Source organism: Pantherophis guttatus, chromosome 1, assembly GCF_059756535.1.
Source record: "Pantherophis guttatus breed Tessera chromosome 1, ASM5975653v1, whole genome shotgun sequence".
In the NCBI taxonomy this organism is placed as follows: domain Eukaryota; kingdom Metazoa; phylum Chordata; class Lepidosauria; order Squamata; family Colubridae; genus Pantherophis; species Pantherophis guttatus.
The window spans coordinates 32,661,836-32,729,687 of record NC_142063.1 but is presented as its reverse complement, the minus strand read 5'-3'; the positions used below and the strand labels follow the sequence as shown (position 1 = coordinate 32,729,687).

The window sequence follows — 67,852 nt, the reverse complement described above, 5'->3', positions numbered from 1 at the left end:
TTATTTAAAATTCCATCATTCCTTATAAAGCAACGCTTCACTACTGGAATTGTCATGCGGTAGATTTTATCAAAAACATTTTCAAATAAAGCTATAGACCAGATCTTACCATGCCCTCTCTCTACTATACTGAAATATCTGGATCTTTCCACTGTTCTACAGCAATTAATTTGGCTGCTATTCAGTATGTAAAACTTAAAGGCTGTTTTACTTTGTAATTTCTTATTGTGGCCATCAAATATTTCTAGCAAACCTTGCTTTGGAGAGAATTGAATATTTTGTTTTGAGGGCAGGACAAGAAGCAATGGGTGGAAACTAATCAAGGAGAGAAGCAACCTAGAACTAAGGAGAAATTTCCTGGCAGTTAGAACAATTAATCAGTGGAACAACTTGCCTCCAGAAGTTGTGAATGCTCCAACACTGGAAGTTTTTAAGAAGAGACTGAATAACCATTTGTCTGAAGTGGTGTAGGGTTTCCTGCCTAAGCAGGGGGTTGGACTAGAAGACCTCCAAGGTCCCTTCCAACTCTGTTATTCTGTTAATTTATTTTTAATTGCCTTTTTTTTAAAAAATTGATTTATATGCCGCCCTTCTCCGGAGACTCAGGGCGGCTTACAGTGCGTTAAGCAATAGCCTTCATACTTTTGTATATTTTATACAAAGTCAGCTTATTGCCCCCACAAACTGGGTCCTCAATTTACCTACCGTAGAGAGGATGGAAGGCTGAGTCAACCTTGAGCCTGGCAAGGTTCGAACTTATTTTAATTGCAGACAGCTGGTGTTAAATTACAGTGCCTTGTCTGCAGAGCTATCCAGGCTTTATTAGTTATGTAACACATTTCTTTAAATATCCTTCCAAAACTCTGATACTTTTATCATATTCTCACCAAAGATGAAAGAATATTCTGTTTTATTATTTTAGAGGCTTACCAGCAACTTAATGAATATTGAGAAGATAAGACATTCTTATTGGGGTTTGATGCTACCAATGCAAAGGTTTAAGACATACTTCCTGCATAGATGTTGATGAAGAAAAAAATATTGTCTAACTGTTCCTTTAAGTATAAACCCCAGGCTTCTTTTAACTCTGTGGCAGATTTACCATAAGCTATTTTAAATCTGATAAATTTTTGAAATTATATCCTTAGGTTCTATAAAAACAACATTAATTTTCAAGAGAAGTCAACATGTATTTGCAATTTTCTTAACTTTTAATCTTATAGTATTGAATTGACCTGACGCCGAAGAATATGTGGCACTTTTTAAAATTGTTCATTTTTTCCTCTTAAATTATTAGATTTGGAGTTTTTATAGAAATCTTTTATTGTATAATCACTTCTTCCCCCCGCCCATGACTTTAATTGTATTGTTCTGTTGTTATAATTTGGGTATGTTATCAATGAACACCTCACCCTAAAAATTTGACACATCACTTATATAAAGTTATTATTGAAGTCTTTTAGTCTATAAAGATCTACTAGGGTGAAAAGAGAAAAATTTAAATTCTTACCTCAAACTGAATATTGTTAGCTATAGAACTTTTATCCCTTGTATATAAATTTAAAGCAGAATAATATTTGTTTCTGCCATTTAGTTTTATCAGCAATATAGGAATGTGTGTATATGTGTAAAATACCTTTCCTTTTTCTAACTGCCATTATATATGAACTGATCTTATACTGTTCCATTTTGTCCCTAAATTCTTACTCTCTGTATGCAGTTGTTGCTTGTATATATATTTACTACAGTCATTTGATTCTTACTACAGCTTTTATAACATCGTTTTGTTTCATAGTGTCCCTACAGCATCTTCTTAAGTAATTTCTAGAATCTGAGCTAAATGTTGATTCATCTTATGAAAAAGTCTCTAAAGAAAGAATACGGAGTATTTTGTTCTGTTGAAGGTTTGAATGCAATTCATTTTGTAAAGTAATTTGACTTAAAAAAACAAAACTTGTCTCCTGCCTAGTTTATTTCCTTCAGCTTGCAGCTTCTAGTACATTTAGAAACATAATTATAATATTCTTTGTGGTTTAAACTCTGCAAGCCTACCTCTGAATTCTATGTGCATGTAACCAGTCCATTTCAGACAAATGTAGATCAGGTTAGCCGAAGTGAGAACAAACCTTCTTTTAACCCATCCCTCTTTAATTACTTTATAAGTAACTCAAGGTGGCAAACATACATACTGTATTTTTCGGAGTATAAGACAGCACCTTTTTCCCCCGTAAAAGGGGGTGAAAATTTAGGTGCGTCTTATACACCGAATGTAGCCCCACCCACCCACTGGCCCCCACCCTTTGGCCTCTGCCTCGCAGCAGTTACCTCCTTGCAAGCAAACAGCAAGAAAAAACAGCTCCTTTCAGCTTCAGCACAGCCTATTTATTTATTATTTATTTATTAATTTAATTTATATACTGCCCTTCTCCCAAAAGGACTCAGGGCGGTATACAGCCAGAATAAAACACACAGATATAAAATTTAAAAACAATTTAAGAGATATTAAATAATTTGGCCCATATCTAATTAAAATAAAACTACCTGTTTTGGACATTTAAAAATTAAGAATTAACGATTAAAAAATTTTAAAATTAGGCCAACCCGTCTTGTTGGAATAAAAGCGTCTTGAGGGCCCGGCGGAAGGTGCGTAAGTCGGGAATCCTCCGCATCTCGGGGGGGCAATTCGTTCCAGAGGGCAGGAGCCCCCACAGAGAAGGCTCTCCCCCTGGGGGTCACCAGCCGACATTGCTTGGCCGACGGCACCCGGAGGAGCCCCTCTCTGTGGGAGCGAATTGGCCGGTGGGAGGCTATTGGTAGCAGAAGGCGGTCTTGTAAATACCCAGGTCCTAAGCCATGGAGTGCTCTGAAGGTGGTAACCAATACCTTGAATCGTACCCGGAGGACCACCGGAAGCCAGTGCAGCTCGCGCAGGAAAGGTGTTACATGGGAGCGCCATGACGCTCCCATAATCACCCGCACGGCCGCATTCTGGACCAGTTGGTGCCTCCGGGTGCTCTTCAAGGGGAGCCCCATGTAGAGAGCATTACAGTAGTCCAGATGGGAAAGATATTGCAAAATCTCCATTCCCACCCAACTCTGCGGCCAGCCAGAGGTATTTGCCAGTTCTCCGAACTACTCAAAATTTCCATTACCAGTTCTCCAGAACCTGTCAGAACATGCTGGATTTCACCCCTGAATTAGCACAAGTTGATTGGATCAGCCTCCCGACTCTCAGCTGATTTGCTCTCAGCTGTTTTACACAGGGCTCTGCTGCTTGCTGCAAAGAGGTAAATTGCTGGAGCAGATTTTTTTTTTGTGCTAATCAAGCTATGCTGAAAACGAAAATGAAAGTAAAGCAGGCTGTTTGCTGCAAGGAGGCAAAATTGCTCAGAAGCAGAGGGAGATTTCTTTTTCTTTTCCTTACCAAAAAAGATAGGTGCGTCTTATACCCCTAAAAATACGGTAATACTCCTTCCTCCTCCTTTCCCCACAACTGCTCTGTGAGGTGGGTTGGGCTGCAAGAGAGTGACTGGCCCAAAGTCATCTAACCAGCCTTCATGCTCACGGTCTACTTTTTAGGCCAGTACCTTAACCACTATACCGAACTGGCTCTATATTCCTTCCCTTTACTTGATAACAAACTTTAATTCAATTCAAATATTATCATAGGATTTGATTTGCCTTCATTCCACCTTTGTTCCGTTGAACAGAGCTCTTTAAGGCTTTATTAACCTTTCTTGTAAATCCAGTAAGAAAAAAAAATATCCAGGTCACTCTCCTTGTGTTTTCATTTGTATTTCCTTTTTAAATTGTAAAACCTCAGCCAGTTTCTTTTGTAGATCAGCGACCCTTTTTAAATTTCTCTTGGCCTGTCACTAGTAAATCTATTTTCAATACCATCACTATTTTATCAGCTAAAATTTGTTCTATGCCTGTCATTTCTTCAATAACTTTTGGATATAATTTATCCACAGAAGTAGACGTTCATTACTGACTGTTGCTATTGTGGTTATTTCCTGATTCTCATTTTCAAAAGTGTCTCTCAGCATTTTGATTGCTAATAATGTTTTGCAACGTATTACAGACTTGTAAAGCTTTGCTCTACCTAAAAACTTTAGTCCCCTCTAGTGTTCAGTTTTTGTAATCATGAAATTGCTTGTATTTGTTATATCTTGTAAAAATCAAAACAGAATCTATTTCCCACAAAAAGCTATTTGTCCTATAGCCGTGATGGCGAACCTATGGCACGGGTGCCACAGGTGGCACATGGAACCATATCTGTGGGCATGCAAGCATTGCCCTAGCTCAGCTCCAGCACGCTTGCGCATGCCAGCCAGCTGATTTTCGGGCCTTGTGGGCCCACCGGAAGTTGGGAAATGGGCCGGTTCCGGACTCCAGAGGTCCTCCGGGGTGGTGGTGGGGAAGGCTGTTTTCACCCTCCCCAGCCTCCAAGAAAGCCTCTGGAGCCTGGGGAGAGCGAAAAACGGGCCTACCAGACCCACCAGTAACCTTTTTTCCATTGCGTGCCAAAAGTGGGGGAATGGGGGGGTCACACACGCATGTGCAGGAGGGCACAGGGCAATTGAATTATGGGTGTGGGCACACACATGCGCGACCCCCCTGCGCTCCCCCCACTTTTGGCACACGACAGCAAAAAGGTTAGCCATCACTGTCCTATAGCAATAGCACTTAGACTTACCGGTATATACCGCTTTGTAGTGCTTTACAGCCCTCTCTAATTTAGAATTAATTTTAAAACTCTATTGCAAAAGTTACAATATTCTGATTTTATTTGCACTCCATGTCCAAATAAACTCCACATATAACTTTCTAAGATCAAATTTTATTTAGCTTTTTGCTGTTTATTTCTGATTCTCTACATCCTTAACGTTATGATTAAATTTTTTTTCAGACAGGATTGAAGGCTGATCACCCAACATTTTCAAGCTTATCATCCCAAATGTCTTGTCTTTAATAGCTTAGAAGTAGTTAATGAGCCGAAAGTGATTATAACAGGGTGGCTTTTTTTTCCAAACTTAATCTTTTAAAAATCTCCATGGTAATGAGCTAATCTTGTCTTCTGGTGCTCAAATCCACAGAAAACAGCTGTCCTGCAGTCTCTTGCAAGGAGCAGCTATCAGAAGCACATGTGGCCAATCTCCCATCTTCTCCTCCAGAAAGGTTCCAAGGAACTGGTCTACCTGCTGATTTCTTGGTCTTAGCTACAGTTATTGACTTTGCTTTTGTTAAGCCAGTTTTAGTTTGACATACTTCCTCCCCCCCCCAAATCCTGTTTCACAAATCTTTAAACTGTTTATTAATTTTCTTAGACATACCGTACCTGCTAAATCTTCTTTTGCTGAACTAAAACTTGTGGCAAGATGGGCGGCAAACAAATTTAATAAATAAATACAATAAATTCCATCTCAATTTCAGGTCCCACATAAATTCTTTAAGTAAATGCTTGATAGTATTAAAATCCTCTTTAGAGCGATAACTTAGAGGTTATAAATCACACCCTGGCCTCGTCTTCTTTTTCTCCACTGGAAGAGAGTTTATTTATTTTTGGCTCTTTCATGTACATTTTGATCCATTTAGTTTGTTGTGAAGGACTGTATGTCCCCTGGACATTTTGCATTAATTGCTTTAGAAAGTATTTCAGTGTAGATAAACAGTTCATAATAGCTAAACAGGCAGATTGAAGGACAAGCAAGGTATTCAACACACCATCCTTAAACTAAGCCATGACCTATTTGCAAAATATTATATATGACACAAGGGAAAGCATGTAACCCAGAGAAGCAAGAAGATCAGAAGTGGGTGCTGACTACCAGCATGGGTGGCTTCAGAAAAGGAGTGGACCAATTCATGCAAGTCAAGGGAATCAATTGCTATTACACTTGATGTCGGTGTGACCTCCTGTGAAGGCTACCATTGAGTAACTAGTGGGCCTCCTTGTGCAGTTGGTTGAATCAGAACAGACTCCTGGACTAGATCAGCCAGAGATCTGATCTAGCCAGCTACTGCATATGTTCTTAAGAAACTTTAAGAACAGTATGCATGGCTGAACCAGATAGTGTCCTATTATAGCAATAGCAATAGCATTTAGATTTATATACCACTTCATAATGCTTTACAGCCCTCTCTAAGCTGTTTACAGAGTCAGCATATTGTCCCCAACAATGTGGGTCCTCTTTTTACCAGCTTCGGAAGAATGGAAGACTGAGTCAGTCTTAAGCCAGTAAGGATCAAACTGCTGGCAGTCAACAGAATTAGCCTGCAATACTGCATTCTAACCACTGCGCCATCATGGCTCATTGGCCATGGGATGATAAGGCCAGGAATTGAAGAAACAACAGAGGGAGGTAATTAGTGGGATAATGCTCTATCATAAGAGCCAAGGTGGTGCAGTGGTTAGAGTGCAGCACTGCAGGCTACTTCAGCTGACCGCTAGCTGCAGTTTGGCAGTTCAAATCTCACCGGCTCAAGGTTGACTCAGCCTTCCATCCTTCCGAGGCTGGTAAAATGAGGACCCAGATTGTTGGGGGCAATACAGTATGCTTACTCTGTAAACAGCTTAAAGACTGCTGTAAAAGCACTGTGAAGCGGTATATAAGTCTAAGTGCTATTGCTATGAGTTAATGCTCTTCAACATTTTCATAAATAACTTAAGAGGAAGGGGTAGAAGAGATGCTCATTAAGTTTGCTTACAACATAGCTGGAGCTGTGGGAGTATGCTACTTCAGAAGACAGCCTCAATGTTTGAAAGATCTTTATAGGCTTGAACACTGAATCTTAGCCCACAAAATACAGTTCAGTTGTAAGAAATGGACGGTTCTGCACTTAGGTAGGAAAAATATAGGTGGTGCCTGGCTCAATAATACTTATGAGCAGTTATGAAAAAAATCTGGGCATCCTAGTAGGCCAGAGATTATCTATGACCCAGGTGTGTATTGTAGCTGCCAAAAAGCTATAGTCTTGGGCTGTATCAACAGAATAGTGTTGAGATCATATGAAATGAGTCTGATTCATGCTGCATTGGTCAGACCACTTCTGGAATCCTCTATCCATTTCTGGTCACCACAGTACAAGGAGGATGCTGAGGAACTGGAAGGAGTGCAGAGAAAGCAACAAAGATGGCGAGGAGCTTGGAGGCTATGAAGAACGGTTAAAGGAAATGGGTATGTTTAATCTAAAGAGAAGGATGAGGGGAGACATGCTAGTGATCTTCAGATATTTGAAGGGCTGTAACATGGAACATGATGTAGAATGATCTTCCGAAGTTCCCAAGGAAAGAACAAGAATCAATAGATGGAAATAAATTTGCTTTCAACAACTTTTCCTATACTTATCAGCTTATGCAGGTGATTTCCTTTCAAATCGCAGATCTGGGGATAAAAATAACATAATTTACAGTGTATATCTACTCAGAATTGAGTCAACTGAACCCAGTAATTTTATTAGCAACACTACAGAACTTACCGTTTCCTTCCAAGGTTTCGTTTTTCTTTACAGTGATGTCTGGGGGGGAGTTCTCGGGTACCAATCAGTATTGACTTAATTTAACTCTTCTCATGATCAACCAAGTTAAATTTGACATTGTATTTTTTTTTCATTGTATTTCATTGTATTTTTCATTGTATTTTGTTATTCCCAAATTCAATAATCCTTGATTTATGACCTGGAATTTCCATTCCATGATAGTTGTAAACTGAAGCACTCATATGACTGACACAATTTTGTAACATTAAGTGTCTGCTTTACTAACGCTTAAGTGAACATGGTGTTTGTAAAGCAAACACGGTACTTGTTATGCAAACATTACAGTCATTATGCGAACCCATTGTCGATAATGGCCAGTTGTTGCCAGGAACCAGAAATAAACTCTGGTTTCCAGCAAAAAAAAAAAAAAAAAACCCTCATAAGTCACAGTCATGTGATCATGGGATGTTGCAAATAGCCATAAATGCAGCCTGGTTGCAGAGCACTCAAAATATGATCACATGACTATCGGGTGGGCATCTGAACTTCGGATCTGGGTCATAAGTAACTTTAGGGGCGGGAACCTTGTAACCTTAAACAGTTGTTAAGCAACCGGTCATAAGTTGATGACTACATGTACAGTCTTTTTAACATTTGCATGCATTGTAATTGTTGCAGTAAATATGCAAGTTGAGTTTATAAAATATTTAGGAGTGGAATCTATATCAGGGTTTTATTAGATTGCAGCCTCTGTGAACAAATATGTAATGTTAGAATAAGTGCAGTTTCTCTTCAGACATGTGATCGTCCCTCTCCTGGGTTAATAGATAATCCTTGACTTACAACAGTTCGTTTAGTCACTGTATGAAGTTACAGCAGCACTGAAAAAATTGACTTATAACAGTTTTTCACCCTTATGACCATTGCAGGATCTCCATAGTTATGTGATCAAAATTCACTCTTGACAACTGATTCATATTTATGACGGTTGCAGTGTCCCAGAGTCATGTGATCACCTTTTGTGACCTGACAAGCAAAGCCAATGAGGAAGCCAGATTCACTTAACAATCATGTTACTCACAATTGCAATGAATCATTTAAGAACTGTGGCAAGAAAGGTCATAAAACGTGGCAAAACTCACTTAACTGTCTTGCTTAGCAATAGAAATTTTGGGCTTCAATTGTGGTCTTAAGTTGAGGACTACATGTATCTGCTAAATACAGTACCAGTTAATGCCTTTGTGAATATTGACACATAGGAAACATAAAAAGAAGCACCAGAAATGGAAAGATTGACAAAAGAAAGAGAAATAGGACAAAGTATTCCCTCCCCCCCTCTGAGGAAAAAAACAAAGACCAGGAGAAGAGGGAAATTGGGAAAGAAAAGAAAAGAGAAAGAGAAGAGAGAAAAAGAAACAGGATGAAAAAATTGTAAGAGGGCAAACACAGCAGCAAAATTGACAACGGTTTATCATTCATCATTCTATTCCTATGCATGTAATAGAAGTTGCTCTACAGAAGGCAGCACTCTTCAGAGCAGGTGCTTTACAATGTGATGGGAAACTATTCTATTTAAGGAAGAGCTAAGGGCAAAAGAGGAGGTCAAGATGATATTTAATTCATGCTCACATCCACCCTTTTTAATTTAGCTGTGCCTCTGCCACAGGAACAAACCATTCCATTCTTTCATTCTGTGATTTGGCTATTCTCGGCTCACCATTGTTCCTAGGCACAAAAAGCCTGTCATCTGGGATTCCTCTCCCTCGGCAGCTTTCATTCCCACGTTTTCACAAGAACATCTATCTACTGGTTGACCTCCTGGCTGCTATTTCGAGCAGGGAAGCAGCCCGTCTCCTCACGTCCTCACCCTAAACCTCTCTAGCCCACAGAGCCCAAGGCGGGCTACCCCTAATCTCTTTGCAAAACGTTTTGCAAAAAAAAAAAAAAAAAACGGTGAGCAAACTCTTGCAAACCAAGTGGTGGGGACTGCAAAGGCCACATGATGAGGGGAGGCGGGGAGAAGAAACTCCACCCCGCAAAAGCCATTCTACCCCGGGCAAGGGGCCCGCCTGTAGCCAGAGGCCACTCCCTGCTTGGGGCAGCGGGTGAAGAGTGCTGCTTATAAGAAGGGGCTCTTCTTGGGCTCAACTCCTGCCGCGCTCCCGCCTTCTCTGCGCGCCATGGAGATATGCATTCAGTGCTGTGTGGTGGGGAGCATCATAACCTACCTAATCTTGCAGATCCTACGCTGGATCCGAGCTGACAGCGACCTCACCGTGCAGTGGGCAGAATGGTGGGGCAAGAGTCCCGGTAAGTCACCAGCGGAATTTCTTCTCTCTCTCTCTCTCTCTGTCGCGGTGGCGCTCAACTTTTTCGCTTCAATCTGCATGGAGTTTGTTGCTTCCTCCCGCGCGGGGACGTGGCACCAGTTCTCCGGGGCTGCGCGCGGCCCCTCGATTACAACAGTTAGCAAAAGGGATTAAAAAAAAAAAAAGAATCGGACGAGGGAGGAAGCGGCAGTTTCACAGTCGGGACAAATTGCGAGAGTTTTATTATACGCCCTCCTCGCGCCCAGCAAACCGACAAGGGCGCGGCGCCATCTCCCGCACAGGCGGTGGTTAACTGTCCGTGGAAATTACGGGGATGCTGCGAGATTTTTTTAGCATTTTAAGCGGAAAGCCTTCGTGAATTTGGAATCTGCCAGATGTCGGGATTACAGTTTCTTGACTATTTGAAAACAGCTGTATTTACCCAAGCATTTATCGGACCACGTGGCCAAATTATCGTTTAATTTAGTTTATTTTGCTGCTCCCCGCTTTTTTTTTTTAAACTATTTTACTATTCTAAATGAATTTTGTTTTAAAGTTTTGAGGATTTGAGCAAACTTTTTTTTTTTTTAATTCTATTCCAAACTGTTCTGGGATTTTCTGGGGAAAAAGAGTAATAGGAAAAAGTAACAAAGTTCAAATAAACTCTCTAAGTGAAGCCTGGGGCTGCCAGTTCTGGGCTACAAAATGTCAGACTGTAGGATGTTTGTAGGCTGTGGCTGTCATCTGGAGTTTGTAGCTCAAAACTGGTAATCAATCAAGCACTGGCCATGCTGGCTGCAGATATGGAAGCTACAGTCGACACTCTTGGAGATCTGCAGGTTCTGACTAGGGTGTGGGCAAGCCCTCTCTTCTGTCCCTGTAGTATTACTCATCAGAATATGTTTTCAGGCATTGCTTCCTAATCCCAAGTAAATATGCCCAGGCTTCTTTCAGCTTGGTTGCTAGAACACAAAGCTGCATTTAACATATTTTGAAACTGTCATTGAGCCAGTTTACTTGTGGAAACTGGACAGAAGTGGTTGATCAGACCCATGTCTGATTTCCAACTGGATACTAGTGGATTGCAGAGGTTTTACAATCCATTTATTTACCGATCATGAAAAGGGCTCACCTCTCCCCTACATTTTGAGGCAGGGAAACTCTCATGGGAAGGGAGAAATCCAGGAGTTTGTGGGAAAGGATTTTTTTAAAGGCTATTCACAAACACTTTTTTTTTTTTGAAAAGTATTTTTTTATTTTTTTCCAACATAAAATATAAAATATATCTTTCAAGAGCGAAGTCTCTATCAGTCATAGATAGGTACAAACGCTTAAATATTAAAAATCTCCATTCATAATTTTCCATTACATCTTTTAAAATTGAAGATCAGAACATAATAAAAAAAATATTTTTTAACATAGATTCTAGTATCTTGATCAGAACCATTCTATTATATCCCCACCAATTTAATTTCCAAATAGAAGCTTAATTCATTTTATATACCCATTTATAAATTCAATTATATTTGGTTCTTTCCCAAGCTCCCTTCATTATGCCTTTTAACATCAATATCAAAACATAAGATTTTAAAAAATATTCTAACCTCTTGGTTGATTATTTACCTTACAATTTTATCACCACACATCTTAGTTTCAAATTGACTACAGCTCTATTTTTTATTTCAATTTATAAATCAAAGTTCTATTCATATTTCTTAATCTCTAGACCCCTCATCAAATCTTTAAATATTAAACTTTATCAATTTACCTTTAATTTTACATATTTCATATTACAGAGATTTATCTCAAAATCCATATCCTCCTCCATATCTCCTCCTATTGTTTGGCTGATTTCTAGCATATTTTATTTTAGCTGATTTAGAGCATATTCTTCTCCATACCTCCAACTTTTGTTTGGCTGATTTCCAGCATGTTTTATTTTGGCTGATTTCCAGCATAGTTACCTCCACACCCCCATCCATTGTTTGGCTGATTTCCAGCATATTGTGTTTTGGCTGATTTCCAGCATATTTTATTTTGGCTGATTTCCAGCATATTCTCCTCCAAATCTCCACCTCTTTTTTAGCTGGTATACCAGCATGCTTTCCTCCATGCCTACTTCTATTATTTTAGCTGTTTTATTTTAACTAATTCACAGCATATTACATAAGTTGCTTTTTCAACGCATTCTCCCACAATTTTTAACTCAACATTATTTTAACAGATATCTTCTCACATATTTTCTCCTGAATTGTAAATTTCCTTTAAAGTCATCTCTCTTCATATTATTTTAAAATTCAAAAATTCATTTAAGCATTCAAAACATTTAAAACCTCATATTCTCATTCAATCATTTATAATTTTATTTCATGACCAAATTAGTATATGTCTATTTATATAATCAAGTTTAAAAGGAATGGAAGTGAAAAGTAAGAAAGGATACAGAGAGAGAGAGAAGAGAGAGAGTAAAAGTAAAGAGGAAAAAAATAGCAAAAGAAGGAAAAGAAAAAAAGATAACAAAAGAGAAAAAGGGAGAAGGAAAACACCTCATATCAGTATTCAGGCTTCAGGTATGCATTAAGCATTACATTTCCATTTTAATCAAACTATGTTATTTTTCTTATCTTGCAAGCCACTATATTCCATTTCTTCTTTTTCCAATCTGTCCAAAACTGTTCCTTTTCAATTTCAATATTATATTGTGTCACTACACATAAGTCTGATAGGGTTTACCTACTTCCCTGTAACAACACCTAACAAAAGAGAAATAGAATCAACAATTCATCTGGTAGATTGAGTCTACTTTTATATTGGTGATTAAAGCACACGTGTACACACTCACAGATATACAATTCATTTTCTAGGGTGATGGCACTAGTTTTTACATAAAGCCAAGTCTTGTGAACATGATTTTGTATATGGCTTCATTGGATTAAATGGAGGATTGTAATTTTTGTAAATTAAGCTTCATTGGATTAAATGGAGGATTGCTTCTAATATCCATTTGTTTAAGCTTTAGTTAGATTTAGCTGCAGTACAGTATCTACTAATACATTTATTAATACCATATAGATCTTTTACTAGAGTAATTACATTTTTTTAAAAAAGCCAAACTGTTGAAAGAGAATTATAAAGTCAGAAAGAACATTAGAGGTCATATTGTTCAATTCTTGCTCAGTGAATGATCCATTAGACCATCTCTGATCAATTATATACAGTACTTGAGGATCTTGAGCGAAGGAGAACTTAACATTTCAGGTGACGCCTGTTCCACTGGAACAGCTCTTATAGTCAGGAAGTTCTTCCTGGTGTGTAGCCTGAATTTCTTATAGTTGTAGGGAATAAATCCGCCTCTTGTTCTGTGTGACAGTCCAACAGATACTGAAAGACTGCTGTCTGCCCACCATTGTCATTTCTAAAACACCTAAACTTATAACAATCAACGTCTCTGAGTAGTTCTGTCTATCCTACTTCAGTTTCTGGACTCTCAAGGTATTTAACTGACTCCCCAGCCAAATTGAAATCTATGCTCTGATAGTGAAAAAATATAAAAAGATTGCACAATTGTATCTTACCCGTTTGATTATGTAGTAAAGAAACTGAGCAGTAATTGGATATTTTTTTTTATTTTCTAAAAAGATTAAATAATTGCATTGTTCTTTATTCTGTACATAGTTGTGTGCATGAACAAATTGCTGATTAAAGGTAGGAATCTAGAAGTAGTTATTCTTAGTGCAATTATGAGGTTTTGCCCGAAGCATTTGAAAGACAAAATCTTTGTGTGGGTGTTAGTTGACTGAGTTTCATGTTTAATTAATGAAATATATTATAATAATGATGATGATGATGTTGATGATGTAGGGTCATCAAGGATTTCAAACATATGTCTACTTTAAGATTAGCAATAATATTTCAATCCATTGAGTTTTGTTTGCTCAACAATAAGAACTGGTTGAATTCATAGAACACTTACTCTTACCTGCATAGCACAAGAATTATTGCGTAGAAACATTTTCCTCAAGTGATGCAACACTTGAGGAGAATGTCAGAGTCAGAATGTCATCAGTCAGAGTGGCTAGTGTTGATATCTTATGAGGACAAGCTTATTGTTCTGACTGGCAGAATATGATGGATGGATTGATACCTGTCGGCCATATTAACCGTCTATCCAGACCTTCATGGAAAGCTGTTAACATTAGTAAATTCAGTGCTATAAAATACAAACAGAAAAAAAACCCCTCATGACGGATGAGAAAAACATCTGTGCAATCCATAAAACCGATAAGATGAAATCAGCATTTGATTTATTAACATTTTGCATATTACCTTCCATTAAAATATTCTATGGCAGATTTCAAGATTATTTTAACATGTAAAACCGTAGGTAAGATATGAGCCTATAACTAAAATGAAAGGGGCCCTCAGCAGATCTTTAAAAAATAATTTCACCTGGTATTTCAAAAAAGACAAAAGTGATGTTGGAACTGGAATTATTAAGATAAGAATTATATTTATAATCTTCAACTAGAAACTGATTTAAAACCTGAGATTCCCCCCCCCCCCAAAAGCAGTAGTCATCATTTTCATTAAGCTCCACAGAGATGGCTGGATGGGGCAAATATGAGCAAACACAGATTATCTCGGTAAACAAGAGGGAATCATATACAAGGAGACATTCTCTCAGGTGACCTGGACCAAGAAACAATTAATTGGCATTTTATTCTATTTATATATCATTTTATACATTTTCTTTAAATACTGTATCATGATATGTACATCAATTGACTCCTGGTGGTTTACAACAGTAAAAATAGTAAAGAAAAAGAAAACCAAAACAATGGGAAAGGCTCAGATTCTTTCCATTAGACACAAAAGCCAGCTGGGGAATCTTGGATCAACCCAAATCATGCCCAGTCTTGTGACAAGGTAGCTGAAAAACAAAATCCCTGATCTCACCATGCATTGACAAACTTGGCTGTAAGAAGTAGGCAATCCTAGGAGACCTTGCAGCCAGCTGGAACAGATGCTAGAAAAACCCAAACAATACCAGAAATACAAGAAACAGAAGGACTTCACTCATCGATCCCCAAACACCTCCAGAACAATTCGTTTTTTAAAATTAACTTTTGAAAAGCTCTTAAGAACGCTGCTGGCTTGGCTTCAAGAGGAACATCTATTTTTTTTGTAAGAGGGCAGTCTAATAATATCCTCCTTCAAGTAAGGGTGATCTGAGTGGCTCACAACAATCAAAACAAAGAAATTATAATAACCAATAAAAGAATAAAACATGGCAAGAATAACAAAAGTCACCAATGCTAATGATTGAAATTCCTAATTGATGGCTAAAGGCCACATTAATGAAATCACCTGGAAGACAATTAAATTTTTTAATCTTCATAGTACTTTATATATTTATAGATTGTTAATTCAGTGCTGTACGTAGCCCAGAGTCATTTTTTATGATATGACAGCCATATAAATTTGATAAATAAACTTGCTGTAACTCTGCCAAGAAAACTGCAAGAATGTAGCCACAGACGTCTAGTTTGAACTAGAAGGTATTATTACTTTTAACAATACAAGGAGAATTACCAGATCTATCCACGGCTAAATATGCATCAGAGGTGGCACACACTGGCTCAAATGCTAGGGATGTTATCTAGAAAAATATAACTTAACACCATCACAACAAACTACTGTAGATTCTGTGATCAAATTCCAGGAAGAGAAGTACAGCTCATTTCTTCCTGTTGTTAATTAAATAGTGCTGTGTGTTATATAAAATGCTTAGTTGTCAATAGCAAGAACTGCATCACAGTGTTGATCATAACATTGCTAAAAACATTTAAGCAAAGAAAGAGCTGAAATAAGTGAATAAACATAATTTTCTGGGAAATTTAAAGGAGAGTCAGTTCAGATCCCCTGCCTACTGTATAATAAATATTTTCATTAATGTTTTGGATGAAAAAAATGGAAGGATAATTATTAACATCGCAATATTAGGTGGAGTAGCTATAAGGCAGAAAATAATATTCAGAAATGTCTGTATAAGTCGGAGAAATAGGTATAAAGAATCACAATGAAATTTGAGGGAAAGTGCGAGAGTTATTCGCTTAAGACATTACAATCAACTGCACATATATACCGTACCTAGCTTGGTATAGTACTTGTGATAAAGATCTTGAAATCGTAACTGAAAGCAAACTGAATATGAACCAGCAGTATGATATGACTGCAGAGAAAGAACAAGCAGATCTAAGGTGCACCAAATCAAATCTACTTTGGAGACCATGAGAAGAAATTATCCTATTTAATTCTGCTTTGGTTGGCTGTGATTTGGGAATTGAGTCTCCCATTGTTTCTGCCCATTCAGTGCATTTATGTAGAGAAGGGTGCACTCCAGGTCTGCTTAATTAAAGTCATTCTGTTGGACCAAGGAACCATGGCTTATCTGTCATTGCTCTGGTCCTCTGGAATAGCACCCAGATCCCAAAGGTACGCATGGCTCCCACTCTTCAATGTTCTGGAAGTCTCTTAAAACGTGGCCTTATTCCCAGGCCTGGGGTTAGAGTGGCTGTGGTAAAACCCCTGTTGAATCTTAAATGCTGAGAGTGCTGTTTTTGTCTCTGCAACCTTCTGGTTTTAGCTGTGTTGTAATTTATGCATTGGAAATATTGCAAGGAGTCTTTTTGGTGTTGGGCAGCCTTAGCAAATCTAATAAATAAATACCCTGTTTCCCCTAAAATAAGACCTCCTCAGATAATAAGCTCAATCGGACTTTGAGCACATGCGCTAAAATAAGAGCCCCCCTGAAAATAAGCCCTCCCGAAAATATTAAATCACATGTGCAGCTGGTCCCCGCCATTTCCTCTGGTTAGGGTTAGGGAGACAGCTGGAAATCAGGTAAGATGGCAAGAAGAGCCCCGTCTTGCTCCACGTGCCCCAAAATAATAAGACGTCCCCGAAAATAAGGTCAAGTGCTTATTTCGGGGTTCAAAAAAATATAAGACAGGGTCTTATTTTTGGGGAAACACGGTAGTTGTGTGTGACCATAAATAATATGAAGAGGAAGGATTTGTTTTCTCACTGTGTTAGAATTTCAGCACTGAATGTATTCAAGATGGCAGAGTTGCAGCATAACGAAAGACAAATACAGTCCTTACAGTTTTATGTTTTTGTGGAGACTAGAACTTGTGCTCAACCGCTAACAAGAACCGCAAAGAGATCCAGAGTCGGCAGAAGAAAATTATTCTTCTTTTTCTACCCAGCCTGCAGTTAAATTGTGAAATTCCTTACCAGAGTTATAGTAAGGGCAATCACTTTAGATTGAGGTTAAAAGGAGACCGAATACAGTACTTTCCTGGAGCTTCAGATTATCAGTGGTTGCTGTATTAATGACTGCTTACTGTAGATGCCATTTGGCTGCTGACAAGCGATAGTGGAAAGGAGTTACCACCCTCCAGTGAGTTTCCCAAATGCATTCAATTAACCTCATGTGACACAAAATGTTATATCAGATGCCCAATATATTTTGTTCTTATCTAAACAATGTTCCATCTGCTTGCTGTATTGAGCAAAAAAAAAAGGATTGTTGAGATTGGTTATACCTTTGTACAGCAATTGTCTTCAATATGGTGTTTTTCAGATATATTGGAGTTTGGCCATGCTGGCTGGGTGTTAACATTTGTAGCCTGGTATAGCTAAAAGGCTTCAACATAGAGACTGTTTACAGTTTTGATCAGTTTCCCTAAAAAGGGAGATTTTGAATAGTTCTAAATGATATAAGAGAGGGCAAGCAGAACGATCAGAGCCTAGAACAGTGATGGTGAACTTTTTCGGTACCGAGTGCTGAAAAGGGAGCGCGTGTGTGGCACCAAGTCCCAAAAAGGGAGCACTTTAAATGTGCACACTTGTCAGGGCTGTGACCAGGAAGAGGAGCTGCCCAGGGGGCATGCGGCAAGCAAATCTTCCGATTACTGCCGCGCATGTGCACATACTGATTCTCTGGCCGGTGTGCATGCTCACGCCGGAAAACAGAAAACCAGCTCTTCTGGTTTCCGGCACTGCTGCACACACTGCTGCAGCTGATTGTCACGTGCGCATGCACACCACAAACCCATAAGAGGAACGGGCGATGCCGCACATGCCAGGTGACATGGCTTCGCATGCCACTTCGGGCATGCGTGCCGTAGTTTCGCCATCACGGGCCTAGAACAACTCCTGTACAGTATGAAGAAAGATCTTTACTTGGGGGGGGGGGGAAAGTAACAGCTAACACAATTCTGAAAAAGGGTGCAAAATTTGAAATGAATAAGCAGATGTTTTTCTCTATTTCATGACACCCGAATGCAGAGTTATTCAAAGGAACAGAATTGGTGGGGGTTCTAGACAAAATAAAGTATTTCATCTATTATTTAGTTCATGGGATTTGCTATCAAAATATGTTGTGGTAGTCTTCCTTTCAAAGATTAGGAGATTACAGGTAATCCTTGAATTATGATCATAATGGAGCCTGCCCATTAGGGTAATAAGTCGTGGGTCATCATGTAATCAACCTGATTCTATAACTTTTTTTGCAGTGATCGTGACTTAGTGGTCATTAAGTGAATCCACAGTTGTTAAGTAAATGCCATGGTCGTTAAGTGAACTCATTTTTCACTATGGGGCGATTTTGCAAAAGCCAGAAGTAAATGCCGATTTTCAGTGGAAATGTCTTAAACTGCAGCCATGTGATTGCAGGATCCTGCAAAGGGCCATAAATGCAGGCTGGTTGCCAAGCACTTGAACTGCATCATGTGACCGGGTGGGGGGGGCTGTGTGCGGTCATCAGAACTTCAGAACTGGTTCGTAAATAACATTTTGGCAGGGGTGTGTGTGTCTGTCCGAACTTCAAATGGTCACTAAGCAACTGGTTGTAAGCCAAGTACAAGGGAGGCGAGGGAGTCAAGCTACTCTCCAAAGAACCTGAGGGCAGGACAAGAAGCAATGGGTAGAAACTAATCAAGGAGAGAAGCAACCTAGAATTAAGGAGAAATTTCCTGACAGTTAGAACAACTTGCCTCCAGAAGTGAAACAACTTGCCTCCAGAAGTTGTGAATGCTCCAACACTGGAAGTTTTTAAGAAGAGATTGGATAACCATTTGTCTGAAATGGTGTAGGGTTTCCTGCCTAAGCAGGGGGTTGGCCTAGAAGACCTCCAAGGTCCCTTCCAACTTCGTTATTCCTATTCTATTCTAATCTAATATAATCTAGCACTTTTTTTTTAGTTTTTATTGTAAGCCTCCCACAGTTGCTGTATCACTGAGATGGGTGCATAGAAATTTAATAAATAAATAATACCTGTAGTTAAATAGTAATAGTAATATATTATAGTAAATAGTAATATATTAACTTCAGTATCTCTATCATTATGAATATCCGGATTCTATTTCATTCGTGGAATGCATGGGGGTTTCCCTTTGGCATCTAATCACCATTGTGGGAAACTTTGGAATAGATAGATCTGTGGCTTGATCCAGCATAACCTTCCTTGGGTTTCTACCTTTGTTTAAAACAAAGTTTATTGTCATTATATCCTGTATAGAGCAAAAGCAAAAACAAGATTTCCACCATTATGTTCTATGAAAACTCCAGAGAGGCCTTCTGTATTCCAGAGCATATACATGTCTAGTAACCTGTAGCTAAAGATGTAAATAGATATTTGGCAGACTTTCTTGTTTGCTTTGTTGTCTGAACATTTTGTTGTCTGTACATTTTGAAAATGGGTTCTTTCTGTTGACACAACAAAGTCCAAATGGTACACAGTTAAAGCCAATGACCTCCCTAGGAAGAATTGCTTTCTGTAAACCACCTTGTAGTTCGATTGTTTGCATAAAGAGTTCACTCTCTTCTGCTGCCTAATGATGAACTGGCCTCTGTTGTGCCTCAGCAGCCTCTGAGTAAGTTGAAGGTAAGAAAGAACGTTGACCCTTTAAACAGAAATCTATTTATGATGGTTGAGGTTTTGTAGAGTTTAATCAGAAAAAGGTATGATGTAATACATTTATTAATCTTCAAATGTCTTAAGATACTGCTATCTTTGGTCTTAACATTTATATTGTATTTTTAAATTTGTGTTAGGAAAGTAGAGTTGCATTCATGAAATAGGTGGCCAGATACAATGATTTAAATAAGTAAATACCCTGTTTCCCCCAAAATAAGACATCACTTGATAATAAGCCCAATTGGCCTTTTGAGCACATGGCAATAAGACCAAGTGCATTTCCAGGGTTCAAAAAAATATAAGATAGGGTCTTATTTTTGGGGAAACACGGTAAGAATTTGGCTAACAACCAAATTCTTCTTTGCAGATATGTACATTTTCATGAAAGTTAAGAATTTGATTAACAACCATGGCTAAAATAATGTCTTGCATGCAGATATGTACATATTCATGAAAGTTGCTATTGAGCACCTACCTAGGAGATGACCTACATGATGATCTTGCAGGGCCCGAGGGAGGGGTCAAACATGTCATCAGTCTCAAGTCCCTTCATGCCCGCAAGAGATCCAAGTCTAGCCCACCTTGAATTCCGTTGACTCTTACCTACCACCAATTTGTTTTGACCATTAGTAGTTCATATTCTTGTAGAAAGCATTAGCATGCAATAAACCTATGCTCACTTGTACTGCCTGGACTCCTAATATCCTGTGCTTGACACCTATTCTTATCATCTTTTTTGGTGTTTTTTTTCTTCTTCTCCAGAAAAGGAGCTGCCTAGGAAAGTTGTCTGGGTGACTGGTGCCTCCAGTGGAATTGGAGAAGAATTGGCCTACCAGCTGGCCAAGATTGGCTCATGGCTTGTGTTGTCAGCAAGAAGAGAAAACGAATTGGAGAGGGTGAAAAAGAAGTGCCTTGGTAGGGACGATTGATTCTAGAAGTTTGTGTATGCGTTTTTTCCTTAACTAGGTTGCAAGAATTGCAAATAAAATTACAGAACAAAAATTAGTGTGCCCCTTTTGGCATATTTATAAAGAGCTGTTCTAATTCCAGTTAGGTTTTTGCAGCATCTGTCTGACCTTGCCTGGTTAATAAACTGGTCTAGTATTGAGTTGGGATGCTACCCAAAAACCAAGGCAGTAAGAAAGAAAATAAGAAATATTCTGGAAGGAAGCAACAGCAAACCATTTTGATACTGGTGCTAATTAAACTTGGCAATTATAGGAGGTATCATGCTGACAGGATTACAAAAAACTGAATTATCCATGGACAGCTAATTATCAATAAGATTATTTTGTCATCCTGATATTGTTTGTGCCTTGGGCTGGTTGAGCTAGGCTGCAGTTGCATAGGTTTCCTATAGCCTATCCAGGTTTCCTTCCCTTTCTTGATATATATAGTGGAGCAGAGAGGAAAGTTTTGGTGTTTTGCAAGGCTTTCTTGCAAAACTAATGTTGCACATTACCTTTGCTAATCTCCAGAAAGACGCCAGATTAATTATCTTTGTTTGATTTATGGCAAGTGATTTAATCATTAACAGATGCCATCATATGTAATCCATGACTTGAATTCTAATGTTGCTGATAACCTAATAATTCAAAGGAGTATACAAATAATAAACCAAGGGAATGATCTGGATACTTTTCCTATATTAGATTTACCAAAGAACTTGTGAGAATACTTTTTGGTTTTTTCTAACCCAATGTGCCCATGTGATAACTCTCGGAAAAGTGAGCAAACTGTGTAAGGAGAAACTCAGTTCAGTTCCAAAAATGGGATGGATCTGGCTATGGAGGAAAACCCCCCAAATCCTCTGATCATCCATAAAGGAGAAATGAGCACACAGCAGCTCTGCACGATATTTCCATTCTAAGACACACACACCCCTCTCTCCTCTCTCCCAGGCATATGCCTCAGAGTGGATTTGTATATTCCCACCCTATGCTTCTCATGCATGCATACACACAGACACAGCTCACTGCCAGTAAAGAATTACTGAAATCCAGTTCTGCCTGCTTTCCTTACCTTGCTTAAATTACAATATGAAGAGAAACTCCCCTTACTGTTATATTCTGCTCATAGATAAGCGGGGGCTATATAAAAGCCTGGATGAAGCTGTGCAGAAAAGGGACATTTCCCCAACTTCATGCCCTTCAGACATGTTGAACTGCAGTTGTTCCTATCCTCGGCTCACAAGACCCTTGTTGGGAAATAGGCTGAGAAAAGCAGCTCCAGAAATTATATTTGCCTTCTGAATATTTTTTAAGGGGCCTGGCCAAGAGCCAAAAGTGATCACATACCCATATTCTCTCTCAGATGCCATCTTTTCTGTTTTCTGACACCAGACAGTTCCTCCCAAGTAGCAGGGAAGGGACAAACCCCTTGTTGTGTTTCAGAATCCATTTCTGCAAAGTAGTTTTAAAAATAGGCCAAGGGTCACAGGCAATCAATCTGAGCAATGCAGGTTTCTCAATCCTGATTTAACAAGCACCATGGTCTGAAGGGCTGAAACGTATATTTGAATTAAACCCCAGAGGGCCCCAGTAACAATATGTACTATGCTAACTTGGCATATTAGTTAGGGGGAAAGAATTATAGTAACAAAAAGGTACAAATTGTCAAGGGCATGATTTCCAAGTTGCAACATAAGGCTGTGAAAGCTGCACTTTTAAACTATGATGTTGGAGAAAACTTATTTATTAAAGAAATGTATATAACCGTCCAACTCACATATAGGTGACTCCATGAAGGTTACAATTTTTTTAAAAAATCCATCATATAATAAAAACTGTCTCCACCATCCATGGTAGCAACAATATAATCAAATCTGCCGCTTGATTGGCTTTGTCTCTGTTTGTGGTCCCCAGGTTCTCTTACAAAGCCATGCTTTTAGGGCCTTTTGGAAAAGCAACAGAGTGGGAGCCAACCATAGCTCAAAGACGGGTGAGAATATCTTGAGTTGCAAAAAGTACAAATCATGCAATACCAAAGAGGTGTTCGCTGGGAACACAAATATTGAAACCTGAGCTTAAATATTGGGGGCGCTAGTCATTGGAGAGACTGTTCAGATAGATAGAATAAAATTGGAAAACAGCCAATAAAAAATAAGTGGAAGTACAGTCACGAATGACAAACTTAAAAGAATTCCAAAGAAGCACTTACTGGCCAAATGATGCCCATCAGATCGTGAAGGTTCAGAAGTGTGTGGAAAATTGGAACATCAAAGGGGAGGGAGGAGAAGAGAACTTTGGGTGCCCTTTTCTGCATGTTGAGTTGTGTTTATGGGGTGAGATCAGGGGTGGGTTCTACTTACCTTTACTACTGGTTTGCATCGCGCCTGCTCTTCTGCGCATGCACAGAAGCTTCTGCACATGCACAGATCACCTATGCTGAACTCCGGGTCAGTGGGCGGAGCCTCCCGCCGGTTTTACTACCAGTTCTTGCGAACTGGTCCGAACCAGGGGCAACCCATCACTGGCTGGGATGGAGGGAAGATCCATTGTTTGTTCAAGACATTTTGTTTTTATCATTTTCCCTTTAGAGATCAGCAGCCTAAGTGATAAAGATATCCTGATTTTGCCACTTGATTTGACTGACAGGGGATTCCATGAATCTGCCACAAAGACAGTCCTTCAGCATTTTGGGAGGGTAAGTTTCATTTTTTGAGGGGGAGAGGGAGACAGAGAGGGGGGTTGTGATTCAATGTAGCCAAGAGGGAGCATGAAAATGCAGATATATATAAGAAGACCTATAATATATCCCAGACAATGATGTTGAAAGCACATAATGAGCTGGTGCTTCAAAAATTCAAACAGAGACAGTTATTTGAGGTCTAGCTGCATTCTGAATCCATAGCCACTTTTTTTTTTTATTTGATTTATATGCCGCCCTTCTCCGGAGACTCAGGGCGGCTTACAATGCGTTAAGCAATAGCCTTCATACTTTTGTATATTTTATACAAAGTCAGCTTATTGCCCCCACAATCTGGGTCCTCATTTTACCCACCTTAGAAAGGATGGAAGGCTGAGTCAACCTTGAGCCTGGTGAGATTTGAACTTGCAGTAATTGCAGGCAGCTGATGTTAATAACAGCACTGTTAACAACAGTGCTTTAGTCTGCTGTGCCACCAGGCTCTGCGCCACTTCAGTTCTTGATGCTGACAAGAAGCCATAGTATAACCAATTTCTCCTTCATTTCCTTTCTTACAAAAGATTGATGTTTTGGTGAACAACGGTGGACGTTCTCAGCGTTCTCTTTTCGTAGATACAAGTATTAGTGTTTATAACGCTATAATGGAACTCAACTATCTGGGCACTGTCTCCTTAACTAAATTTGTCCTGGACCACATGATCCAAAGGAAACAGGGAAAGATTGTCACGATGAGCAGCGTCATGGGAGTCATGGGAGCGCCCTTAGCAACTGGGTATTGTGCCAGCAAACATGCTTTGCAAGTAAGTCTCTTTTCCAGCTGCTTTGGTCAAGTGAGGTTTCCAAAATGTGTTGGGAGTTCAGCTCTCAGAAATCCCCCAACTAGCATTCGTGAAACTGCAATTCCATGATATTTGCAGGATGCCAGGAAGGCAGGCTATGTTTTACGATTATGTAGAGAACTTGTTGATGTTTGAAAGGCCCTGTACTAATATTAAGGCTTGCTAGGCCACAAAGATTTGGCTAAGAAAGAGACCCCAGCATTTATTCTGCTTCCCCTGGACTTCGTTGCATTTATATCTGGGCAGTTCATATTAGTCCTATGGGCTAATCGACAACAATAAAGTATTTCACCTTGAGCAATATATCTGGTCAGTTGCTCATATTATGAAATTCAAATACATGCCAAAGGTGGTGACATTTGTTTATTTTTCTATATGTCTGATCTGTCCCGATCTGATCCCTTAGGAAATAAAAACCTTCGACTCCATTTAGTTAAAGCAAAGGGTTCCTTTACTAAGGGTGTTAGTTGCAGTAAAGTCAAGCCAGCTCTAAAATTACCGCACTCGCTGGATGCAAAAATAAGGTGTAGGTTTGCCCCCCAGCCCATCCCTGCCTCTGTGACCAGTCTGTTTCCAGCCAACCAGAGCTCACCAAGATGTTTTGAGAACTCTGGGGTGTGTGTGTAATTTGCATTTTTCTCAGGGTGCCTGGCTGTGGGATGCTGGTACAAACAGGATGCGGCTGCTCTGGTCCTTCTCACCAGTCATTCCCCCTCTAGATTTCCTATCACGTATACACAAAGCTTTATTACCCTTTCATCCTCCCCCCCTCTTCTTTTTATGGTAGAATGCCTGTGAGGCCCCCAAGCCCAGCAAGACAGATCTGATAGCATAACTTTGTAGTCTGTGGATATCTGTGTCAGAAATCCAGTAAAGATACTACACGTATTTTAAAAATGCTGGGTTGAGTAGGTTGAAGTACTAAATACAAAGTACTAAACAACAGTTGTGTTTCCCTCTCAATTAAATTTGACCAGAATTCAGTGACTATAATAATGTGGGTTTCTGTAATAATTAGCAACAGGTGGTTCCTGAATGCGGTTGCTATATCTGAGTTGCAACTGGGTTGAATGACTATGACATACCAGCAAAGAAATATAGAAAATTGTCTTTGTTTTGCTAGTGGATACTTGGATTTTTGTAGGTTAATTATGGCAACCCTACATCAAATCTGGGTCCCGCAGTACAACCAGTACACTTATTTTTTTTCTAGCTTGGGTGATATTGGTACTTGGTATCAAGATCCACAGCATGGGGTTCAGAAAAGTACATGTTTTTTTTTACATGTGTAGATCAGTTTTAGCACAGTCATTACCCAGCAAATAAAATAGGCAAAGTAAGAAAAATGGAAAAGCCAAATAGGTAAAACAGAGATAAGCTTCTATAACAAATCCATTTCAAATGGTATTATGGATCCCTTACTGAAACCTTGAAATTAGATAACAAAAATCTTACAACATTGTAGGTTGTGTTTATAATTGCATCTATATGCATTTAAAATCTTTGAGGCACATGATAGTTTACTCTGTTCATGGTTATGGTGGTTCTAATAAAATTACTGCTTTTCTTTCTTAGGGTTTCTTTAACTCTCTTCGGCCTGAGCTTGTTGATTATCCTGAGATAAGTATAATCAATATCTGTCCAGGGCCTGTCCAGTCACAGATCATCCAAAATGTCTTTACTGAAGAAATTTCAAAGGTAGGAATTTATTTATTATCTCCCCTTTATTATTTTTACAAATAATTCAAGGTGGTGAACATATATAATGCTCCTTCCTCCTCCTCCTCCTCCTATTTTCCCCACAACGGTCCTGTGAGGTTTCATGTCGAAAGTGGGACTAGAACTCTGTCTCCTGGTTTCTAGACTGGGGCCATAACCACTAGACCAGCGGTGTCAAGCTCAATTTCATTGAGGGCTGCATCAGGGTTGCGTTTGACCTCGGTGGGCGGGCGGGCGGGCGTATGTGGGCAGGGTGGGCGTGGCCAGCTCGACATCACTTGAGTCTCTGTTTTCGGCTGCAACGGCCTCCTGCAGCCCTCTGCCAGTGAAAATGGCGCTTGGGAGGGCCGTGCGCAGCCCCCCTGGGCTCCGTTTTCACTGGCAGAGGGCTGCAAAAGGCCATCGCAGCCGAAAGAGCCTGGGAGGGCTGTGCATGGCCCTCCCAAGCTCCATTTTTGCTGGCAGAGACACCATGGACCGGTCCTTCACTGTTTCCAGGGCTGGCCAGCGGGCCAGATCTAAGCACCCTACAGGCTGGATTCAGCCCGTGGGCTTTGAGTTTGATACCCTTGCACTAGACCAGGGGTAGGCAAATGTGGCTCTTTTACAACCTGTGGACTTCAACTCCCAGAATTCCTGAGCCAGCCAAGCTTGGCTGGCTCAGGAATTCTGGGAGTTGAAGTCCACAGGTTGTAAAAGAGCCACTTGCCCACTCCTGCACTAGACCAAACTGATTGAAATGACTTAAAGGACAATGAACTCTAGACTGATAGTAAAGAATGAAAAGAAATGCAATCTGCTCTGGTTAATTATTGCCCTGTTCCGTGATTGCTGATGACACTGCAAGATAGGCCAGGTTTGGGCCCCTAAGTTGCGACTGCAATTATTTGCTAAGACCATTAGTTTAACTGCCTAGAGACACGTGCACTGTTAAATGTTGCTTAACAGGAAAGGGATGCCAATGGCATTTAATTCAACCAATGGCGCACTGGCATTCTCTAACAGCATATCTACTCCTAATGTGTAACTTGAAATTTTGTTGTTGTTCCTGTTCCGATTTTGAGTTTTAGTTTTTCCTTATGATAGCAAAGGGGAGGAGACATTCCTCATTAGAAGTTCTGTAATGTCAAGCAGCTAATTTTTTTAAAGGAGGGACACAGATTAATTTGCCTAGTAAGCTACACTTTTAGCACACTCTGATTTTGTCTCATTTTCTATTGTATACCCACCCCATTACCAGGTTAATGAAAATGTTGGGGACCAATCTCACAAAATGACAACTGAACGCTGTGCTCGTTTAACCCTGGTTAGCATGGCTAATGATGTGAAGGAAGCCTGGCTCAGTGACCATCCCTACTTGGCAGTATGTTACTTGTGGCAGTATGCGCCCACTTGGGCATGGTGGCTATTGAACCGCATGGGAAAGAAGCGGATAGAGAACTTCAAGAGTGGAGTGGTATGTTCTTCAAGTAGAACCTTTTTCCTATCCTGGTATCATTTAAACCTACTAAATTGACTGATCTGAGAAGGTAGCATGTTATGCAAAATGCCAAATTTGTATCTCCAGATTTAAAGTCTCCTTGCAAGAAATCAATATTTTGGCTCTATATATTCTTTAGGGGTGACTCCAGTTCTGTTTTTTAGCATGGACATCCATAGTTTAAAAACTATGCACTTTAATTGCAGTTGGGTCTGCCACCTTGATTTTTAAATTCCATCTCTCTTTTGTTCATACTTGTATTTGTTCCTGCAATTCCAATACCTGCATGATATAATGTACCTGCCTGTTTGTTTTGGGCTGGACATTAATGGGGAGCCAAACACAAAGGTTCCTACTTTGAATATTAGGTACACAATCTGAAAGCTCTATACATCATTTGTTTTTGTGTATGTTCCAGAACATGGCCTTTTGTTCCAGGTCCAGATCTTTGGCTTTCTCAGAGGCTGAAATGCAGATATAGGCAACTCCTATTGCTTGATGAACGCACTGGGCTTTGCCCAACATTCAGAGGACTGCATTTTAACAATGCTTGGGACTGGGATCCAGTTAATCTAATTTTTGGAATAGTTGAGGGTTTGTGGGGTAGAATTAGCCTCTTGTGTCCTTATGCAGTTTTCCCCTTAAATCTGCAAAATGCAAGAGAGGAAACACCACCTTTTTGGCTATCTATTATGGAACTGGAGATTTCCCGACTTCCCAGTAGTGGTGGGGTTTCACTTTTCTTTCCGCTGTGGATGAGAGACAGGAAAATATAATCAGGAGCTCTATTACAGGTCAGACTATCAGTCTTCCCATTATTTGTACTGAGTTCTTCCCAAGAACTAAAATGATTATTATGTTTGTTGCCCAACTCCCAGTGACTTTTTTTCCTTTCAGCTCTATTGGGAGGCATTTCAAAGTTTAAAGGAAAATATTACCACTTTCTGATATAAACAGAAGGTGAATGCTTTCTATAATACAACTGCAGAATCGAGGCAAACCAGATTCCCCAGGTTTTTTTTTTAGTTGCCTCAATGTATATTCTGGAAATTTCCAAAGCCAAGTCCATAGCTTATCATATCAAATAGGGCATTAAAACCAGATGTGATCCTTCCACCACAGGATTTTTAGCATGCTTTAATTCCTGACACAATTTTTTTTTTAAATTAATGAAATGCTTCAGATTCAAGATTTCATTTTCAAATGTTAAAAAATATGTAGTCTTTGAAGATGTATTGGATTAGCTAAAACCCACTAGTTTAGTATGGATTATACGTTATCACAGTTTTATATTGTTTTAAAGTAAATAGCTGAGTGGGAATTATATGTTAATGGAACTTATTTTTTGCTTTTTCTGACTTCTGCATATATGTTATATACATATGATTGAAGCATTCCAAGGGTCTTGCTTACTTTATTTGACTGGCCTTGCCTCAGTAGCTTGTATTGTTTCTTACAGGATGCTGATGTTTCTTATTACAAAAAGTCTTCATAAGGAAAAGGAGCAGCTGAACATTTCTTCAAACATGAACCAGCATAAGGAAAAGCGAGGCACCTCTGCTTGAAAAGTTTATGGTTTTCTTTTGCAAACACTTGGGCAAAAAATGATGCAAAAATGTGCAACAAGACGGGTGTACCTATATAAAGCTTCTAGCTTTGCAGCATGAGATGGCTAAGAAAGTTCATTCACTTGTTGGCTTTTCAACATATATACCAAGATGATGATTCAAATCTGTCTTTCTCCCAACCCACCTCCTCAAATACCGGCTGGATTTATATAACACTAGCCTATAACAAGGTTTGGTTGACCTACTGCAGGAATGTGCAACTTTCATTGGCTTCAGATCCACACAAACTTTTCATAGTATGCCAGGAACTGTATTCCTAAAGTGAATTGGCCAGGATCCATTTTCAGGAGTTCCATGGATGCCTTAAGCCTCTGTAATGCTTTTTTAGCCAATTAAACCCCCCTCTTTCAAAATGCAAAAACAGCAACATTTTTGGCGCCAGTCAAGAGGACTGGGGATGGAGAAATTAATGGCAAAGGGACACAAACAAGATCCAGCCACATTCTGGATCACCCACCATGATGATTCTGCTCTCTTAGTAAATAGCTTTTTATAATAAGTGAGCTCAGCCATACTTTTAAAAATACCCACTTTAGTAAATTTCTCAAAAATGTGCTCCACTTCAATTTTTCATAAGATAGCTTCATAACTTGGGAGAATTAAAACTTCCATCTGCTATTTCCAACTCAACAATGAAGTACTAAAATGCCAGTGTTGATTCTTGGAGTTACACTGTATGCTTTACAGTTCTACCAACTGCAGATGAACAGAATGCTTTGTCACTGTGACAAGACCCTAAATAACGGATTTTATAGTACCTCTCCTGCAAGCAGTATAGCCTTATGATGGTAAATCTGCTTGGTCAGGCCCCTGGCAACCCCAAACATCATGGCTGATCTGTTAGATAGTATATTTGTTTCCCATTGTGACTTGGCTTTCTGCTTTTTTGTGTATCCTCACAACTTCTTCTGTTGACCTCTATTTTTTTCCTCATTAGTAAATAGGCAGGATTTGTTTGTAAGTAGGAACATGGTTACAAGTCTCTATGTTTGTGGTTGTCCAATGATGCTGGAAAATTCCATCTTATTAAACCAGGATATTTCTTTCCCCTAATATTCAATTTGTAATTCTTAATTACAAATTCTTCAAAATTGGACAGACATTAAATATTTTTCAAGTATCCCTTTCATAATACAAATGTTATGATTTTGCAAATGAAAAAAAAAATAAACTTATGCTATAACAATAATAGATATAGACTCCATCTTATAGTAAAATACTTATCTATGGTTTAAGGTATATAAATTTATAACCCTGTGGAAGGTACTTGTCAATACAGTATTGGTAATGATTTGGGGGATTTTATATAAAAATGTATTCAATATACAACATTAAAATGCATAATTATCTTATTGCCTGCATTAAGTCTTCTCCCATTGTCATCTGATGCTGAAAGGCATGTCCTCAAAATCCCTCTCCAAAGAAGTGCCCCCATTCCACCCAATTTTCAGTGAAGGAATGAAGTGGCTTCATTCTGGGAACTACAAGAAAGTCAGATGAAGAGGTTCAGAGGAATAAACAGGATAGCCAAGGGGAGGATCTGCTGCTTGTATGGTCAAGTTCCTCAGGAGTATGGGGTGTGCTTGGATGCTATAGCGTTCCTCATCATCATTTGTGGCATATAGGAGCTCCCAAGAGAGGTTACCCCACTGTCCTCTGACAGCTTCGTCGTTCAATTTTCCCACTTGTACTAGGAATTCCTGAAGCGTGAGTATCCTGCCAGTATAAACTCCCTGGAAAATAAAGATAAGTACAAAAAGTCGCCTTGTCTTTGAACACCGCAGAGAAGTCAGATTTTATTTTTCTTTAGTAAGAAAAATTTGGGCCATAGATATTGTGAAATATCAAGATCAAGATATGGTTGGTCTAGATCAGGGGTGAAATCTAAAATTTTTTGCTACTGGTTCTGTGGGTGTGGCTTAATTAGTGGGTGGGGCTTGGTGGTAAGGACTGGGAAGGTGTGGCTTGGTCAGGTGGGCGGGGCCAAGTCAATGTCACTTCTTTGCCCTTTTTTAACCTACACAACACAACAGGCTCACCCACAATATAAAAGCAGCTGTGCTAGACACAAAATGGCCCCTGCAACAAGCAGGAACCTCACACAGCCACAAAAAGCCCAAAAAAACAACTTTCACACTTTACACACACACAACACAACATAACACAACTGGCTCACCCACAATGTAAAAGCAGTTGTGCTAGACCCAAAATGGCCTCTGCAGCTATCAGGAACCTCACACAGCCACAAAAAGCCCAAAAAACCAATTTTCACACTTTACACACATAAAATTCCACGTACAGCTTTGTGAGATTTTGTGTATTTGTGTAGTTAAGAGTGAAACACTACAGAAACACACTAAATCTCAGAAAGCTGCACAAATATTTTATTTTAATTTATTTTTATTTTAATATAAAAGCAGCTACATTTAAAACTTCCTAAACTTTAAATGGCTAGGTCTAAAAAAAGAACAACTAAAAAACCCCCCAATTAACTTTTTTTAAAGCTCCCAAAGGGGAAAAAAACTTACCCAATAGAACAGAGGTCTCCAACCTTGGCAACTTTAAGACTTGTAGACTTCAACTCCCAGAATTCCTCAGCCAGCTTTGCTTTGCTGGCTGAGGAATTTTGGGAGTTGAAGTCCACAACTCCCTGCCTGCTTGATTGCAGGCAGGGAGATTCAGTTGTTTGCTGATGCAATGGATTGCAGGGATTACAGCAAGGCGTTGCGACCAACAACTAAAGTAAGCAATCTGAGGGGGGGAGGGGAAGGGATTTTTGCTACCGATTAGCAGGCAACTCAGCTGGGATCGTCAGAGCCATTTAAAGAAAAAAAAGGCTCTGATGATCACGCGGCTCAGCTGGGCATGGGGGGGGGCAGGGATTTTTGCTACCCGTTCTCAGAACCACCCGCCTCTATTGCTATTGGATCCGGTGATCCGGTCCAAACCGGGAGCATTTCACCCCTGCTTTGCTCTCAAATTATTGTTACATGGTTTTATTACAGAGATGATATGTTTGAGGCTCCAGGCCACACACAGAAATGGGGGCCCCTACAGGTCTCTAAAAATGGTTATCAAATTGTAATTTTAATTATAATAGAGGGGGTAATATTAAAGCATGGCTAGTGCGTGGTCATATTACACATAATTCATTTTATTACAGGTAGTCCTCCATTTACTACCATTTAATTGTTTGAAGTTACAGTGATGCTGAAAAAAGTGATTTATGATCAGGCCTCACACTTACAACCATCGCAGCATTTCTATGGTCATATAATTAAAATTCAAGACATTTGGCAACTGGCATGTATTTACGATGGCTGCAGCATCCTGAGGTTCCATGATGTCATTTGCAACCTTCCCCAGGGACAAACAAAGTGAACTGTGTGATTTGCTTCACAACTTTGGTGGCAAAATGGTCATAAAATCGGGGGGTGAATCGTTAATGACTACTTTGCTTAGTGATAGAAATTCCAGTCTGAATTGTCTTTAAAGAACTACTTGTATGTCATGATCCCACTTTAAAAAATAAAAAAAAAATGCATCTCTCCAAAATATAAAGTCCTCAGTCAAGAAAAAAATTGTGCACCTCTGTTTTAAAAGAGATGTTTTTTAAGAGCCTTGGTAGTACAGTGGTTTAAAGCACCCTGTTATTAACACAGCTGCCTGCAATTACTGCAGGTTCGAATCTTACCAGGCTCAAGGTCGACTCAGCCTTCCATCCTTTCTAAGGTAGGTTAAGTGAGGACCCAGTTTGTGGGGGCAATAAGCTGACTTTGTATAAAATATACAAAAGTATGAAGGCTATTGCTTAACGCATTGTAAGCCACCCTGAGTCTCCGGAGAAGGGCGGCATATAAATCAAATTAAAAAAAAAAAAAAAAAGATCAAGTACAGGAATTAACTAAAAATATTCATACAATGAAACTTTAAGCCCTAAAAAGACATCCAAAATATAACGTAATAGCTTTTCTGAAATCAAAACAAGTGGGTATCAACTGCAAAGGCAAATTCTGAAGTTTGGAAGTGACACAAAAGTACAGCTTTTCTCTAACAGGATTCCACTGGAAGAAATGTCACAATCAGCTCTGGATATCTTAATTACAAGGTAAATTTTTAATGAAACAGGTCTTAAGCTGTTTTGTTAAGGAACTGATATTAATAAACAAATCCTTCATTGATATTTAGCTTTGCCATCTAAATCCTTAATTAATAAATTGTGCCACCCATCCCTGAAGGCTTCTTCGTGCTATACTAATACAAGGGCTAGGATCACAACACCAGCTTGACAAACAATTACTTGACAAACAACAACAGAAAACATACGTAAGTATTGCCATTCAATTCAAGAATGGAATAAGTGGCATATTAGTGAAAAATCCACTTAAAAGTCAGGAAGCTCTTACCATATTTGGGTCATGCCCCAAAGAAAAAAGATACGGCGTTTCTTGTAAAACAGCTTGTGGCCATTCCTTTTCAGACACCAAACCAATGTACCAGTCATTTTCATATTCTTCAAGATAGTTTAGCAGCTCTTGAAAGTCTTCAACTGGACCCAGGCTTGCTTTATCAACCATAAGCTTCACTGTATATCTGATAAACACACAACACAAAGAAAAATATAATGAAAAAAAAAAAGAATAATTCTAGAGATATATCTGGAGAATAGCCTCTGTAACAATATATAAGTGGTTGGCAGACCTACAGTACTAGGTTTAGCTATCAACTTGATAGATAATTTATCAATCCGACAGATAACATCTCTTATCATACCGGTATGTTTTGAAGCATACATTGCAAGCGTTATGAAGGCAGTCATACAGCCTCCAACCTATTACTCGGTTAATTCAAATCCAATTTCTCAATATTAAGATCATAACCTCCCAAGAATTCCTATTTTTAGTCTTATGATGATAAATGTTTGTCTTTATTTAGCCAGTAATTCCAAATGCTGATAATTTCAGACTAAGCTACAATCAGATTTGTTGATTTGCCTTTAGCAAACAGAAGGCATAGAGGTTTGTAAATTAGAACACATGGATTAGCATGATATGGAAGCTCACTCATTACAGTTTAGCTGACTGCCATAACTTAGTGCAATATGTGAATCAGATTGTTAACTTCCTTCTAATATGTTGACTTAGCTCTAGTTTTTCATTAAGCATTTATCAAACAGCACATATTCATCTGGTTGGGCATGGCATCTTATTTGCTAAACACATCAAAGCAAAATTTAAAATCGCTTTGAACCTGAATGATTTTCTAGCAATTTCACACCGAAAAGACATCTCAACAATTCCTCCCTCGTTGAACACTGGAACAAAGTGAATGTTGTCAGGAGGTATATATATATCTACCATTATTTCAAACCAAATGGTCTGGACAGCAATAGCCTGTGGAGTAGATGAGTAAAGCAGTCAATTGCCAAGTGATTCTTGCGCATAATTTAAAAGTTATATTTTATAATCTTTCACTGAATTTCACTGGGCAAACAATCCACATCTATGCATTTGCTGATGTTTATATATTGCACTTAGTGTCACATAACACAATGATCTGCCTCCTAGCTCTGGGTGTGCATAAGGAACGGCTGACTCCTATGCAACACATTTATTTTCTTGCCACAAGAATATAAGAAAGCTTTGTCACTGAGAATTTCAAGGACACATTAGTGAGATTTTATTACAAAGCAATAGCTCTTCCGCTACAGTATTATAAAAGTGGATCCCTTAGAATAGTTATTTTAAAAATTCACCAATACTATTTGTAGTATGTGATACTGCTCTCTCTCCTGTTCTGAAGTTTTTAAAGCCTTTGAGTTTACTTTTTTTGAGCAATACCATTTTCAGAATGCCCCTTTCTATTCTACCTGTAGGGCTTTTACAAAGAAGATATACCTGAAATACTATATCGTCCATTCCACAAGGCTTCTGTATTATAAAGTACATCCTTCAAAATCAAAATCTTGCCTGGGAGGCTTTATTAGCACAGAAATGCTATATATACATGGACACTTTTGGGGATGTGCCTTCTCATCTTTACCCCTTTGGCCTCTGACAAACTAACAGGGACAGCCAACTCACAGACCATGATTCAGAAACACCTCGCTCCCGGATCATATGTAGGATATACGTTTCTTCAGCTGGCATGATCTAGCTGGCCTTGCCTAAGTTTAGATGCTTACCAGGGATGAGAATGATCTTGATTAGCATGTGGATGGGGGACCTCAATATTCGTATTCAGAATATTAGTATACAGAATATTATTCGTATCTTAACTTTATTGTCACTTTAAATGTACACTAATCGGCATACATTAAAATGAAATTTCGTTGCATACAGCTCTCAAAGGGTCACCACCTCCAATATACACTACATAAACATGACAAAATAAATAAATAAAAAAATTATGCATATACTCACATACCCATATATATTATGTGACAAACAGAAACAACACAGTCTAGTTCGGATGCATACACGTACATGGTGAAAAAATTAATTACCTGAATGTTTTTAGTGTTAATTGATATAACTCTTGTTTTCCTATTAACCAGTCCAAACAGACTGACCATGGAAGGCTTCCATTGTAGGCTCTGAAAATATGACCAGGAGAAACAATAGTATCATCTAATCCAAACATTGCAATGTAACAGGATAAGGCACTCTGGACATACAAATCCTTCAAAGCAGTGTCTTTAAAAAGATCTTTGAGTAAATTCGAAGGATTTTCTTTCAAATGAATTAGGTCTAGCTGGCCAAGTAAAAAATGATACCACTCTACTGGAAACTTCTGCTTCATCTGATTTAATTTGGCAGCCGATAATGGTGCAGTTCTCCATTCTTCAGGAATGCTTAACAATTCAGAATAGAAGTTACTGAATTTAATAGGGGATGAACCCATATTTCCCCAGTGTTTTCCAACATCTACAACAGGAAGACCAAGAACAACAGTTTTATAGAGTTTATTCACACTGGCTACTTCAAGTACTTCGTCATCTGTGGTATGTATTTCTACTGAACCTGGAAGAGAATAGAAAGTTCTTGGTGAACCATCTTGTGGTATTGTGACATTTGTTTTTAATGTTTTTTTGCTAGGTTCATCATCAAAGAGATTGCTATCATCAGTCCACTCTTCTGTAGATTCCACACTGAGTCCATCTTCATCTTTCCATGAATCTGGTCTTTCTACTGCCTTATTTAAAACTTCAGACGGTCCTGCTGAAGAGTATTCCTGTTGGGGTTTAGATATCTTTTCAAGAGGTCTAGGTGTTTTTGATTTCTTATAACAGTACTGGATAAGCATCCATAAGAGTACTTTTATGAAGTCTTCTTTCAATTGCTTCCGATTTTCAGGGGAATCAATTATTCCAGATAAGGTATTTCTGGCATCTGAGTAGAGTTTTACAGGAAGAGCAGCACAAGGTGTTAAAATATTTCCAAAATGGGGGTTGAGGGAGAACATCTTATTATGTTCCTGATGTTCAAAGGCCATCGCAAAAATATCATCAACTCTGTGAGCTTCAGCAGTATGACAGGAGGTTTCCTGCAATTCTAAACCCTGGATTAAAAGAAAAAACAACAACACCCAAGGTGTTTCAAATACCTAGCAGCACAATGCTTCAGATATAGGTTGAATGCATACCAATTTACTGACCCATATCAAATCATAATGTTGAGGATAATACTATTTACAACACTTCTTGATTTGGATATCAAAACAATGAATGAAAACAATGTGGAAGAAGAGGGAGGAGAAAAGATCATCAATGCTAACCATATAAACCAAGGGTGTCAAACTTGCGTCATCACGGTGGCATCATGTGACGTATCAGGACTTTTTTCCCCTTTGCTAAACCAGGCGTGGGTGTGGACCACACATGACGCGGGCCACGAGTTTGACGTAATATAAGCCATACTAAAACATTATGCTCCTTTTCTATTTCTTTCTTTGTTTCTCATTTAAACCCAGAGCAAGGGTTTAGATTTGTACTATGATTATCACATGGTGATACCTAAGGTGGTGCATAATTTAAAAACTATACAAAAAAAGCATTCCAGCCTTGTACAAAAACAGTTCCTCTGTGCTAGTCATTAAAATCATCCAACTTTATTAGGATTTGGTTTAAACTTGCAAAAAGGTGCTGCTGTTCTAAGGAATTTGCTTATTAAAAATAAAGTGATGTTAAATGATACCCAATGTGTGCACAACTTTACAAAAGTTGTGTGCACAACTTTACAAAATATCTCAGTATCAACTTAAATGGGACAATTATGAGAATCATTAATATTAGATAATATTCTTGCTCTTATTATCCGAAATGATTTTCAAAATGTGTTTGATTAATTGTATCTGTGACATTTTCACTAGGGAAATGGAATTAAAAATGCTAAAATACAAACAATGACATTGTCAGCACTTCAACCTGTATTTACTCTAGTGCTGACATAAGAAGGTGAAGCGAAGGCGTCTGGAAAGGGACGTTTGACTTTTCACCTACTTATTTTCCCTGGAGATATTATCCCTAGGACCGTGATGGCGAACCTATGGCACGCGTGCCACAGGTGGCACGCGGAGCCATATTAGTGGGCATGCCAGCTCAGCTTTGGGGTGCATGCGGGCATTGGCCAGCTGATTTTTGGGCCTTCTGGGCCCATCAGAAGTAGGGAAACAGGCTGTTTCCTGCCTCTGGAGGGCCTGGGGGCGGGGTGGGGAAGGCCCGTTTTTCTTTCTTACCTGGCTCCAGATCCTAGAGAGACTCCAGATCCTAGAGAGGCTCCTAGAGACTCCTAGAGAGGTTCTGGAGGCTGGGGACAGCAAAAAATGTCACTTCCTGTCCCACTGAGAGTTGGGAAATGGGCCCTTTCAGCCTCCATAGGGCCTCCAAGGGAGTGGGAAAGGCTGTTTTCGCCCTTCCCAGATACACAGAGAGGATCTGGAACCAGGTAAGAAAGAAAAACGGGCCTACCAGGCCATCATGTGCCAGGAGCGGGGGGGGGGGGAGGGGAAGTGGGTTGCACATACAGCCACGTGGGCACGTGCGCGCACGACCCTCCCCTGCCCCCCCTCTCCTGGCACGCGATGGCAAAAAGGTCAGCCATCACTGCCCTAGGAGATGAGATGGGAGGGGGGGGAATTCCTTTGAGCTGGAGTAGATTAGGAGTAGAATGATTTGGAAGATGGCCAATGAGTGCAGGGGAGTGGGGAACAGAAAGGGAGGGTTTTGGGACTGGAAGTCAGTGTTGGCTTCGTTTGGAGTCAGGTTAGAATGTTGTGCTTAATAAATAGGAGTTTTTCTTCAAAGACTTTGTTGAAATGCAATTTGTTTGAGACGACCTCGAAACTTGACAGACATTTTGTAATTAGCCCCATATCCGATTCCTTCATTTTATATAACACAGAAGGAAAGTCAAGCTGGAAGTAGTGGAGAAGAAAAAATAAAGATAATTTTTTCCCCTTGTTTTTATCTTCTTTTCCTCCATTTCTCCAAGTAAAGGTTAGATAATGGTACAAAGGTTATTAGATAAGAATTTTCTTGCCCTACACAGAGAAGTCAAAAATTGGAACTGCAGAATTAGTTTGTACCCCTAAACTAAATCTATTATCCCTGACTTTCTAAGAATAAAAATACATCACTACTCTATATTATTATATAGTAGCAACAATTAAAAGTATAGAGGAATGGTGGAATATAGTGATAACTGTTAGACAGGCAATTGTAACCATATCATAGCTATAAAGTGTTACCGGACTAGAATGATTGGGGCATAACTAAATATTCAGATAGGAATTCTTTCATAGCTATGAAGCATACTGGACCAGTTACTTTCTCAGAAATTCCTCTTTGTGATTATTACAGATAAGTGATAAAGCAACACAAGTCTTTAGAGGAAGGAAGGATAAAAGTGTAAAAGACTGCAGCATGGAATATTATGATTGGTTATAATGCCAGGGAATTTCTAGGAGCCTGGCATTCTGACAAATCAGATATCAATAGACACATAGACATTAACTACATCTATAGACTATGCAAAAGAGACACTCAACCAGCCTAAAAAGAGAAAAAGACTCCAGCACCTCTCCACCAGTAATCAGCACTCAGGTCAGCATAGATTAACTCCAAGATTAATTTCAAACAACCAAATAAGCAATATCCCAATTAAGAAACTGCCAAAGAGCCATCAGTTATCAAAGAATCTCTAAGATCACCCACACAGACAGAATATAAACTGACAGCAAACATCTCTCCTTACTAGCACTGATGATGTTACCTAGTTAAGGTAATGAAATGTCTGCAAGAAAACAAGCAAGCTCAGAGACCACCACCAAGGACCTCTCAATATTATGATTAACTTTCATCCATGTATTCAAGCTCTTACTGCATGGGTGTCAAACTCGCCATGTCACATTGCCATCACATGACGTATTGTGATGCAGAACTGGAGTTGGTGTGGCCTGCACATGACACATCCGGCCTGTGGGCCACCAGTTTGACACCTCTGTCTTACTGGATACTCCCTCCCACAACCCCATCTGTATCTGTTTGGTATACTTTATTTGATGGGAGACTACAAATAGAATAACAGAGTTGGAAGGGACTTTGGAGGTCTTCTAGTCCAACCCTCTGCTTTTTGTTTTGGTATACTTTATTGTTTCTCTAGCTCAATGGTGGCACCATTTTGGCTAGTTTCTAAACATGGAATTTGAGAGAATAGTAGGGTATTGTATATGTAGTCAGAAAATACAACAACCTCTTAAATGCAAGCTAGCATAAAAATGGCTGTTGGTTTTGACTTAATAGAAAATTAAATTGATTTTAAGTGAATCAAGTAAGCTTTTATTTTCAACTCTTCTTAGTTATATTAGAAAGTTAGTTCATGTACATGTTGTACATTTAAGAAGTATGGTGATTTCTACTAATATGTAAAGGAACTACAGCAAAACAACACATGCTTTTAATGCTACTTGCCTTAATATTGAGACAACAGTAAGTATAGCCTCTTTCTAAAACAAGGATCCATATTAATCTGTCTTGAAATCGGCACAAGTAGTGGGATCCAGGTGAACAGAAACCTTTGGAAACAAGAATCCCCAAATAAGGATTAGCTTTTACTCAAGGATATTTTGATATACACTGTCCACATCTTAATAAAACTTGATCATATAATGTAATAACACTAGTTGGAAAAGTGGTATATAAACAAACTAGACTGCATTATGGATTCAGTTTAAAATCACTATGTGAAGCTTATTATAGATACGAATTCTAGATACATGGCTATTAACAGAGCTTGCATTTTTTCAGCTATTTTACTGCTTAGAAATTGTAATAAATGTGGTGGTTTTATAACACAAATAGAATCTTATAATGATAAAAACGTTATTCCTGAAATATCTCTGTGACAAAAGAATTAGTGACATTTTGATAACTACATTATTTTCAGGCATTTCTGCTGGAATTTAATAGTTTTGCAATTTTCTGCAAAATATTAATTACAAATATATATTAAAACAAAAACCCACTATTGCGTATAAAATGTTACATCACTTCTTTCTTTGATATACCTGTAGTCATTATTATTAAATTTATTTGTCACTCATCTCACAATTTGAAGCAACTCTGAATGGCTGAGATTAGGGATATATCAGTAATTAGTAAATTTCTGGTCATGCCCAAACTATCACAGCTGAAAATCTTGAGTTTCAGAATAGCCTAAAAATGAATTCAAGAAACCTGCCTTTATGTCATTAAAATTAAATAGCCTTTTTAGGACTGCTGAGAAAAAAGAGTGCATTCTCTTGCTACCATTTTTATAGAAAAAAAATCTTAAATCTATACTGCTGTCTAAATGGATAAAAATATGCTCAGCATGAAAATATAACATGATACCCTGCTAAGAATACCTAGAAAAGAATCCCATTAAAGACCAGAGGGTTTAAGAAAAAAAGATTTTAAATAGCCCCTAATAATCAGGCTCCTGCTTTTATTTCTTTGGTTAGTTGTGGAAATTTCGAACATCTCTCTTTCTGCTCTCCCCAGTCATTACAGAATCAAATCAATCACCTACATTCAGCTGCATTGAGTGAACTTTGGGCTACTTGCTATCATTAAATCAAATTACCCTTAGGATTTTGTTGTAGGGATTAAATTGGATGACGGAATACATGTAGGCTACCTTAAACTCATGGAACAGAGATCTGATATAATCTACAAGCAAACCAAAGCATCAGTTTGTTAGTATAGGAAGAAATTCTATTTTCATTTTTATGATACTGAAATTTCACTCAGATTATTATAGCAGCAAATAATTTCCTACATCTATGAGATTATCATACAAGAGCCTGTAAATCAGTCCTGCTGTGTCTAGAAACCTGCAGCAGATTCCTTTGCAATTGAGGGCAAGATAATGGATACTTAATCAGCTGGTCTCATGAGCCAATTTTTAACTTACCTAACCTGCCTGTTGAGAATGCTGATTGCAATGCAGTCCTTAAACTTGGAATCATCTGTTGATAATATACAGCATCAGGACCTATGCAGGCCATCATGCCCACAGGTCCTGGCCAGCTTCGGATTGGTCTTGGAAAGCCTATCAAAAATATTGGGAGACTAAAAAGTGATAGCAAGGGAGAAGAAAGCAATGAAGAGAGCACTATGATGGCCAATACAATTGGAAAGAAAGCGATGTTCAGTGTAATCAGAGTAGCTGTGGATTTCCGGCGTTGTTTTTTTTCTGTCCACGATGTCAAGAGAACAGTAATGGCAAATTGCAATTTTGAAACAAATTGAAACAGCCGACTCCGAATAATTCCAACCTAATAAGAGAGAAATAGCAATAATGTATTTCCTTCATTTATATGCTTCTTCATGGGATTTCATTTTTCTAAAGCATTTGGAGTGTTCATGAAAGACCCTGAACTTTTATTAGTAAAGCAAGCTCAACTTCAATTCTGAACTTCAATTGAAGAATCTGAATTGATTTTGAAGGGAGGGTAGAAAGAGGAAATTAACTTTGCCAATAGAGAATGATGTGAGGCTGCTTTTGAAAAATCAGAAGGCTTTTCCAAGATTAACTGAAGTAGGCAAATCGGAATGTATGCCAGATGTTCCGCTTGCCAATATGTCACAGAGTTCAATTCAAAGTAAAAGTCTTAAGATTTGAATAGTCTTAACTCTAAAACTTGACCAAAACTGTATCAGTTATACACACCTACATGAATCTGCCCAATTTCAAAAATAATCTACTGGAGGCCTTGCTCAAGTGATTATGAAGAACAGGACAGTTTCACTGATACCAGAATACCGGTAATTACAATTATATTGAACTATTCAAGCCTTGTCACTGAGTGGCAGATTTATTTTTCTCAGCAAAACTTAAAACTTTACTATTTCACATTTATTTCAAATCTGAATTGAGTTTAACATCATACTAATGTCTCTTGGCTAGCGCAACAAGATTTGTTCTATCCTATAATCTGCAGTGTGCTGTCAAAGTCTGTTCCAGAGAAGACTGCAAATTGTTTTGGATTCTAGATGAAAATCATCTATCATCCAATTTAGCCAACAAAATCTACATTTGCTAATGAAATAATTAGAATAACAGAGTTGAAAGGGACCTTGGAGGTCTTTTGGTCCACCCCACTGCTCAAGCAGCAAAACTTATACAGGTAGTCCTCAATTTACAATAGTTCATTTAGTGACCGTTCGAAGTTACAATGGCATTGAAAAGACACTTATGACCATTTTTCACTCTTAATGACTGTTGCAGTATCCCCATGGTTATGTGATTTACATTCAGATGCTTGACAACTGACTCATATTTATGATAGTTGCAGTCATAAGTCATGTGATCCCCTTTTGCAACTTTCTGTCAAGCAAAGTCAATGGGGCAACCAAATTCACTTAACAACCATGTTACTAATTTAACAACTGCAGTGATTCACTTAATGTGACAAGAAAAATCATAAAACGGGGCAAAACTCACTTAGCAAATTTCTCACTTAGCAACATAAATTTTGGGCTCAATTGTAGTCGTAAGTTGAGAACTATCTGTACCATTTCAGACAAATGGTTTTCCAATCTCTTATTAAAAACCTCCAGTGTTGGAGCACCCACAACGTCTGAAGGCAAGTCATATTAATAGACTGCATTCCACTGTTGTATTTTTTTAAAAAAAAAAAATAGACTTTTTTATCCAGTAAGTGTAGTTCCCTATCACCTTGGTTCTAGTTTGTTTCTCAAATGGGGATTCAACCTATATAAGTAAAATATGATAAATAAAGACGTTTTACCAGCAAGAGTCTAATTCCTGTATCAATGTTTTTGTTCCACCAGAGATCAGTAGGGAACACCAGCAACTGCACTGCAGACACTATCACCATATCCAACAGAGCATGCTCTGTATCTTGCCACATCTAAAACAAGTATTTTTGCAGTTTCATCATACAGATATAAGATACACTTTACAGTTCGTGACTGATCAAGCCCATTGTTCAGAACAATAAAACAATATTGCCTAAAACCTACCAGCCTCTCCATGATCTTGCATCCCATGCAAGTCCAGGCATCAAAGCAAACAATGGAGTATGTGTGTGTGTGTGTGTGTGTGTATTACTTTATAATTCTTTCTATTTTACCACATTTTATGATCTTCGTTTCAATTTCTAATTTCAACATGTGGAAATACATGATACTCCATATTCTTAACGGAAAAATAAGAACATACTTGAGAATAAATGAAATATATAGGAAATTTGCAGACGTAGAATTACATAACACAGAGTCTCCCTCATACCGGGTTTGACTCCTGATGGTTTCAAGGATATTTCTAATTAGTTTTTTTTCATGGACACATTAATTGAATTATAATATCATGAGACATTGATTTATTCCAATACAGGTAGTCTTTGGTTAACAACTGTAATGAGAACTGGGAACTTTGTCGCTAAGCAATGTGATTGTAAAGAGTGATGTCACACAACTGCACTGAGTTTCAATGGCAGTTCTAGTACTTCCTGCTTTTGTTTTTAGGTGCAATGCCACTAATTGCAACCACCTGCCAGTTTCCTCATTAATTTTGGTTGTGAGAAGCCAGCAGTGGAAGTCAAAAATGGCAATCAAATGACCACAAGATGCTGCAACCCTCATAATTGTGAGCTTGTTGCTGAACCACCCAAATTGCAATCACATGACTGAGGGGACAGTGTGATGGCCATGACTTTGAGCACTGGCTGTAAGGCTACTTGCTTAGCACTGTTGTAACTTTGAACTGTTTCTGAACAAATGTTGATTAATTGAAGGGTACCTGTATGCTTTTAAATTTCCCCATCTAACTAACAGCCGTTAAAATCAAAGATGGTTTCCCTAGGCAAATACTAATTAGGATGACCCTTTCTAGAATCCAAATTCAGCCAGGTTTCACCTATGTGTGGCTGCTTGCTGTGGTATGCATCTGAATATGCTTAATTAAAACAGTAATTCGCCGAGTATAATGAGTCTTGGTTGTTAATGGAATGTTATTGTATCAATATTTACCAAATGCTAAAAGATTCTATACATAGTCATTCTAAAAACGTATCTTTACTTTTGTATTAGTGTCAGAGGCCAAAAAGTGCCATGTTTGAGGTCAAGCAATGCTACCCAAAACCCTTTAACTAGAGATGCCTAAATTTAATACTGGTCCTAACATACAGAAAAAACATTCTCTACAATTTCAATTTCATGGGATCAAGTACTAATTTCTAATTAGAATGAGTTCTTGTCTTTTATTTAATAGGTTCAGTGGTTACATTGCAAGATATTGGGTTGTCTTATAAAAAGCATAAAATACTTGAAATTTACCATTCTAAAGCTTCTTGAAAATCCAATGGAAATATATATGGATGAAAGATGATGTAGAGAATTGTCTATGGAAAGAAATGCTATCATAGCAAACGGTGACACTGAAATTGTAAAAAAAAAAGATACAAGAGTGTTTTTCTTATACAAAGAACTATGAATAAAACCTTCAACTGCATCAATAGCTCTATTCAGTTTTTGTATGATCCTCTGATTTTTATTTTGTTTCTGATTTCTCTTTCAAATTCTCTGGCAAGGTAAAAAAGGGAAGTAAAAAGTATGAATAATTTATAAAGTTTTCTCATGTTTTTTTTTTTTTTAACAAATGGAAAACAGTGGAATATGTATAAACGGCCAAATAAATAAAAGTGATGCTCTCTAGTGTTTGTATTTTGGAAAATGGAATACTGAACATTCATTCTGGCATGTACAATTCTAAAATGTTGTCAAAGGTCTTTGCAGAAATCAAATGTCCATAATCATTTCAGTACTTGGATCTTTCAATTTCAGAAAACAGTACTGAGTCATAATATAAATTTAATATCTAAATTATCAAATCAAATTCATTTTAGCTTCAAACCTGATATAACATCAAATGGTTACTCTATCACTAACTTTTGAAAAGTGGTAGATTGAGGAAACCAGAACATTTTAAGACTTGAACAATATATTGTTACATATTTGGTAACAATTTTCGCTTTCAGCGTTAATGAATGAGAAGTCAGATGAGCTAACATATTTCAAACAATGTTGTATTTTTGCATGAACTATAATACTAGCATTGTCTAATGGCCAATATCATTTCCCCAGAATTTACCTCAGAATTTGCATCATCTGTTTGCATATGATAAATCCTGGGTGTATAACCTGTTCATCCCCCAAAAATCAAAGTTTGTAGGCAAACCTTCAATCTCTCCTGGTCTAATAACCACTTTCAATGTTAGATTAAACTTTAAACTATTAAATTTTATGGTGGGAAAGGAAATCAATTTCAGAAACTAAAGTTTGGAAATGCGCTTTTACTCAGTTTCTGATCTGATCATTACCACCTTCCCCCAGCTCTAAACACATTTCATAATTTCACAAGATGCATTTTACTCTTTGTGTACTTATATAAAAGAAGAAACTGAGATTTCTTACCTAAAGTGAGTAAAATCTTTCTTAACATACCAATTTTCTTGAGGTTCTTTTCCTTCCTTCCGGATACATTCGTTGTCATTAGGTCTTTTGGGTAAAAGGGATTTCGGAACAATCCAAACAAATACACTGTTTGAATCTCTCTGAGAATCCATAGAGCAAGAAGCAATACTATCAATATGTAACTAATAACACCTTGTAGGCTAGTCTTGGAAAATGTCTGAAAACCAAGGAAGAAGTGCAATAAGCCAGCTTCCAGAAGAGCAAAAGTCAATACAATGAAATAGGACATTAATTCCTTCCATACAAATTGTGTCCTACAGGAAGACGTGTTTTTAAATTTTCTGGAAGCTAAAAAGCTGATCATAGTGTACTTGAAGGTTAATCCAATCTCATTTAGATTAAGACTTAGTATAAATCCACATCCAGTCATGAACAGAACCACACCAAGCGTGTTAGGGATGAAGTAAGATGCAATAGCTGTTCCCAAAGAAATGATAAACATTGCTAACAGTCTGTAATAAAAAAAAATGTATATGAAAGAAAGAATTTGTACAAATAGTTCATCTATTTTCACTACCTTTTTCCCACTTTACTAAACCCACCACCGAGAGTCAGTCTCTGAGGGAGATGAGTGGTTTATGAAATATACATATATATATATACAGTATATATAAATATGAGAAAATTTCTCTTTCTATAAGACTCTGCCCATTATATATATACTGTATAATGTGATGACATCATGCTATACAGTACTGAAAATACAGATTAAGCAAAGGCCTGCAGATTTAATATGTAAAGTATTTAGAAGACATTTTAGCAGCCCACATAAAATTACACAATTAGGAAAAAAAATCTGTATAACTCTTTATCCAAACAAGAATCCAAATTACAGCATATGTAAGACTTTTCAGCTTCTGCATGAACATAACCAGTTCAGATGAAGTTTATACCTCCCATGGTAATTGGTTTATCTGTTCAACTGTTCTATTAGGAAGTAATCTAAGTCTAGAACTCAGGACTCAAGACAAGCTAGGATACTTGCATTTATCTCAGAAGGTATACAACAGGGGTGTCAAACTCGTGTTGTCACAGTGGCATCACGTGACGTATCGGGACTTTTCCCCCCCTTCACTAAACCAGGCAGGGGCGAGGCCAGCATGTGACGCATCTGGCCCACAGGCAACGAGTTTGACACCCGTGGTATACAAGTTCTCTAACTGAATTACTTTGCTTTATACAGAATCTCAGCACCTTTAATAATATTTTGTGGAAATTTCATCAGACAAATGAACTGCTTTGTTTATTCAGGCTGCTGTTTGTATAAGAGATTAAATGATTTGCATGTGTGGAGTATAATTACTGAAATCACCAGAAAATAAAATGTGGGCAATTTCACCTGATTTCACTAATGGATTATTCTGCCTCTCAATAATTATATGACTATGAACCAGGGGTGAAATCTTCTTACCTTCCCTACCGGTTCAGAAGTGTGTGCGCCCCACGCGCAAGCAAAGCAAGCCCCCCCACCACCCTCAGGTCCGATTGTAGACCTCCTGCGCATGTGCAAAGCCTTCTGCGCATGTGCAGAGGGTCAAAAACAGGTTACTTCCTGGTTAAAACCAAGAAGTAATGATGTCCGGGTGGGTGGGCGGAGCCTCACGCTGCCGCTGCTACCGGTTCACCAAAGCATGCGTCGCTGCTGCTACCGGTTAGCCTGAACTGGAGCAAACTGGTAGCATTTCAACCCTGCTATGAACTGGTCATAGTCCATGAAAATTTATGCCAGAATAAATACCTTCACATTTGAGATACTACAAGGTTTTTAAATTGTTGCTAACATGCTTAACTATCTGGAAATACTGAAGTTATGCAAAATAATGTTTACCTTACATTACTTGACATAGGTGAGCCTCCTAGCCCAAGTTCCAGCACTTGTTCCATTCCCCAGAGAAAAAGTGCATCCAGTGGAGGCAGAATCCCCAAAGTCCATAAGAGAGGCAACGACAAAAATATGATGTGCATAACCTGATTGACCAACTTTAAAGCTGCAGCATCAGCAACAAATCTAAATGGAAGTAGAATCGAATATTATTTCTAGAATGGAAAAAGATTCAATATGGCTCTGCCCACATTTCACTGTATTATAAATTTACTTCATTATCTATAAATAAGCCCATGTGCATCAAACAAGTCAGTTGTAAAACTAGATTAATATCCTTTTAAGAGCACAAGTCAATATTTGTATTTTTTTTTACCTGTGAGCAAGATCCACTGCTATGAAGACAAAAATGTAGAATGGTCTCATAAGAGGAACAATTTCATAAGTGTCCAGTGCTTGATAAGTAGCCGTCTCCGAAGCGGTATTAACAATTAAGGAATATTCTCCAATACACACTGTCAACCATCCAAATACGAAGATCACCACAGTTGTTCCAATATTATCTCCGTACAAAGAGGCAATTCTGCTGGGCAGCAAATACCAAGTTCCTAAGCCACATAGTACTCCAGCAACAAGTGAGTGAAAAAACACATTTATTATATATTTTTTGCCTGGAATAATAAATTTGATTGTCTCTAAACCTATACAGCTAGAAAACTCCCACTCATCTTCCTCTGTTAGTATATTGTGGACATGCATTCTTTCTACAGGTGCAGTTTTTTGCCTGGCATACAAGTTTATTCCTTGAATAATAATAGCTGCAACAAGCATTAGTCCTCCAGAAAGTGCAGCAGTGCAATAGTCTTGCAGAACATTTAACTGATATATAAGCGTCCCAATTCCACCTAGAATCCATGGTATCAAGAAGAGAAGAATTTGATTCAAATAGATGTAAGAAGGTGCACAGTATCCTAACTTAAATTGAGGGCCACCCAAAATGGTCTGTGGAAATCGCTTTAACAGGAATTCTTGCTTGTGGTCATTCAATAGAGGCACATCTGGGCCCATAATTATTTACTCAAATTTTGGCTGAATCTCATTTTTCTAAAAAGGAAAGAGAATAAAAAAAAAGAAAGAAAGCAATTTTACCAAAGGTTTACTTTTTCAAATATTGCCAATAAAGCAATGTTTTTTTAGAAAACTGTGCATGCATGCCTCACTTTAAACATCAGAGCTTCTGTTAATTTATTCTTTCAAAACCCAATGATCTCTACTATATTGCTTTGTCCCAAATCTAAGAATACAGAATAACAAGGGATGGAAGGGATCTTGGCGGTCTTCCAGTCCAATTTTGCATAAGCAAGAGAGCCTATATATGCTGGACAAATGGCTGTCCAATATGTTCTTAAAAACATCTAGTGACGGAGCACCCACAACTTCTGAAGGCAAGCCATTTCATTTATTAATTGTTCTGATTGTCAGGAAATTTCTCTTTAGGTTCTAGGTTGACACTCTCTTTGATAAGTTTCCATCAGTTACTTTTTGTCTTGCCCCATATGCTTTGCAGAGTAGATTGTTCACCCCCTCTTAGTGACAGCTCTCAAATATTGAAAAACAGCTATCATGTCACCCCAATCCTTCTTTTTGTTAGATAACACATAGCCAGTTCCCACAACCATTTCTCATATGTTTTAGCCTGCTTTTTCAATCTACATTATGTGTCATATATTCTTAAGAACTGCCTTTTCTGTAGCAATAAAGAACTATCAAGATAGCTACTCAATAAAATGTATTACCTTGTTCTAGCCCTGTTTTTAATTGTCCCCGTTAGTAAAAAAGTGAAGTGCAATTCCCAAGCTTTCTACTATAATATTTAATATGATTTATCTTATAAAACCCATAGAAACTAGAAATGTAAGACTTTCTTAATAAATGCTCTTCGGAATACTGGTTTTTATACCATGTAACACGATAAATTTAAACCAGTATGATATTAAACTGACTCTCAAGGGAACACATACTTTTAACAATTTATCTCCCCCTCTCCATACCACATTCCCTGCTGAATTTTCCATGGTCTGCTTAATCCAGGGATCAGCAGTATGACGCTCATGGATACGTAATGTGCCTTTCAAACATTCTCTGAGGTTTACTGACCTAACAGGTTCTTGTTTCTTTTCCTGATTTGTGAAGTGTGAAATGTTTGAAATTTGAAATAATCAAGCTTGAAAATAGCTGTTGTGCCTTTATTGGAAATGTTCTGGTCCTGTTTTGACCCGTTTTGAATGGAGTTGAAATAGTATCGGAATTCTGATAAGGCTAGAACAATCTATCTGAAAATAATTGTTTCAAGATGGCGTGTTTGAAGCCCAAAATATTCCAAAATGTTTTACACATCTCTAATCCTGACTCGCTCTCCACTGCAACAGACCCTAGTATCCTGCATTACCCAATTTCATTTGTCCTACTGATCAACTAAGAAAATCAATTTGTTCTCCCTGTCAGGAAAGCAGTTGAAAATGACTCCTTTTCCCAAAAGCAATAGCAACAAAGCTATTTTAACCTGAGCTGTTCTAACCTGCAGGAAGGGAGATTTAGATGAAGACTATTGCTTAACGCATTGTAAGCCACCCTGAGTCTCCGGAGAAGGGCGGCATATAAATCAAAATTAAAAAAAAAAAAAGACACTTTTTAAAATGTGAGCTCCTATGTACATTTAAGGGTATAATATATAGTGGAGTTACAAACAGATCTATGTATTAAAACTCTTTGGAGGGATTAAGTGTGCCCCTGAAGCCATGATCTGGCATCTAAAAAAGTTGTGTTTTCTTTCTTAAGATAAATTTTTGGATCAAATTATATTGGCACAAGAAGGCTCACTAAATTTAGAGTTACTGTGATCTGGAAAGTATTCTTATTGTTAGAAGATCAGACTACATCTATTAATATATTTTCAGTTCTTCACTCAGTCATGGACCTCACAGAATCTAACCATCCTTTATGGTGAAGATAAAGGCATTTTTGACAAAAAGGCTGGGATATAAAATAAATGTTTAACTAATAGAAGAGAAAAACACCAACACGATTAACTGTCTAGACAGCAAAATCAGTTACATATTAAATTCTTCTGTACTTATATTGAAGTAAGAAACTGAGCTATTGGCATAGGCTTCAAAGATCATCTTCCATCTATGAGATTTGTAACATATATCAGGGTATATCTACATATGAAGGTTTATGGAGATTTAAATATATACAGCAATTGGTCAAAACCAACCTTTTTTTATAGCAGGCCTTATTGTTGCCAGTTAACCAGAAAACAGAAACACGTGTGCATTAGTGCCATTCAGATATGCATAAAGTGTGATTCGTTGTTTTCATCATTGGCTTATACTGGGACATCAAACTCTACCTTAAAAGCACAACCCTGAGGAGCCGATTCCAGAAGTTGACAACAACACTTTGCTCTTGTTTTCACATCCACTGCTCTAACTGGTCACCTTACCTGTCTTTATATTTCAGAGTCGTTGCAACGACTTGCAGGCTGGCTGGGGCTTTCAGGCACATATATAATAAATGGTCAAAAACTGCCAAGTGGCCTAAAAATACACAGCAGCTACGATCCGACTAAAAAAGAGCAGCTCGGTTCGGCCCCCCTCACTTGGCAACTGCAGGAGCCACAACAAACAAAAGGCTTTCCCTCCCCCTCCCCCCCACACACCCCCTCCCGCTTCTAGCCAATGCATAATTACGCAGACGAAGAAATGCGCGCACGCGGGGGCGCGCACACACAAAAAGACACCGTCGGTTTCGGCGGCTCGAAGGGAAATGCCCATTGTGCCAGAGCTGCGCCAGAGCCAAATGCAGGGGATGGGGTGGCGGGGGGGGGGGGGTAAAAGCGAGCACCTCCACGCATACACAACCTTCCACCACCCCCCGCCCCGTCTGGCTGCTTTGTGCTGCGGTGGAGCGGCGCGAGGCGAGCGCGGCCGGAGGGAAATGAGGAGAAGGAGAAGGCCGAGCTTCTGTTAGGAAGACAGGAAAGCGAGCCAGGTCGCCTCAGCGAGCGCCGCTCTTCCTCTCAGCCGCCTCTCGAGGTTGGCTGGGCTGGGCCCGCGACTGCTCTTGCCCGCCCCGCTTCTCCTCACGGCCGACGCCATGTTTTTTTTCTCCCTCCCTTTCTCGCTTGCGGGAATAAAAGCGGGGATGCAGAGAGGAGCGGGAGAGGAACAAGGAGGTCCCGAGCGGGCGGCCGCCATACATACCTGCGCTTCCCCCTCCTCCCCTCAACGCAGCCATGCCCTCCGCTCGCCCATCGGCGGCCGCCCGTGCTCCGGCCTGCCCGCTCCCCCTGCAAGAGCGAGAAAGCGGCGTGGGAGGTTCGGCTCGATGGCCCGTTGTCTCGGAAGGGGGAGAAAGGAGGTGGTTAGGGCCGAGCGGGAAAAAAAACCGTCTCCTTTGGCTGCCTTCAGCCGCCTCTCCCCTTTAGGCTCGCCGGGTCTTAGGCGCTCGCTTTCCTCCCGGAGAAATTCCAGAAATCCGGAACCCCGAGAAGACGGCTGTGCGTGGCGCTTTGAAGGCTACTTGCATTGCGGTCCTGCAGATGCCGCCTCAAATGTATGTAGCCTTGAGTCCGGCGGTCTCCTAGGAAGTGAGTGGCAACCTTGCAAGGTTGTGAAAAAGCATTTTTCCCGCGCGGAATTTTCTGACGTTTTGCGGATTTTTGTCCGCTGAATGTTATCAGAAATCTACATAAAGAGGGTCTGCACGAACACCACCTTTTAAGTGCTTGTTTTAGTGAATAGAATAGAATAGAATAGAATAGAATAGAATAGAATAGAATAGAATAGAATAGAATAGAATTTTTTATTGGCCAAGTGTGATTGGACACACAAGGAATATTTCTTGGTGCATACGCTCTCAGTGTACAAAAAAGAAAAGATAGGTTCGTCAAGAATCATAAGGTACAACACTTAATGATAGTCATAGGGAAACAGTTCTGTGTAAACAAAGTCATGCGCATATAGTATGTTAATGTGAAAAAGTAATTGCTCCATTTAGATTCAGTAAAATGTCTATGGAGATTCTCAGACATCCAGTCATGGTTGTCCCAAAAGTATTTTTCAAGAGGCAACTGGACTTTTCTGGTTTTTCTTTGAAGACGTTTCGCTTCTCATCCAAGAAGCTTCTTCTTCTTCAGCCTTAGATTCAGTAGTTTTATTTAATTTCTCTGCTTCTCCCTGGGGCACCAACTTTAGCTGCAGTAACTGAAACCCAAACACTCTGTAACTGGGATCAGTATCTCACATTGCAACTAGACAGGCTGAACTCATACTGAGTGAAAGTAGTAAATCTCAGCATCTTTTCTGGATCTTCACAATTCTTACCCTGCTTTCTTCTTTGGAGTGGTAGGTCCACTATCACTACCTATTTTCTGGGACATATTTCACTTAACATTCACCTCATAAATCCAATGCATGAGACAGTCCTGCAGTGGACCACAACATGCCAGCCCCCACCCCATCCTCCACTATCCCCCTGAGTCTGCCTTACAGTACTGGCAATTAAAAAGTAAAAGTGCAAAATGGTTTCAATACTGGATCCTTCTGATTATGCATGTAGCATAGAGTCCTATGGCTAGGTAGTTTTTTTTTTTAATTTGATTTATATGCCGCCCTTCTCTGGAGACTCAGGGCGGCTTACAATGTGCTAAGCAATAGCCTTCATCCTTTTGTATATTTATACAAAGTCAGCTTATTGCCCCCACAAACTGGGTCCTCAATTTACCTACCTTAGAAAGGATGGAAGGCTGAGTCAACCTTGAGCCTGGCGAGATTCGAACCTGCAGTAATTGCAGGCAGCTGGTCTTAATAACAGGGTGCTTTAGACCACTGTACTACCAGTTGATCTTCTATGGGAAATATACCAATCTCACTAGAGATAAACCTACTCAAATTTATTAAAAATATGTTATAGAAATTTAAAGTTAAAAATGTTAAGTTTCAAAATGCAAACACTCAAAGAGGAAGAGAATAAATTCCAAGACTAGATGGCAATAAAATGCTTTTTAAAAGAAATATACAAAAGAAAATGCAGTTCATAAGAGTATAGCTAAATGTACCATCTTGTGGTCTGTTTGGAGCATTGCATCCCAGGAAATAGCTTTGGCACTAAGTCTCATTAAAGGGTACTTATTAGATGTGTCAAATTAATATTATACACTGCAATATGTTTTTCAAGTGATACAGCAGTGGTTAAGATATGTTTGGGTTGTTTGTCTTTCTGCATGACCTGCTTGCACTGCAGCCTCAGCTGACTGATTCTTCTGCAGCTAAATTAAAAAGGCAGCAAAATTATCTGTCCTTCTAGATGGCTCTTCTTCAGTTGCCTTTCCAAAAGAGCCAATGTTGATAGCTGCCTCCATCTAATTAGAACTATACCTATAGCCATGTCTCACAAAATGGGCATGATTAGGCTATCAGATGTGAGCTGCAAGAATCGAGATTATTACAGGATGACAACAAAAAGACAAAGCAAGTGAAATTTGGTGCTATCTTTGCATCCCTGATCTGGTACTATTACTTGGAATTACAAAATTGTAGAAGTTGAAAATACCTCAGGGCAGGGTACTTGCAACTACAACTCTGACTTGCCATATAGTCACCAATGAATAGATCTGAAAACAATTTATTGCATTTCATTTCTCTTCAAGCTAAAAATATCCACTTTTATCTATTGCTTCTTGAAGAATGTAATTTCCAGGCATCATTTTTCCCAGTTTATTCTTTTAGGTTTACTCCAATTTTACAATATCCTTAAAATGTGACAGTCAGAATTAGTAATTATAGTCTGGAAATTAATATAGCTTCCCCCCCCCAAAAAAATATGCTATTGCAGTGCATGAAACCAGTCTTCAGATTATAATGTATATGCATATATTAATTCTGGAAAATAATGTTCCTTTGCCATTGGAAGTTTGAGAAATACTGATTTCTATCTGAGTATCAAGATTACAGTTTACAGATTATTATGTATGCATATTCTAAATCTATAAATAATTTAGCTGCTGTAGAAAATTTAATTGGATTAATACATTGAATCACAGTTTAAAGCTGTGATTAATTTTTAACTGCTTCTCATAACTTAAAAATAGGATTTTGTTTGCTGTTGTCCAAATGCTGTTGTTGAGGTTTTAAATAGGCCTTTATTATTTTATTGCCTAGCTTTATTTAATTTGTTTGGACAGATTCTGACAGTTTCTGTTCCTAATGTAATTCCTTGCAAATAGAGCAGAAGGTTCATCAGAACAAAAGAACTGATTTATTTTTAATAATAGAGCAAGCAATGTCCATCTAATCATGTACTATTCATCTCCTATTTCTGAATGTTAAAGTCTCTTTTTGCTCCCAATTTGGCCTCATTTGCATCAAAGAGCATTATATATATATATATATATATATATATATATATATATATATATATATATATATATATATATTTAATTTGATTTATATGCCGCCCTTCTCCGGAGACTCAGGGCGGCTTACAATGCGCTAAGCAATATATATGGGGTATTGCTAACATAATTTTAGGTACACTCAAGTGATTTTCTAAAAATGAGGTAATCACATGCTAAAGAATTGCAGAAAAAGAAGGAAACAATCCGACATTTTGTTTCATGTCCAGTTATGTTTTTTGAGCAACAATGAAGACTTTCTTTACGTAGTAATGTGGGGGTGGGTGGGGGAGGGAGGAAAGACACTTAGATCCCTGCCCTGAACGCCTTACAATCCAAAACAGCTCTCTTCAAACAGTCAAAAGATTTATGAAAAATGTGAGTTTTGAGCAGGGTTTTCCAATGACTTACAATGAAAATTCTGGTCCACTCAAGATTACCTGTAAATGGACATACCATCAAGTTTAGTCTTTACCTTGGAGCATGGTAGGCATGATCTGTGGATGCAAGATACTGACTTCTGTCCTTTGCCATGATCAGATACCATTGTTACATTTTCTTTTATGATTGCCATTAAATGAAACATAGGAGAAGTTCAAATAATAAATATAATCTGAATAAACAATGGCACAAAAAGACCATATCTGGAAGAGGTAATCCATAAGCAGCTCAAGTACAACTTATTTTTCACTTTCAATAGAGAAAGATACAAATGAAGTATCCTGACAAAGGAGAAGGAGGCCTCTAACTTCATTCCCGGATCTGCGCACCTTCCACCGTGCCTTAAAGACCTTACTATTTCACCAGGCCGGCCTGGCCTAATTTTCCCCCTCTTTTATAAAAGATTTTTAAAATTTTAAATATCTTTTAGTATTTTATATATTCAATTTTAAATTGGTTTTAAAAGTTTGGGGTTTTAAATTTGTCGGGGCCAAAATTATTTAATTTATTTTTATTCTATTTTTTAAATTTTGTATTGTATGTGTTTTTATTGTTTGGCTGTGCACCGCCCTGAGTCCTTCGGGAGTAGGGCGGTATAGAAATCTAATAAAATGAAAAATGAAATGAAATGAAATTCCATTTGGTGTGTCACCCTTGCCATCGTTTTTTCTTTTATGTTTTATTGGTTTTATTGTAATTTTTAAAAATTTGTTTTGAGCTGTCCAGTGTCATTGAGAATTGGATTGAATACACATGTATTAAATTATTATTATTTTTAAAAGCCTTACCTGGCAAGCTGGAGTACCCCGTATTGCAATATTTTCAATATGACCCAGTTGTTTAAATGAATGAACAAATATGGCTGGGACGAGGTTGCATATAATTGGAGCTGGCAACAGCATTTCAGCATATAACATCTTATTCTCTTTAGTTTACATATAGATGAACCCATGCTCAACTGGAGGGCTAGAGATCGCCTTCACACACATATCAAAACATTATTTTATGACAAAGGTGTACAATCTGCAGCCTAGAGGCTATTTATGAGAGTCAACTGTTGCCCCTAGAGTCTTCCTAGCTCTGTTATCTCCAGCTACAAAGCCGCCTGTTGCTGCTACTACCATCACAATCTCCCTTTGCCTCACCCTTCAACCCCGCTCTTCGTTTGAAAACTCTGTTTGAACATTAGACTTTGCTTTCAGGTTTTTGAGCTCACATCTTAATTTATTTTAAACTTGGAGATGAATTGAGATGTGAAGGGAAAATGTTATTTTAAGAATGTTTGCATGTCTAACTCAATTTCTCACCCATTTAAAAATATTTTTTCATTTCCCTGCTGAACATGCTGTTCAGAGGCTGATGTTTGGTGCTGCAAAAGTTGTGTGTATGTGTGTGTGTGCATGCACATGCTCATCTTTGGCATCAGTGTTGACTTCTGACCACTGCCTGGTCAAGTCCCTGCAGTTTGGCAAGATTTCAGAAGTAATTGGCCATTGCCTCCTTCCTAGGGCTGAGAGAAAGTCCAAGGTCACCCAGCTGGCTTTGTGCCTAAGGCAGGATTGGAAGTCCCAGTGTCCCAGTTGCTAGTATGATGCCTTCACATTATACCAAACTTGCTCGTATACACCCTGTGTTATGACGAATATTCATATAGCACATGCTGATTTCAGTTTGCCATTTATTTTACAAACTTGAAAAGGCGTTTTCAACTTCTTCTCAGCTCTCTCCCATCTTTCTGTTTTGACTCACAGTGAACCAGCAAAATGCCACATTCTACATTAGCAAATAAAAAAAGAACTAGCACTGAAGGAATCTTAAAGAGTATTAAAATGCAACAAACTAATATGTCTTAATCTCATCATTTATTTCTGAAAGCAGATTTTTCTAATTAGGAGGAAGGGCTGTTTTCATCAAAAGGAAAGCTGATAAAAAAGCTCGTTGTTACCGGATTAGTTTTAATCATTATTGTGTTAGTTCTCTTTTTCAGCAAGATTTCTCATTAGAGGTTTGATTTAAACTGCCATCCAGTGTCCTCTTGTGGCCAAATGCTAACATTTCGCAATCTTTTTTTCTCCTCACTGGCAAATCTGGCAGTATTTTCATTTTCTCTCATTACCAGTACTCTGATGATCTTTTAAGGAGATATTTTATAAAGCAAGAATAGCTATACTTTGTTAATCTATTCTGTTTGGTTAATGTTATCTCTCTCCTTTTAAAATCCCTTCTTAAAACTCTTATATGTGAATGGCTTTAGCCTTTACATCCTTTACACTTGGTTTCTGATGGGAATAATGATTAAATATCCGTAATCATATTTTTTTCAAATTACTCCTTGTTCCATCTTCTTTCACTTTCTTTCACTGCTGATTTTATGGCCTGATCTATCCATGAGCAATGATGAAAACTGAATTCTACTGAAGTAGGAATCCTGAATAAGACAAAATGAGTTGGATTTAGTCTTAAACCCTAGAGTTTGAATCTAATCAAATGCTACAAAGTCCTTCTGTCAGGTTTGATATAATATTTTCCATGTGCTGCCCTACGACTCCATGCATGGAACATTTTTGACAATTTTCTATAAGCCAAGTCAATGGGGAAGCTGGCAGGAGATTGCGACCTAATGTGACCATGTAAGGTTCTAATTTAACAGTGGTGTGGGATTCACTTAATGATGGCAACTGGAAATGCCAAATTGTTGTTGCTAAGTATTAAGCACATGACGTGCTTTACGATCACCTCATGTAGTGATGGAAACTCCTATCCCAATTGCTGTCATTAACCAAGGAATACCTGTAATGAAGAATTCATTTGTTCTTACATAGTAATACTTTAAGTTGCCAGATCCTTTGGAATATATTACTCTGGTTTGGATGCTGGAGACCACAATAGGACAATGGCAATGAAGCATTGAAGGACGAGTCTATGTTTACTATGTGGCTTATTTAGTTTCCCCATGTTAGCTATTTGCATTTCAGTATGGTAGACAATAATTTTTTTTTGCTAGCAACAAAGAAGATGTGGCTAACCATCTAGTTAGCATTTATATTTTGAATGGCTATTAGTGACCAAAAACTCCGGGGCTATGTCATTGTAAGTATTTACCTAAAGAATCAGCTTAGGTATGAAGAATCTATTTCACTCAGAAAAGAGCCTTTACTGAGTAAAATAGATTCTTCATACCTAAGCTGATTTCTGAGTTGTCCTGTGATCAGAAGGATAGCAATTTCGAAAAGGTCTCCCCTTGGAAATCTGATAGTCCTTACTATGATGGTTGTCTGATACTAAACAAAAACTTTTTAAAAATCTTTAAAAATCTTTTGTTCATCTTTTTTATTTTGGAATTATTTTGTATCACTTGTATGGATTTGCTTTTTTAATATATATTTGTTTAATAATTTTTTAAAATTTTATTTCAAGCTGCAATAATAACAAACAGGAAGTTATTATTTCAGTTATATTTGGGTTTTCTTTCTTCCCTCAAGACAATGCTATAGGGCAGTGATGGCTAACCTTTTTGCCATTGCGTGCCAGGAGCGGGGGGGAGGGGGAGTCACACGTACGCGTCCTACTGGAAGTTGGTAAACAGGCCGTTTCTGGCTTCTGGGGGGCTTCTGGGGGGGGGAGGCTGTTTTTGCCCTCCCCAAGCTCCTAGCAAGGCTCTGGAGCCTGGGGAGAGAGAAAAACGGGCCTTCCCCACCACCTCCCGAGGCCCTCCGGAGGCAGGAAACAGCCTGTTTCTCTACTTCTAGTGGGCCCAGAAGGCCAGAAAATCAGCTGGCCAGCTCGCACGTGCACGCCAGAGCTGAGCTCGCTTGCCCACCATTATGGCTATGCGTGCCATCTGTGGCACGCATGCCATAGGTTTGCCATCACAGCTATAGGGCATTGCACACCAAAACAATTAGACCCCAGGATAGTTTTTCCCCAGTTCCTTCACTCTGCTAAATAACTATTTCCCACAACATTGTCTTATGCCCTGGGGTGTCAAACCACCTAGCAGGGCTGTATTAAAGATAGTCCCCAACTTAAGGCCACAATTGAGCCCAAAATTTCTGTGGCTAATTGAAACATTTGTTGTTGCTAACTATCTGAATTTTGATCACAGACCATGGGGATGCTGCAATGGTTGTAACTGTGAAAAACAGTCTTAAATTACTTTTTTTAGTGCCGTTATAACTTTGAATGGCCACTAAATGAACTGTTGTAAATGGAGGATTACCTTCACTATTATCCTTCTCATTTATTTATTTATTTATTTATTAAATTTTTATACCACCCTTCTCCCGAAGGACCAGGGTGGATAAAAATCAATGCTTTTTTAAAAAAAAAAATCAAAAAAATCAGATTTTTTTGATTTAAATCGGATTTTTTTTATTTTTATCGAATTTATTTTAATAAAAAACTTTTGGGGTAAAAAATCTATCGTAGATAGTTTTCTATTTAAGATACATAAATAATTTAGTTTATTCAGCATGAAATGGAGCTTTGTTATGTAGCATGAGGCTGTATATTCTGCAACACTGGGACTATTGGTGAGTCAACAGTGGGTCAAAGGAGTAGCAGAGATGACAGTTGCTCTTTAAAAATTATGATTTAAATCAACTCGATTTAAATCATAATTTTTAAAGAGCAGCTGTCATCTCTGCTACTTTTTACTAGTGATTTTTACTAGTGATTTTACTAGCCTTTTTACTAGTGATTTAAATCATGATTTAAATTGTGATTTAAATCAACTTGATTTAAACCAAATCCACCCTGCGAAGGACTCAGGGCGGTGAACAGCCAGGGTTAAAATACATACAGTATGAAAATTAAAATAGTTTAAAAAATAATTAAATCCAATTTGGCTTCCCAATTTTAAAACCCCAGTCGACATTGCTTGACCGACGGCACCCTGAGGAGACCCTCTCTGTGGGAGCGTATTGGCCGGTGGAAGGTTATCGGTGGCAGAAGGTGGTTTTGTAGATATCCAGGCCCTAACCCATGGAGCGCTTTAAAGATGAGAACCAAAACCTTGAAGTGCACCTGGAAGACCACCGGAAGCCAATGCAGTTCGCGCAGGAGAGGTGTTACATGGGAGCGCCATGTCGCCCCCATAATCTTCCGCGCGGCTGCATTCTGGACCAGTTGGAGCCTCCGGGTGCTCCTCAAGGGGAGCCCCATGTATAGAGAGCATTACAGTAGTCCAGGCAGGGAATAACGAGGGCATGAATGACCGTGCATAAGGAGTCCTGATCCAGAAAGGGGCACAACTGGCGTATCAGGCGAACCTGATAAAAAGCCCCCCTGGCCATGGCCGTCATATGCTTTTCTAAAGACAGCCGTGCATCCAGGAGGACGCCCAAGTTACAGGCCCTCTCTGTGGGGGCCCACGGGGGCCCATGGCTTTCTCTTACCTATTTCCTTGATTTCTTATGACTATAACTATTATTATTATTATTATTATTATTATTATTATTATTATTATTTTGTTGTTGTTGTTTGTATCTTATGATTTATGTTGATTGCTTATTTAGTATCAAATTACTATCATTGAGTGTTGTATCTTATAATTTATGATGATTGTATTTTATGATTATGATCATGATTTATCACTTGTGGTTTGTACACTGAGAGCTTATGGACCAGAGACAAATTCTTTGTGTGTCCAATCACACTTGGCCAATAAAGAATTCTATTCTATTCTATTCTACTCTGCTCTGCTCTGCTCTGTTCTGTTCTGTTTTTATAAAAATACTGAAGGTAGCTTATAAATTCAATACAATAATATATTTTCAAGAAACTAAAAAAGAAGGTAACGGGTTAAATGATGAAAGCAAGTTTCTAAAAGAGACTGCATAAACTATAACATTCACTGCTTGTCTAAATAGGAAATTAAAGGCCAGAGGCTTTAAGAACTTTCTGGGGAAGGAGTTCTAAATTCTTAACACTGTTGTTGACATAGCTCTCTTATGAACTAAACTTCCTTGTCCAGAGCAGCATTTCTCAACCTTACTTACCGGTAGTTTAAGAAATGTGGACTTCAACTCCCAGAATTGCTAGGAATTGAAGTCCACACAATTTAATGTAATTGAGGCCAAGAAACATAGGTCTAGAAGTTTGTAGGTCAATGCTGAACTTTCACTAATCTAGAAGCAAATGGTGAAACCGATAGAGAATTGAACCACTTATCTGTCACAACCTTGGCAGGAATAGCTAGCAAATTATGCCCAAACCTTGGCAGGACTGTGCTAGACAATTGGAGCCCCTAAGGTAGAATCTACATTTCATTTAGGATGCATTATAACAGCAGAATCTTTCAAGAAATAATTACAAATAAATCACACATTCAGCTGCATATAATATATTAGCATGAGCCAGCAACTTTTAATTAACGCTTACTGTAGGCATTACTAGTAGAATACCTTATTTTAATGCTTAATAGTAGCATCATTAAAGATAGGGATTACTGTCATATTTTTAAAGTTCAATATTACTTGTTATTTTTTGTCTATTTATTCCCGTTTCTTTGCTTTTGTCTTTTAAAAAGTCTGCACCATTCCTTGCCAAACGATTAACTCTTTGCAATCTCTGATTACTGTACATTACAATGAATATCTGTCATTCTACATTCATGCTTCTCAGCAATGTGTTTCAATGAAAAGAGGTACTGTTCCCTTACCCAGAGTCTTCTGCCTGTCCTGTAAGGTAAATCCCTCCTAATATGAAAGCAAGTGAGAAAGTAAAACGGTATACCATTGTGACCTGAATTTGAAGCTGGTGCAAAATATAGCAAAATTTATGGACTGATGGCCTATTGTCTTTAAAGCTCTGAATGATTTAGGGCCTGAGAGATTAACCATGTTTATTGCTTGATCACTTAGACATTTGGAAGATGCCCCAACTGCCAGAGGCTCATTTGTGTGGGATATAGGAACAGGTAAGTGGCTTTGGTTTTGAGGCTTCAGAATAATCCCCCCTCCTCAGTATTCAGGAAAATGGCAAAAATGCATTCTTTTAATTACATTTTTGGTGGGTTCTATTTATTTTAATTAATTTTAATTGTCTGATTCTATCATTGTGGGGTTCTCCCCCCACCCCTGTATTTTGTTTTAGCAGTGAAAGTCAGGTTGTGTGGCACTTGTATTAAGCAGATACGCAGGTTCTAAATATAATGAGAACAACTCCTCTGGTGGTTTGTTCTTCAATTTTAATGTAGGGTACATGTCCTGGATTTTGGTTATGATTGCTGTGCAGTGAACATTTAAAGGCTGGGCCAATAACTAAAATCTCAGCAGCAATCATCAAGTGCCTCCATTACTGGAAAATTCACATCTATCTTTTCCAAAGTCATTCCTGGGCAACAATTGGCAAGGCACATTTACTGCCAAGTTAAGCCTGTCACCTTAATTCCTCTTGTGTTTTCTGTACCACCCACTCTCTGGCACTGTTATTTAAATTCTGTTTAAATTAAATAAGCTGAAATTTAAAGCCTAGATAACACACCTCTGCTGTTGTAATGGGCAAATTATTTGCTGTATGTATATAAAAACAGACAGTGCACATGAAAGGAACTGGTAGAACACTTGAAGGTGATTTTCAGGTTTGAAAAGTGAAAGAGCTACACAAACAGCAATCAGAAACAATTAAGAATACTGGAACAAATGCCTCATTCTTTTCTCCCACAAGCCCACAAGGGAAATTGCACTTTCCTTTTCTCAGTCTCATTGCATTTCAAATAAGGCTCCCAGCTAAGTCATGGCAGGTTTTTTCCCCCCTCCCTGCTCTCTTAAGTCCAACTCCAATCAAAAGGTATTGCTTAAAATCTTCCTATTACAGCATGAGTGAAAGGGGTGATTGTCTATCTTGATGAATCTAGAAGATTGTCTTGGATAGAATTGGACAGTTTTGTGTGCAGAGTGGCCTCATTATAATGTTATTACAAGCCATGCAGAACAGTTTTTTTAAAAAGATGAATAACAGAAAAGAGGGTTGAATATGTGCATGTGAGCACGTGCGCGCACACACACACAGAATCATACATCTATAATGTGAATATTTTGGTGCTGATGCTCAACATGTAAAAGAGAAACCACTGTACAATGTATGTTACATCTTTAATACAAAAACAATAGAGCTTTTCACTTTTCACTCTTTAACTTTTAAAATTATGAATTGTATATGGAGATAATCTTGTTCTTTGCAGCTAATTTTGTGGAATTCTGGAAAAAAGTATCTGAGATCATTATATATACCCAATTCTGCTATATTTTTCCCTGAAAAAAATTGAGATTGTCAACAGAAAGGTTGTGTTAGCCATTCAGTGTCAGCAGCAATAATAGATATGAAATAGACTAAGTTATTTTACATTAGTCTATATGCAGATGGCTGCATATAGTAATGCAGGTGGCTTTGGGACCATCTTGTAATAGAAAATCTAACTTTTAAAATAGAAAATAGTTCTAATTTTTTAGCATACAGTCTTTTGTGCTGATAACTATAACCATACTGCACTTTTTGTCCAAGCAATAAAAGGTTGTCTTGCCTTTGTCCTTTCCCAATTTGCTTTTTTGATCTTTGCAGGGTTTTATCGGCTGTTCCAGTCAGTGGACTCTGAACAACATGCAATTTCCAAAATATGTAATTTGGGATTAAAAGCAAATATAGATTAATTTACAAACAAACACATATCGTAATTCCATATTAAACTAGGAATCATATTAAATAAAACAAAAACAAATTTATCAAATGTTGAACCTATAAACTTTGTTAATTTGGAATAACTTGTTTATATTAGTATATTTGTGAGATTTAATTTTAATTTTAATTTGTTCATTAATCTTCCAGTTCAATTGTTTTTCTAGTGTTAGCTTTGGAAACTCTTTAGTTTACAGGTTATAAAGTGTAAAACGTGTGTCTATTGCTGTACCCACAAATAAGTTTCAGTTTGTAATAATATGAAGGTATAGAACTAGCTTTAGCTTTGTGAAATGTGTTGTGGTTAAAAGGCTGTCTTAGAATTAGGAAGGGCCAGATTCAAACTTTATTGCTGAACCTTAATGACTAATATTTACTTCTGCACTGCGTTAATATTCACTAGACTACTTTGAGCCAGTTGCTTAATCCAATGTACAAGGCAAGGTAGTTAGGTTATGTATGCCGCCCTGAGCTCCTGGAGGAAAAGTGAGATGCAAATCAAATCAAATCAGGCAATCAAACACCTTCTAGTGGAAAAATTAGTTGATTCAATAGGCTGGCTTTTACTTTTTAACTTTCTAAAAGTTGGAGCTAACGATGTGGCTTCTCCCATTTTCACTGAATCAATGGTACATCATTGTATAAATCCTACTTAATTTCAGTCATCTTAAAGAAAGGGTTTTTTGGATTGAAATTCCACTAATCACGATAATTATTGCTTGATTTACAGTTTTTAACAGGTATATTTAGAGGATAGCCTGTAATGATGTTTTGTTCCAGGGAGAAAATAGGCATTCTTTTGTCATACTTTACAGCTGCCCTGCCTTTGTGGATTAGAATCCTGTTTCAGCTTCACAAGGGTAGCGATAACTGATTGTTGTACTTTCCAAAATTAGCGGAATTATCAGAAATGTATGATGGCAATTGATTGATCTTCTGAATAGAAATCTCACTGTGGCGGTTCTAGGTAAGTTACATCTGGCCTTTGTATTTGGTCAAATTTTCGAGATCTTGCAAAACCATGAAGCATGGCTTGAGATCTTCCAGAAATCTCAGAAGCATGACTCTACTGCTGCTAACAATTGGGAATCTCTTATTTTTAGCCTTATGGTAACATGAAAAAGGATCTGGAAATAATTCTTCAGAGCCACCACTATTACCTTATTGTTCTAACATTTTTATGTTTTGTCTTCCACTTCACAAAACAAAACAAAAAAAGTGTATAGCAGAGTTGTACAATAATTAAAGAAATAAATAAATCATACATGCAATTATGCAAGAGAGGAGAATGGCTATTCATGATTATACTGATTTTTTAAAAAGACAAATGTTATGCATTTCAAAGGTTTACTGCAGTCTAATTTTCAAAACACCTATTTTCTCCTTGTCAGTTTCATAATACTCTTTTGCCACACTTGAACTATTAGACATGCTTCCCTTACTTTTGATAGTTTTTTTTAAAAGAATAGTTTCATTCATTCTTATAATTTAGTGAAATGTTTTGTTTGGTTTTTAGAATATAAATGTTTTCTGGGTACCCACTTTCTTCTTAATAGAGTAATACAGTAATTAATACAGTAAGTCAGGCGTATCAGCATTAGAAATAATTAAGTCACACTCAGTGCTGAGATAGAGTAGAAAACGACTGCCAGCAGTAAGACTAGATCCATAATTAGTGCAGGAATAAACAGGAACATTTCTTTTCATGGCTTCTTCTAAATTCGTGGGATATTTAGGCTTCATATCTGCTTATATTTACCTAGGACATATATCATGTATGGATAGCATTATTAATTTATTAAATTAAGCCTTGTGATATTGTAACAGGTCTGTCATGGCAAATTGGAAGAGAAGTCAACAGGCAAATAAAATAAAATACTACCAGTTCTGTCTGCTTTTAATGGGGAGCTGCCAGTTGAACTATCTTTTATAGTAATACTAAATGCTAGATTATAGATTAACAATGACTATCATGATTTCTATATCAAACAAATCCTTGTCTAGATTTCCAATTGTTCTCATCATTGGCATGAGTCCCTGGCTTCTTATTTGGATCTCCCTGACTGTGGCCATTCCTCTGACTTGATACTGTCTACAACCAGTCTTGACATCCAGACTGTCAAGGAAAGTCTTCCAGTATGTGATTTTTATATGATTGCACGCCATCTGTTCATTGCTGCTAGACACAAAGGAAAGTTGTATTAATAGTCTTCTTGTGCTCCACTTTCCCCCTCCCTACAGGACATGACATATTTGCTACGTTTTTCACTTTCAGGTTGAAATACTGAGGAATTAAAATTTTTAGGTAATTACCATGCCCCCTATATTCTTTTTATCACAAGGTGTTTTGGGCTTTGAGAAGGAAGTAATGAAAGGAAAATAAAAAAGTGGACATTAAATCAGTGTAAAGAAGGTTGTAGAGATTTCTTGCATCTTCCATTTGTCTTTACAATCCAATTACATACAGTGCCACATTGCAGTTGGCATAACAGGCATGTGATGGAATTATCTTGCAATCAGGTTGCCTACAAGGACACCAAGAAGATGAGCGGTTTTATTTTATTCTGTCCCCCTTCTTTAAATCTCCTTAGATTTAAAAATGGTTTGGGCCACCAAATTAATTGTTTCAGAGAAAATCCTTCTTTACGGATCACACAGGATAAAGATAGGAAACATGCTTTCTGTAGACGTGAATCAGATGTTCTTTTGGAGTTACATTGATTTTCGCTTTTAATTCCTTGTCTTGCCGACATATACATTAAAAGAATAATGAGGGCTGTATTTGTGCACTTTAATGCTCTCCTTACCGATCCTCATGTACTTTATCTTTGCATTAAGCCAGTGGAGAGGGCTAACTCCCTATGTCAGGTAGAATAAAAATAATTGCAGTACCATGTAAACAAGAAAATAGTGGCTGAGCTGACATACTGTTTGGACAACTAAATAAATTTGCAAAAATAAATGAATAAAAGTCAAAATGGAGATGAAGACACTATCCAGGTATTGCACTGATGATGATGATGATGATGATGATGATGATGATGATGATGATAATCATCTAGATATGCTCGTCCGATTGATTAGATGTTGACTCCAGTCATTCAGGTTCCAGTCAAGGACATATGAAGTCACTATTGTAAAATATATGCTGTTACATGTAGGATAGTCTTGTGAAATGACAGTCTCAAGTCCAGTAAGTTTAATACATCATCACCACCATCAATAATGCAAGAGAAGAAGTTTCATGTTCTGCAATGTACAGTACCACGTAGCAAAATAGTAAACTTAGTAAAGCAGCATGAAATAAAGTGGGTTTTTTTTTAAATGAGACT

At 38.2% G+C, this 67,852-nt stretch overlaps 2 protein-coding genes and 1 long non-coding RNA gene across 6 annotated transcripts; 2 read left to right on the top strand and 1 right to left on the bottom strand.

The window, feature by feature from the left end:
* The first annotated feature begins 9,124 nt into the window (after window positions 1-9,124).
* On the top strand, window positions 9,125-30,439 carry DHRS7 (dehydrogenase/reductase 7). The gene is made up of 7 exons (XM_034433526.3): window positions 9,125-9,792; window positions 20,536-20,688; window positions 23,312-23,418; window positions 23,982-24,221; window positions 25,836-25,958; window positions 27,220-27,435; window positions 28,919-30,439. Exons 1-7 carry the CDS (start codon window positions 9,663-9,665, stop codon window positions 28,952-28,954), a joined length of 1,005 nt encoding a protein of 334 aa, XP_034289417.2. The 5' UTR covers window positions 9,125-9,662; the 3' UTR covers window positions 28,955-30,439.
* Window positions 30,294-52,560, bottom strand: PCNX4 (pecanex 4). 3 transcript variants are annotated; one of them, XM_034433522.3, is made up of 11 exons: window positions 52,213-52,560; window positions 48,324-49,051; window positions 47,954-48,133; window positions 46,066-46,577; window positions 44,929-45,029; window positions 43,380-43,502; window positions 41,540-41,903; window positions 40,057-40,160; window positions 35,593-36,647; window positions 33,494-33,680; window positions 30,294-30,820 (listed from the first exon to the last, which is right to left on the bottom strand). In XM_034433522.3, exons 2-11 carry the CDS (start codon window positions 49,013-49,015, stop codon window positions 30,569-30,571), a joined length of 3,570 nt encoding a protein of 1,189 aa, XP_034289413.2. In that variant the 5' UTR covers window positions 49,016-49,051; window positions 52,213-52,560; the 3' UTR covers window positions 30,294-30,568. The 3 variants fall into 3 exon arrangements, with proteins under 3 accessions (XP_034289413.2, XP_034289415.2, XP_034289416.2); XM_034433524.3 differs by lacking the exon at window positions 52,213-52,560 and adding an exon at window positions 51,453-52,178 and having other exon boundaries at window positions 30,369-30,820; XM_034433525.3 differs by lacking the exon at window positions 52,213-52,560 and adding an exon at window positions 51,225-52,030 and having other exon boundaries at window positions 30,369-30,820.
* Window positions 52,185-65,794, top strand: LOC148116377 (uncharacterized). Of its 2 annotated transcripts, none has more exons than XR_015728255.1 (4): window positions 52,185-52,326; window positions 52,420-52,564; window positions 62,708-62,763; window positions 64,407-65,794. It is a non-coding gene; the product is annotated as an uncharacterized LOC148116377 (long non-coding RNA). The 2 variants fall into 2 exon arrangements; XR_015728252.1 differs by having other exon boundaries at window positions 52,217-52,326; window positions 52,437-52,564.
* Window positions 65,795-67,852: the final 2,058 nt, after the last annotated feature.

Coding starts and splice junctions, on each gene's coding strand:
- DHRS7 (XM_034433526.3), top strand. CDS start 9,663: ATGGAGATATGCATTCAGTGCTGTGTGGTGGGGAGCATCATAACCTAC. Junction 9,793..20,535: donor ATGGTGGGGCAAGAGTCCCG/GTAAGTCACCAG, acceptor CTTCTTCTCCAG/AAAAGGAGCTGCCTAGGAAA. Junction 23,419..23,981: donor TCCTTCAGCATTTTGGGAGG/GTAAGTTTCATT, acceptor TTCTTACAAAAG/ATTGATGTTTTGGTGAACAA.
- PCNX4 (XM_034433522.3), bottom strand. CDS start 49,015: ATGGGCCCAGATGTGCCTCTATTGAATGACCACAAGCAAGAATTCCTG. Junction 45,030..46,065: donor AAAGATTTTACTCACTTTAG/GTAAGAAATCTC, acceptor TTACAATTTCAG/TGTCACCGTTTGCTATGATA. Junction 43,503..44,928: donor TTTCAAGAAGCTTTAGAATG/GTAAATTTCAAG, acceptor TACTTGTTTTAG/ATGTGGCAAGATACAGAGCA.